General features: G+C 35.5%; 1 protein-coding gene and 1 long non-coding RNA gene across 2 annotated transcripts; one reads left to right on the top strand and one right to left on the bottom strand.

Annotated features, from left to right (window-relative positions):
* Positions 1-25,008: 25,008 nt before the first annotated feature.
* Positions 25,009-35,631, bottom strand: LOC107077825 (uncharacterized). Its single transcript, XR_001478811.2, has 4 exons — positions 35,523-35,631; positions 34,929-35,026; positions 33,705-33,858; positions 25,009-26,617 (listed from the first exon to the last, which is right to left on the bottom strand). It is a non-coding gene; the product is annotated as an uncharacterized lncRNA (long non-coding RNA).
* Positions 35,632-35,740: 109 nt separating this feature from the next.
* trib2 (tribbles pseudokinase 2) lies at positions 35,741-46,278 on the top strand. The gene is made up of 3 exons (XM_006625941.3): positions 35,741-37,008; positions 38,664-38,956; positions 43,528-46,278. Exons 1-3 carry the CDS (start codon positions 36,739-36,741, stop codon positions 44,000-44,002), a joined length of 1,038 nt encoding a protein of 345 aa, XP_006626004.1. The 5' UTR covers positions 35,741-36,738; the 3' UTR covers positions 44,003-46,278.
* Positions 46,279-72,089: the final 25,811 nt, after the last annotated feature.

Genomic DNA, 72,089 nt, shown 5'->3' with positions numbered 1-72,089 from the left:
CTTTGCCAAATGTGCCCTTGATGTCAGTGGCAAGGAAGGATTTTAAAAGCCAGTCTGTTCTTTTACACCAGGGGAATACAAGTGGAATAAAGAAGCGCTCAATATAGTATGTGTATTGTTAAGCTAGATTTCAAAAGGAATCCAAAGACCTCCCTGTCAAGTTCAATTAACAAAATATTTAGATTAAATAAAATGTAAAGTATGTGGTGAGGTTAATAGTTCTTAGTTCGGATGGATTGGATTAAAAGAAAGATAAACTTAAGAAAGTCAATTAAAATTAAAGTAAAATTATTTTGTGTTGCTGGTGATGTTTTATATACAATTATGATCCTTAGGACTGTCTGTTTTAAATAAGTTAAAGCAGAAAGAAAGAAAGAAAGAAAGCAGTGTTTGAAATGGATCTTTTATCATGACTTGAACACTCCTTAAATATTTTGGGATGAAGTTCAGAAAGAGTAAAAAAAAAAGAGCACAACTGTGTTAAGAGGTACAAAAATGTGTATAACTCTCTGCTAGAAATTGCTGAGTATATGTTTAAATTACACAGAATAAAAAGCTAGATTGTATTGTTATGTTTTAAGACAGAATATAAAAGTGACTTGCAGAAGCCAGTTAACCTACCAGTATGTCTTTGGACTGTGGGAGGAATACCAGCAGGATACCCACATGTACAAGGGGAGAATATACAGTATAGCTTCACACAGACATCACCCCAGGTTAACGCAGGGCCCCAGTGCTGAGAGCCAGCAAAACAAACCACTGCTCCATTGTACTGACCAATCCTAATCGTGATATGTAAAAAGAATAGGGAGAGGATTTCCCACAAGCAGCAAGGCAGTGTAGCTTGTACATTTGCAAGATACTGTATGTGTCTTAGGAGCCCTCCATCATCAAATGCATACATTAGAAAATCTTCACACTGAAAAAAGTTAATGCTAATGTTAGATCATGTTTTTGATCCCACTCATTTCTCCTCCAACAGTTAAATCAGCCCCCCCCCCCCCCCAAATTTCATGCTCTTTAAAAGGAAAAAAAAATCCTGAAAAAACTCACCACCAAGATAACTGTAGGCCTTATCCATAGAAAGTGTGTCATTTGCTTTTCTGCGCATTTAGAATTGGTTTATTTGATCAACACATTTGAATAATATTCAGTTAATGTCATCTTAATCCTAGTCTGATTCTGCCTCTTTATTAAACTCTAAAGGTTTTGATAGCTGCACATTGTCTTGAAGATGAAAATTATGTGTTAGCATGGAGTCTTTTTCATGGAGTGGTGATGGCAATCAGATAAATCAGGTACTGAAATCAATCAGACCTTGTGCTGAGTTCAGGTGTGTGGAGCCTGATCTGTTAAAATTAAAGAATGCAGATAACAAAGTGGGTCTCTTCACACCAAACTGAAGTGGATTAATTATGGTCAGAATTGCAATAAGAGTAGAAAACAGGCTTTGCCAGCTGTTGATGACTCCTCATTGTGTCTAAGATGTTAAAAGGTCTGTGTCCAGAGAGAAGACAAAATAGAGTTCATTGTTTCTCATTTTATATTTATAGATTATGATCCTGCTCCTTGAATTTAATACTCTGTACATCTACATTTCTAAATTTATTTAAAATCATAATTCCATCTTAATCTTTTTTTTTTATTTTTCATTGCAGCATCAAGTACTTCCTGTTTCTGTTTTAGTATTTCTGTAAATTTGACTAGTTTACCAAGTATAGCAGAATCTAGATCATTTACATAAATCAGGGACAACTGTGGGCCTAATATTAATCTGTATGCATCTCTGTGTTGCTCCACTAATTACAGTACATCACTCCAATGTAAGCATTCGCCCCTTATCGGTACTCTGTTTTTTTATTCAATAAGCAATCTGAATCTAAAAATACTGTATGCCTTTTTGAAGTTTTATGAAGCATTTTATTAAAAGTCTCCTAAAAGTATTAAAATATTATATCATATTCTCTGCTTGTAACCCATCCTCTTCTTCCTTTTTACAGAACTCTAACAAGTTTGTGAAGCAGGATCAGTCTTTTCAAAGTCACGTTGACAATCCCTTGTAATCTTTCTCTGCAAAGAATGTATTTTATTTCAGTTCTACATTCATCGTACATCATCCCAGTTTTGGAATAATTTCTGCATCTTATTTCATAGTAAGTTTTTTTCTTGCGTTTATCATATTAGTTGGCTATTTTAGTGTACGTAACTATACTGTACATCATGAATTTTTCAATTAAGATATTTTTCTAAAGTTAATGATTGTATTAATATTATCGCAATTTAATTCAAATTTGGTGTTATCTAAATAAACATTTTATCATAATTGTTATCTCCAGATTTAGCCTACATTAGTAGATAAAAGCAATATATACTGATGAGAAAAAAACAATGAAACAGTTTCTGGAAAAAGCTTATGTACTTTCACAAAAAGCTGTCAATTTGTTTTAAGCCCTCTGATCAGCAATACAACTTGTGCAGTGAGATATTGCAACTTGCCAATCATACGGAAGTTTGTTAGGTTAACTTTTACGAGGTCCAGGTGGAACAAGGCCTGATCAGGTCACGTTTGAAAAGGCCTAAATTCAAAGCTAAGTTCACTGCAAGAAAAAGGCCACACTTAGTCAGTTTTCTGTGCATTCCATAATGCCTTTAATGTTACCAGAAGCAAGGGAGAGGGCCATTGGCATGCTGCAGGCATGTCACGTGCCATTGTTGCCAGACACTATGGAGTAAGCCACTCCACTGTGTCCCAACTGCAGACCGGCAGGACAGATGACCGTCCAAGATCCAGTCGCCCTCGAGTGACCATACCAGAGCAGGACCAACACATCAGACTGGTACATCTGAGAGAACTTTTTAGATCTGCCACCCTTACTGCTACTGAAACTGACGGCAGACACAATTCCCGCATAAGTGACAGGACAGTGAGGCTCCATGCTGTTGGCCTTAGAGTAAGACAACCTGTCAGAGGCCCTCTGCTCACACCTCCTAGGCGTCACACCCGACTGGCTTGGGCCAGATAGAGACTGGGATGGACTTATCAGCAGTGGCATCATGTTTTCTTCATGGAAGAGTCACTCTTCAGCCTTTTCCACACAGACAAGAGGGCCAGAGTGTGGAGGAACAGGTTTTGCATTTCTTTTTTTCCATCAGTATATTTATTCTTTAAGTTTTTATTACAGTATATTAAAAAAGATTTTATTAAAAAATCTTGTAACAAGATACAAGGTAATCTCATCTTATTAGATATGAACCATGACACTATCATGAGTATTTTTGTTATGAGGAGTATTTAGTGTCATCACAAAGACAGCTTTTACAGCATGTAACAGAAAAAAACAGGTTTCCATAGCAGCATGATTTCAGCTGCAGAAGTCAGGTGCTGAAAAGTATACTGGTTTTGGATGTGCAGGAGGATTCAGGCAAAGAAAACACTCCATGTTCTTTTATCATGAAACCGGTCTAATCATATCACAAATTTAATTTCCTTGTATCATTCTGATGGATTCTCAGTGACTCATGCTGCACATTACAGGAATAAAGCTCTGTATGGAAAATAAATATGGGCCAAATCTAAGTCTGGACATAAGATCAAAATATTTTGCAGAACTTAAAGCGAACTGTACTGTACATGCAAGGACATCATCCTTAGCAGTTTTCTAAGGATGAATGTGCCAGAATTCCTACTCTATATAGCTGATGCAAAAGACTGAGAAACAGTTACCAGAAATATCTAGCAGAAGTCACTGCTGCTGAAGAAGGTGCCATGAGTTACTGAATTTAAGGGTTCATATTTTTATTTACACAGGGATATCTACTGTTGGATAATTGTGTAAATTAATACTAATATATCATACCTGTATGTCTTTGTGTTCTTTTTAATCCTGTTATTTTCTAACTATGTTTTAGATAAAAAAAAATATAGAGGAATAAAGACCAGAAAGTAATAAAATATGTTTTCCTCAGAACTGTACACTAAAAGTTTAATTTTAAGAGCAGCACATAATATTAATATTAGTATATTAATTGTATTTTTAATTGCATATGCATTTCCTTAGAATGGAGATAATTAAATACAGTGCCAGGCAAAGGATTTAAGTATTGAATGTTTATTACAGAATGTTATACTAAAATTATACAATGAACTAGAAATTCTTGATTTAGACATTTTTGCATATGTAATGCCCTACACCAATATTATGAAAGAAATAAACAGGCTGAAAAGGCTGAATGAAAACAATTATTTTTCATCCATGTATTAGGGTACATGGATGTTGAAGCAGCTGATAACCAGCTTCCTTCAAGACACATCTGGATGAGATTCATGGATCAATAAGCTATTAACTACCAAATAAGCCAGATGGGTCATACTGAATCTAGCTCAATTCTTTTCACAGTTCTTATGTTCTTATAAGAACAGGAGGAACTTATTTAAGCAAATGGCTTTGGGACTATGGAACAAGATATCCAGCCATGCTGTTGATGCCAATACCCTGACTTCTTTCAAGAAATGGCTGGATGACATCCTTGGATCATTTAGCTACTAAGTACCACACATGCTAAATAGGACAAATGATGTCCTCTCATCTGAGAACATTACAGTATGTTCTTAAAAATCCATGCAATTTCTAGACTGTCACGTGTTTTCAAAAGAAATGGAGAGCAACAATTTTTTTAAACCTGCACATTTGTTTTAATTCTTTACCACACATACAGTACTGTATATTTATTTTGATCTTCAACAACCTAAAACACAGCCCTTACTATACATTTTGCACTTCCACTAACCATAACTTTGGAAAAAAAAACTCCACATCTCTAGCATGCTGTTTTTTAGACCATGGGTTACATTCTTTGCAAATTATGTACACATACTTTTCTCCTCGCTCTCCAAAGCTCCACTTGAGCTGTTTTATGTACTCAACTGCCAGCCATGTCTCGTCATTTTCATTGATGGTTGCTTCACACCCAAATTCCCCCTCTTCCATCCTAAAAGTATACTATAATTCCATCATGTTTTATGCATTAATTGCATGTTTCCTGTCACCTTGCCCATTCGTCTTTTAAATGCATGTACTGTATGTGCCATGGATAGCTGAATCTGAAAGTTATTTTTAGGTTTTGACATTGACATCCTTTGAAAGGCCTTGGCGTCAGACATGGTTTAAATTTACAGATGCTGTTACAGCTTTTAAAATTATTTTCCATCATATGATTTTCTTATTACTTTTAAATATTGCAATATATTCAATTAGTGTAATATTATTAGTGTAATTTATTGCAATAAATGCAGTATGTACTGTAATTTGTCTGTTTAACTAATAGTCTTTAGCCAGGGTACATGTGGATTATCTGTCAGAAAAGTAAATTAATTAATTAACAGAATATGTATTCAATATTTTTGCTCATGCCTAATGGATTATGTACTGAAACAGTGCAGTTAATGTTTTTGTTTTAGTTGTTGCTAAAAACAATGCTTAATAAAAAACAAGAAGTAATAAATTATATAGTAGAACAACATTGCTGCAAAATCTGGTATCTCTGGTCAATATTTTATGTTCTTTGTAGAACTACAATTGTCAAAGAATTCTATGATTTTGGGGGAAATAAGGAATGTTATACAATTAGCTACATATACTGCACAAGCCAGTAAAGGTATAATCATGCATTTGGATAGTCAATTTATAAAATGATCACTTTACTGTACATTAGAATGCACAAATTACAATTATAAATGGTTTATTATATGGAATACATTAATATATTGTTGACCCTTTTAATCAATATTGTAGTAATACTGTAAATGATTGACCCTCACCCATACACATTGCATATTTAAACCTGCTGTTAAGAGCTTGTTTTTTATACATAAAAGATCCCTGTCTTTGCAAACTAAAGAGATACTGAATATTCTTACCAAACAGGAAACAGTTTATACATTAGGTTACATCCCTGGAAAGTAAAACAACAAGTTCTTGATTATCCCAAGGACACAGTTTGCAAAAGATTAGTAAATAATAGTAATTGTAATTATATTAAGCACATCTTATTTGGCTTTAACCTTTACAACATAACTAAAGATTACTTTCACACAAGTCCTGATATATAAAATTGTGCAATGTACACTATAAATCAAATACCAAAATAAATACAAATCTGCCTAACACAATTATTTCCTTATATAAGTAATTTAGGCTGTTTTCTCAGTTATGGTGAATCCAGAGGTATGGCATTAGATTGTGAGGACAGTGTGCCTGACAGTTCTGGAACCTAATAGCATCTGTAGACCAGGTACAGCTGGAAGAGCCAGGCATGGTGCCAGAAATCCCACATTACTCCAGGCTATCTGCCTCAATTCTGGCCAACAGGGACATCTTGTATTTTAGAGAGAATAATTTTTTACCCCTTTCCTGTCTAATACAGAAAAAAACTCAATTCGAACAGATGCCAATGTAACCTAATAGTGTGATGTACCTATTAACATGTACTCACCAGGGGACTGTACAAATTAATTTCTTAGGAGACTTACATTACCACCCTATAAAAAAGAAGATTACACTTTCCAAGGCTGTTATTTAGATTCATTACAAGCATGAAAAAGTAAGGTTGTAAGTAAAACTAAAGCCTTTCTTACTCAAGGTCATAATCACATTCTTTCACTGTGTTATTGAACACTATCCAGTTAAAGCATTTTTAAAAACAAAGAATATTAATATTTTTATTTGAACTTTTATCTCCTCTATTAAAATGCTAAATATTTATGAATTCTTTATCCATGGTTTAATGTGAGTAAAATGTGAGTAAAATGTTTTTCTAAACATAGTTGGACTTATAAAGGTCAGGAGGAAAACATCCTCTCTTTCTCGCCATTTTCAGGTGAATGTTTTCCAATAAGTGACCCACATACCAAATCTCTGTAGATCTTTCTCTGGCCTGAGAGTGCTTCCTGTGAATGGGCATAATCAGTGAAGGGACCCAGTAAATATAAAAGACAGAAAAGTGCCTGTGAATGCTAAAACGTACCTCAGGGAAGCTCTATAGACAGTGAAGAGTACTGAGGACTCCCTTAAAAAAATACATAGCATAGTGGTCGTGCACATAGAAATGACAATTTGAAGGGGCACTTTGTGTACACCATTGCATCAGAGTATCACACTGATCTTAAGGCCATTTTTACACAGTCTTTATAACAATGGCACCAATGCACTAATGTGTTACACATGACTCTCGTGGAGTGTCCTGTACTTGCTTCTAGTTCTGCCTCAGGTCTGCACTGTATACTACATTACCTACTGTAAATCTGCCATCTTCTTCTTCCTGCCGCTGATGATAAAATAATCCAGCCACACTCTGAAATCAATGAAGGACTTCGAAATACAAAATTCTACATCCGTTCAAACTACAGTTCTCAAAGCTCTCGTCAACTTCTTACCTTTGAAAAGGAACCATCAGTGAATCATTCAATGGACTCTGTCGGGAAGCCAATATCTTTCCAAGCCCCTAAGCACTAGAGCCGACAGTTCACCCATCACTTTCTTCTCATCCTGCCAAAGATATGTTGTGACTATTCATCTGTTTTTAGGTTTAAGATCTTCCAATCCATAAACCAGAACTGTTTCTCTTTTCCTTACTGCATCATTTTGTTCACTGAATCTCTAGATTTGTGTTATACTCTAAAATGTTCTACCCAGGTGATTGGATAGTGGCTTGTTTGTAAAGCTTTTACACAACCTTTCCTATTTCCTTGCCTGCAAGTTAAGGCTCAATTAACAGAAGGAAACCATCTTCCTGTAACAGTTTGCTGTCTGCATGCCTGAATGTTGTGTTGATTGAATTTTGGTTTCTTGAAGAGGATAAAAATACATATTTTTTTCATTTTTGTCCCTTTCCAAGAGTAAGTGCTTCTTAATACCCAAATGGAGTTTAAATATTGAAGTTCCTTTGTTTATTGCCCATTATACAGTGCTGTTCAATACTACTATACTGTATCTCTGCCTGTGAGTTTAACAATCTTAATCAATTTACTGTATATCATTTTAGCCCCTTCCTAAATCATTGATATTTATTGGGCACTGTAACTATTAAAGTCCTCTATGCTATTCAAATTGCCTCGAAATTTCAAAACCTAGCAATTTCTTAGTTTGAGTCAAGCCTTCGGTACTAACACGGGTATTAAAAAATATTGTTTATGTAATTGATCAGGACATAAAATAATATTTTTTCTTGATTTCCAGATTGGTTTCACTGCCTCATAAAGCTCCTGTATTGAAATAGGACATTATTGTGGGGTGCTCTAGGTATGGTACTGGTGTTTTGCCATTTTCTGTTGGGTTATGAACACTTTATACAGTATAAACCTTTCCTTGTTCCACTCTTTAATAACATAGCTGTTTTCATCTGCTGTTTATTTTTCCTCCCCCTATTTAACTTCATCTTCATTATCTTGCCCCTTTCATGTCTTGAAGATGCTCACAGCAGCCCCATTGTTCAGTGGGAGGAAAACAAGTTCTATGACCCCTTGATAGGTTATATTTTCTTTTGCTTACTGAGGAAATTCTCATGCTTGCTCCACCTGCTCTGCCTCTGTTCTTCTTCTGCTCATTCTAAATTACCAGCTCCTCCCAAATGACTGTTTGCTGTTATGAACTTTTGAGCTGAATGAGTTCACTATATAATGTCTGTATTAAGCCAGTCCCTCTTTCCTTTTCTAATATTTTTTCTTTGGTTTCTCCAGTGTTAACAATTCTTTGTATTACTGTAAATCTAAGTTGAACATTACTGGAATACATTCTACTTCCCAATCCAAATTTCATGATCAGACTTTTTGAGAGCCCTTCATACCCACATTACGTTAACAACCCCACTAGATGTCGCCAGGTGAAACTATTTTAGGAAAATGGCTAAAATCTATCATTTCAGCTCTGGTCCTCAATCCCAAATCTAGCATTAAAAGTTTGGTTCATAGCTTTGACTTCTGACTGCTTTGTTTCACTTGCTCAGACAATCTCTCTTACCAAAATACTGTACAAGGCTGTATAAAGATGACATTTCTAATGCTTTCAAAATGATTCCCTTTGTTCCCAAATCTTGGCATCCATGCCAGCAAAGTAAATGTTAATTTGCCCTCTGTTTAGTATTTCTAGTAGGCCTCAAGATTTCCAATTGGTCCGAAGCACTTTGTGCAATACTTTTAAATATTAGTCGCCTCCCCCAACTTCCCCTTTTGTGTTTGTCTTCTTGTTCTTTCTTTCAATCAGCAATGGAATTGCCACTTTCGGGTCCTTGTCATGTTAGAATTCACACTGATATGTGTTCAATACTTTTAAAGTAAACCAGTCAAATGTCACTTGTGGTAAGAAATGTTAAATGGCGGAAGAAGGGGTATTGTCAATTCTATTTAGTCCTGTGCTTTCTCTTTTAGTCATCAAGCTGTTTGCCAGCATGGAAAATGCAACCAGGAAAACACACCCAGGATCAGCTACTGTAAATACTTATTTTAATTATTTATTTTGGTGGTTTAAACTGTAACTGTTCAGCCCTGTTTACTAACTAGTAGGTGTGTTTAACTAATTCCAGTTACTCATGCTGTTAATTTAGTTTTATTTACATTTTTCTTAAAATAATTAAAGTATGAGTCTAGTGCCACTCAACGTGAGGTATTTAACAGTCATTCATAGTATATCCTGTACACATGTCACACAGTGTCAGTGTCACACAGACACGTATCCCTTCAGGTGCAGGTTGTAGTACCAGCAATATAAAAGTTGAAAACTACCACTAATATTGTAAGCTTGGATTTTAATGAAGGCTATGAGATCCGCATATAACAGTGAATTAGTATATATTTAGCAACAGACAAGGAATACATTCATACCGAAACACAGCAGTAATGCAAGGCGAGTAGATTTCACATCACAGTGGCTTCTTCTCTACCAGCTACCAGAACAGGAAATGATAAACAACAGTCTTAACACTTCAAGGACATACTACAGATGTGAAGTAAAAATAGTAAAAATTCAACATAACATTCAAATAACCTGATATAACTAGCTACCTGTTATAATATTAATACAAAGGTACTAACACCCAAACCCAAATACCCAAAGATTGAAAGATCCATTCAGCACAATGGTTTTTAACCTGAGATGCCCGCACCTCTGTGGATAAGTGCCATGCCAGGTTTTATAGAAGGTAATTCACTTAAAACAAAATTTAAGCACAGGCATGTACTGTAAGTACAACTACTTTATTTAACTACTTTGTTTAAGCGTACCTGTATTTTAATGTAAATATTGAAAAAGTGTGGTAATTTTATGCATATTCTTAATTTTACTGCAAAACTGAAATATAATATTCTATGTCTTTCATTCTATAGTTATGGTATACAGTACCTGAGGTTTAAAGAACTCACCTGCTTCAACAATTGTGGTGAGGGGAGTGGGAACATATTTTGAGAATCAAAGAAGTGCAAGCAACAGTGAAAGTAAAGAACCACTGATTTAGCAGTAGTTAGTAGTAGCAGTTTAGATGTAACTTCTTCTGCCTCAGCACAAACCCCCATTTCTCCCCCACATTTCCCCTTACTCTTTTGTTTCTCTCTCTGCTCAAATTACAGTACATTTGCTTTTCTTCTCTCTCCCTTCTCTACTCTGTTGTTCTCCATTATGACTAACAACCTAATTTGTGTCATCCTCTCTTCTCATTCTTTACCCTATTTTCTCTCTACCGCTGATTTGAGTTCCGATTCCATCTCTTCCAAACCAATGTCCATGCCTCTTTATTTCTTTATTCTTTATTCCCACCCTCACACCTGGTATCAGTTTACTGTACAGTATGTGCTTTTTGGTACTGGCAATCAGATCTGACTTCATCTCTGTTTCAGCCTTCCCATTTGCTTTGTTGTATTTGCAAAATGTTTCTTCAAAACTCTAACAAAGATGCATGTCCATAAGCTCATCAATCATCTTCTTACACCCTTTTCCCTTGGGTTCTGCTACCTTGCCAACAGAAGTTGAAGTCCTGGTAATACAAGAAATATTGGATTTCTTAATAATATCACCTTTATGTGAAAAATGGTTCACAATTTATGGGAAGGGACTCTATGTATCCCACACTCATTATTGAACTGGCCATGTGCATTTGGAGTTTGCTGATGGAGGACTTTTGTCTTCTTAATGTAAATCTCATCTTCTATTATGACATTAGAGATTTTTCCCTGTTAAGATACATACTGCATCAGGACAGCACTCCTGCTGGGTCAATAATTTGATTATAGGGTGGGGACAATGTCACACATCTTTGACTCCTGTTCACAAAAACACAATAATGTGATTAATTATTTTGCTTTTTGAAATCTCAGCATTTATTTTTTGTAATTGGCATGTACCTGTAAACAACTTCAACTTCCGTCGTTCACTATTTTAGGTCTAATTGCCTACCTCATTCATGTAGTTAGACAGTTGTCACTTGCTATCAACAAGCAACTCTTTCTTTATTGGAATCACACTGCAGCATTTTGGCTGTATCTTCTGAGTGTGAGTTTATCACAGAAGATCTGTAGGAATATGAACACCAGTTCCAAACAATCCAGCTCTTTGGGGTGTAAATACAGACCTTTAAAACATTGTAGTCCAGTGTTCATGTTAACACCCCTCCACCATCCCCATAACCACTGCCAATACAACATTTAGTTGATCATCAGAGAGGCTGGTACTCTGCAATTTGGACTAATTTTTACTGATAATTTTCATATTTAAATTAATTTAATGTTACAGAGTTACTACTATGGTTTTCAAATTACTAATTTAACAGTTTTTCACTAGTTCGCTCTTTTTTAAAACTTTACACCATGGAATAACAGAAATGATTCTCAATATGTCTAATAGGTATTGTGTTCCCTGCTGTATGTAATTCACAAAGAATACTCCTGGGTGTTTTTTATGAGCACAATGATATTGCATTTACTTGTGACAGCAAACCACATAAATCTGAACACAGAGTGAAAAAAATAATTTGCATCTAATTCATGGAAGCTATTACCCGCTACTGTGAAAAATAGGTTATCATAATGATAATCTTTGAAATCTTAGTGTGGGTTTTCCAAGTAATGAAAGACAGGCTTGACTTTAACAATATAAAATGTTATTGTTAAGTCTGCATTTAATGGTCATGACTAAAATATGGTGTGATTGTGCTTTGAGTAATGATTTGTTTAATTTTCTTTTAAATGGACAGCTTAAAAATATAAATCATTTAGCACTATGCTCACTCTGTTGCATAAATGAAAGTTAATGACCACTGTGTCCCTGCATTCACATCTGGCCACTTTGTTTCACTATTCAACATTTTACTGTGAATTCAAATGCTGAATATCTGATATAACTGGACATTTCTGAGGTAATGGATCTTCTGTCACTGAGAAAATAATCATGAATTTGAAGAATGATGTATTGATCTTCATGAGATGCAGTTACTTGTAGTCTCGATATGCTCTGATTTACTCTAGAGCCCACTTACTGAAGGTGTTTTCTTGATAAGTGAGATATATTTGTTCCTTCCTTGATTTTCACTAGACTTGACTTATAACAGGACTAAACACATTACCTCCGCCCAGTGAAGCCTTTCAGTAATGAGAAGATTAAGTGCATACGAAACAAAGTCACTAGAGTGTGAAACAGTCGGTAATGAATAGTCCATTCATTGAAATGACTCCAAAATATTGAATTACTATAAGAAATATGCACACTTTATTTTTCTAAAACATACAGTACCTGCCAAAACAGAATGGTTATTTTATTACTCAGCATTCTAACACAACGCAAGTTAAAACATACTTACATAAGTACATAACCTGTACTTATTCATCATAGGACAGACATTTTTTTTCATTACAATAAACATATACCGTACAATATATATATATAGTACTGTCTCAAATCCATGAAACTAGCATCTCTAATGCTGCCTGAGTCAATTACAGTATCTATTCCTCACTGAAAAAAATGTTTTAAAATAGTATGTGGGATTCATCAGAAAACATTTGATGTAGTAAGGGATTGTGCATATTACATCACCCTTTCATTACAATTACGTGGCTTATGCCTCTATCCATAACACGTTTCTGAAGTAAACTCTGTGATGTACCTACCTCAATGGTAAAACAGCGGTACCCTGCCTTGGATATGAATCACTAGTAGCTAGAATAATTTTCCTGTAAAAAATGTATCACTATAAATCTACCAAATAATGTTTTCCTTCTGAAGTCATTTGTTTATTCCCCAGTAATATACGTCTTTCATTTAAGGGCAATTACCAAAAACATGAAAGCTCTTTAGAAAGTGAGACATTTGACACAAACAACAACAAAATCACACAGGAAATGGAACATAAAAACACAAATGCAAAAGAGATATATATATATATCTTTGAGACAATTGTGAAACGTCCACAGCTGCAGAGTCACTAAGAGCAATGATTTACACATTTTTGGTGCTAGTGTTTGGAGCTCTATATTTCTCAGGGGCAATGCAATTTGAACAAAATGTGTTATGTGCTGAGGCAGAGAAGATTTAGTAAGAATCCATATTACATATTTCTTGTCATATCAAAGCCTATATAATACATCAACAAATACATTAGTAAGGAATTACAGTAGTCTAATCTTGATTAAATTAAGGAGATCTGTAGCATAAGATGTATAGCAAAGATGTTGCGGAACACACTGACTGGACTAACATCAGATTTGTAAAAGCCAAGACATATGAAATGGCACATATCAGCTAACTAGGAACAATATCAACAAAGAGAATTACCATTAAACCCCAAATTATTTTCCACAAAACATCTACAAATATCCTTATTAACAGTATCAAAACCTGTGTTTACATCTGGAAGAATTACTAAGTGAGCCAGAGTCAAAAACACCCAACAAGTCACTACCTTAACAAGGGCTCTTTTAGATAAGATAAGATCACTTTATTGGCCGTATACAATTTCTTGCATTAGGAATTTGTCTTTTCGCATACCCCAGCTTGCTCTCCATGAGACAGACACACAGAGAGGGAGAGAAGCTTGGGGTCAGAGCACAGGGTCTGCCATTGTACAGCGCCCCTGGAGCAGTTGGGGTTAAGGGTCTTGCTCAGGGGCCCAACGGAGTAGGATTCCTCTGCCAGCTGCGGGATAAAACTGGCAACCTTGCAGCCACAGGCACAATTTAATACTAACTCTTTATTAGAAACCTTCAGGACATCAAACCAATTAAGTGAAAGATGGCATTGTAATTAGGATGCAAACCACCATTTGAAGAAGGTAGACAAAGAAAGAAAAAAGGACAAGAAGAAGAAAGGACAAACGATAAACTAGACGGCAACTCTTATGTATTTTTCACAGGTGAGGTAAAAAGTCTACCTAGATCCACATCAGCTCAATGGGCCAGAGTTTGCCCTGGTTTCAGTACTGTTAAAAGGATGAGATGCTGGTTCATTAAAGGGATTACCACTCCCAATAATCATTGTCCCCAGTTATATAGCTGGATGGACTGGAGTAACTGTGGTAAAGCACCTCACTCAGGGGTACAACAGCAGTATCTGCAGTTGGAACTTGAACCCGTGTTATGCTGTCCAACAGCTTACTCACTACACTATACCACTTCCTCATATAGGCATGGCTGTATTTTATAGTACAGTTTATCATGACTCTTTATGATCTACCCTTATTTCATAGTGTTTTACTATATTAAACTTTCTAAGTGTCAACCACCACAGACTATAAGTAACTTTAGATTGGGAAGGGATTCTTCTAACTAGTGAAACTGAAAGGCTACCCATCAAGTACTAAGTTTGGTGTGTGTGACGTTCAAAAGGTTTGAAGTTTTCAACTAATCTGAGCCCTAAAATATATAAATGAATAATTCAATATCAGTCTTTATAACTTTGGATACAGTCAAGCCTACTATACTGTGTTCTGTGTAATCAGCCTTAAATGTGATGATTACTTTAGATTTTGTAAAAAATAGCAGGTGGGTTTTATATAAGGAGGCAAATAAATCGATTAGTGTGTAAAACCATATCTTCCTTTTATTAGCACAGCATGTAGCTGTATTAGTTTAGTTGTTAACTTGATATTATTTGTTATGACAAGCCATGCTTTCCCTATGGCATTCTAAGTATTCACTAAGGAAGTAGTCAATAACATGCCTGAAGGAGCAGTAGGTCAATGGTCTGTAATGGACAGTATTGTCATGGAAGAGGTAGAAGTACAGTATTTTTGATACTAGAAGCACTCAAGATTAATACATTTACAGGTCTTGATGGCAGAATACTAATTGTATTCAAAGAAACGAGGTGTGATTCAGAAATTACTGACACAACTCTTCAAACAGTATCTAAAGACAACAGTAGCTCACAGGGACTGATGAATTGTAAAATTTTAACAAAAAGTGTTTTTTTCATTTCTTTCCCATACTTTTCCCAAAGTATTTTTCATTTTTCCAAATACACGGTTACTTTTGAACACCTACCACCTACATTCCTAATTGGAGAATAAATCTTTTATGAAATCTAAATGTAGCCTATAATATGCTTACTTTGTATCAATTACTTATGTTGCTTGCTTAATGAACTCTAACAAGGTGGTTAAAAAGGTAGTTAAACAAAACCTAACTTTTCAAAATTAATGCAAATATCTTTTAATCCAATTACGATATAGATGATCCTCTAATTTAGTTCTTCTTATTATTTTAATAATCTTACACGTAATGAGATAACTTATTGACTTAACTTGCAATTGCTTTATTTTGGGTTGTCATACTTTTTATGAATAACATTTTTAGCTGACCACCTTTACGTCCTGCTTTTAAAAAGTCTAATTCCATTCCATTTTATTGAATGTTTGGAAATTTAGTATAATATACATCTTGCACACAAAAAAAGAAATGGTCTTACTTTCTGCCAATTTCCTATTAGTAGACAATCATAATTTGCCATTGACAATGGGCTCTATTTCTCTGGAATTCAGACACTAAATCTGTCTTTTTCTGCTTAGCAAAGCATAAAATTGTATTTCTTTGGCTCACTTTCAAGCAGTGTTTGAGAAGAATTATAACAGCATTTTGTTTATCAGTCAATTAAATAATTGCAATGTCATCAACTTTGAGTAGTCTGTTATCAGCAGTTATACACAAATTGAACTTTCATGGTTTATTACACTGCTGGGCTGAAGTTTCAACCAAAAAGACTGATGTAAAAAATGTAATGAAACAATTACAGGTGTATGTTTTCATGTTTGCATGTCAATATTTAATCAGATTGTCTTTATTTTGTTTTAATGTACATTGTGACTTTGACCCTAGAAAGGCCTTCTGCAATTATAAAAGAGTCAAAAAATGACTAATTAATAAAGACTAACTGATTATTATTTTGGGAAAGTGATGATTGTTCAATGGGAAATAAAAAGTAAATCTTTCTATAAATTTCATATCAAATGCTTTTCACACACATACAACTGGTGGTATGACATGTTTGTTTCACCTGTAAAATTTAAGGAAAAAGGCCTACAATATAGATTAACTGTAACCACACTACAGAATATTTAGAAAATCCCTGTTCTCAAGCAGATATTGTCTAACCAAAAGGAAATTACGCAATCAGGTAACAATTTTCTGTTTCAGCATCAGAAAATATTAATGAAATTTGACATACAATTAAGAATAGTCATGAACACCATTCTAAACTTCTGTGGCTTTAAAGAAAGGAATGTAATAAACTGTGAGACATGTAAGATATTTGGATGGAGAGGAGTGAAAGAGATGGTGAAAAAAACATGCTTTTCATGTATATGTCAAAATGCAGAATTATAACTCAATTTAGATCAGTTCACTTGTGGTAAATTTTATCATCCTTACATTTCCTGTTCTACTTGTAATGCTATTGAAAAACAGAGTGCCATGCAATCGAATGCCAACTACAAAGACTAGGGCTCACTAATAATTTACACATAAGGATGCAATTCTGTTTCACATTTTACATTAAGAATATCCGCGTAGATGTCATTGGCAAGTTTGTGTTCCATTTACTTTTAGTAACATTAAAGCACTATGTTTCATAGAATGTTCTTAATTTGCTTGGTGTTTTAGGTATTATTGAATTAAATTGGAAAACCCTAAGTACAGTATGTATTGTAGAATATTGTATGTTTTAGTTTCATAAGCTTTTAATTCTATAAAACATTCAGAACGTTTAACAACTCTACTTGGCCTCATTATAAAAAAAACAGTAAAAAACACAAGAAAGGTTACAAATGAGAAGAGGCCATTTGGCCCATGAAACCTTTTTGTACTTAGTAGTTAATTAATCTACTGTACTGTAAGTATCTCCTCCAGCTGTTTCTTGAAAGAGACCAGGGAAATGGCTTCAATTACATGGCCCAGAGAATTCAGTTCCTTCAACTTGGCTGTGTAGGATATTCCCTTAAACCCTGGAATGTATCTGGTCAGTCTTCTCTGAACAGATTTCAGAGTAGAAATATTTTTTTTTACATGGTGTCCAAGGTTATACACAATATTATCATAATAATAAACGTTACTTTATATAGCGCCTTTAAAGCTGGCTTCTCAAAGCGCTTTAAAGAATGACAAGAACAAAAAATAAAAAGAATACACAAGATAAAACACAATTACAATACACAGAGGAGACCATGGATGGTGGTACTTAGTATAGTAGGAGCAGAGGTGTAAAGAATGGAACCAGTTAAGTAAAGGCTCTTCTAAAGAAGGTTTTGAGTCTGGATTTGAAAGAGTTTAGAGAAGGTGACTCTCTGATATCCTCGGCTTGGGGGCATAAAAGGAGAAGGCCCTGTCACCCATAGAATGGACTGGCTTTGGGGACAGAATTACAAGAGTGAAGGTTGCGAGGTGGGGAGTAGGGTGATAATAGTTCAGACAGGTACTGAGGTGCCAAGCCATACCGGGCCTTATACTGTAGGTTAGCATGAGGATTTTGAAGTTCACACGGAATTTGACAGTGCAAGGACTCCAGGATAGGAGTAATGTGATCACTTGCACTAGACCTGGTCAGGATTCTGGCTGCTGAATTTTGTATATACTGCAGTTTGTTCAATGTAGATTTAGATACCCCAGCGAGTAGAGCATTACAGTAAGCAATTTGGGAGAACACAAATGTCTTGATCAGCTTTTCAGCCACAGTTAGTGATAAAATAAGGCGTAGTCTAACAATATTTCTGTAGTGAAAAAAAGATGTTTTGACAATATGTGGGTCAGATGTTGGGCCAGAATCGAATATCACCCCAAGGTTTTTCAATTTAGACTGAAACTCAAGTACAGAACCATCTACAGATAGGGTTGCAGGAATGGCTTTACAAAGTTGTTGGGGGGGGGGGGGGTGCCAATAAGCATGACTTCAGTCTTGTCACATTTAAGATTAAGGAAATTTGGAGTCATCCAATTTTTTTACGTCAGAGATTCAATTAGATAGAATAGAGACAGCCATATCAGTGTGAGGTTCGGTATGGATGTATATTTGAGTATCATCAGCATAGAAATGATAGCTGAGGCCATGTGATCTTAAAAACTAAGGAAATGGAAACATGTAAATGCTGAAAAGCAAGGGGTCTAGTAATGAGCGCTGAGGAACACCAGACATAACAAGACCATTAAGAGAGACAAAGTGACAGCGATCAGTGAGGTAAGACTTTTTGAGAGCAGTGTCAGAAACTCCAAACACAGTCTCAAGACGAGAAAGTAAGATGTCATGGTCAACAGTGACAAAGGCAACACTGACGTTCTAAGCTTACTAGAGTGTTTATACAAAATAAGCACACCATTCCTTGATTTAAATTCTACATGTTTAACTATATGTCCTAGCATTTAGTTTGTCTTTTTGAGTATAAAATGAAAACGAAGTTGTAGATGTCAGTTTTACTCTTGTTCTTTAGGACATAAATATTAAAAAATAATATTTTCTTCTAAATCCCATGTTATATTTAATAAGTTTTATATTATTCTATTTTTCAGTGTTCACATAGTCTCTGGTTGTATCAGGTTGTAACTGAAAGCAAATAATTGAAAAACATTCCCAGCCATTTCATGAATCAAGTAAACTTTTGAATGGGTACTATTTTAGCTTGTATTTCTAGCCAGCAGTTGTAGTTCCACAATTTGTGAAATCAAAATGCATGCTATATTAAAAGAAATGAATATACTGAATTAAAAGAATATCATCAGTTGTCATTCCTCTTTGCATTCTCTCCAGAAGGCCAATAATAGATAGATACTTTATTGATCCCGTGCGGGAAATTGCAGAAATGAATTCTAACCAATAATTACTGCGGTCATCAAATGACTTTTGGTAATTTCATGTGGGTCTCACATTGCTTTTCTCATCCATTGTATAGCTGCTGTACAGAATATATACATTAAAATCACACTAAACACTGATACATGTATTATAGTATAAGAAATGTGGTATGTTGTATGTTAATGCCCTGTATGTGCTTGATTGTAATAGCAACCTCTACCTTAAGGAGAAAGAATATCGTGAAGTACCATGTAAATTGATCTGTAAATATAAAAAATCTTTCTTAATAGACAGTTTCTTAGCATGCCAAACTTCCATCACAACCACTGTATACAGAAATGGGCGTTACAGCAGTAAATGAAGAGAATTAGTCATAACAGTTGACTGTAACTTTCCTGTGAAGTGAACAACTGCACACTCCCTTCCCCAATAAATCAGAAATTATAATTAGTTCCAGAGGGATAGAATGATAGGAATTCAAAGCCTACTCTGGCTTCTGTGATGTTTGTTAAGATTTTAAAGTGTAAATAAGTGGATGTTTGTCAGATTAGCATGTGATTCCAGGGTATTGATAATTCATGTTTTATGTATTAATATAAATATTTACAATGGACCACCAAGGAAAAAACATCTAACACATAAAGAGTTTCATTTTAAAATGTATTCAGGAATTATTTGTAAGGCATATGTCAATTTTGGTATAATTAAATAGAAACAAAGTTCTTATCATTCTTAGAGTTAAATAATAATAACACAGATGACTGTACCATTTTGAGCTGGCCACTTTCATTCATTAAATACTATAATGGATTGTAATTGAAAAGGCAAAGGATGCATTTTAAATGTTCTCTACATGCTGAATAAAGCCTGTGGCAGATTCACTCAAGTTTTGGCAGTGTCTGTACTTCTTTAACTGTTTTCCCATTGTTATTAACTTGGCCTTTTCTGCATTTGTACTGTATGACTCACTCATTCAAAACAAATAATCATCAATAAGCTGTCATTATATTTTTCCATATTCCATATTTTTCACCCATCACTCTGCTTTCCATATAAAATAGAGTTCTAGGTGTGTGCTGGATGTGCTTTCTAAATAGAACACCCTCCCTTCACAGAGTCTCATGCTAGATAATTTCCCACACAGTCAGCATTCCCCTCTACACATTCACACAAGCCTTCATATCCAAACAGTCAACAGCCTTAAAAGGTGAGGTAGGTCCTAAGAAGGGGAGAGAGGAACAAATACAGTGAAACTCTGGAATGTAGCATTTCAACAATTATACTACAAAATATCACTGTGTATGTAGCATACAGAGTGCTCTGTGGTGCTATCTACAACACTGCCTGTTCTGCAGCTAGCAAATGGTTTCCATCTCATTCCTGAATGAAGAAAGAAAGCAGATTATTTTATCAAGTCCCTAAAAGCAGAGCGTCAGGCTAATTGAGAGGAGACCATCTCAGAGCTTAAGTTCACACATTCCAGCAGGATGTGCTGGAGTCTAACATGCCAGTGTTACTGTTGTAGGTGGCAAGGAAGCACTCCTGAGATTCTAGATAAAGTGATACCACCTGCCACTGTAAACATTTCCAGTTTCAAAGCAAACGGAATGTTTGCCGAGATAAAGGGGTTCTAGAGCCTGTGACCAAAGCAATCATACAGTTTACCTTGGTTTGCCTTAGTTAATTAAGTTCTGCGTAAATGATTAAGTGGCAATTAATAATACAGAAAGACACCATATAAGATCAGGCCAAGTCAGAAAAAAAGGAGGAAAGTAAGAAGAAGAGACCACGCAAGAGTGGAGAGAAGGGGAGACAGAACTTGAAGCTTGTGCCAAGCCAGAGTTCTTTGATTGAGATAATCAGAAAAGACCTGATTGGAGTTAAGTATCTGAACCTTGCAAAAGAGAGCTTGCTGTTCTGTTTTTTAGAGAAATTGATTTTCTTAGTAAAAATACCTCCATTGAAGACAGCCTTTCCTGCTTGGTGGGTGTTAATACTGTATATGCCCCACAAAAACAGTATTCAGTCAAATTCACAGCCACAATGCAAAATCTATAAAAGAGCTGAACAGAAATCAGAAATTGCAGCATTATCCTACTCCAATATACCTTGTAGTGACCGTATATAGGATGCTGACCTCCTGAGGACACATATAGACCACAGCAGCCAAGATCAACACAAGGCACTGTCTGACCCAAAACTGCTGCCACTACCACCATTCAAATTTTTTTGGGATGGTTAATTCCATGCAAGGCTTCACAGAACTTTATGAGTGGGACCTTGGAAAGCCACCCTCAATGACTGCACCTCCAGGGACATCACAATATTAACTTACTGATCAGATTAATTGAAATGTTCTGATTTAGAGCCCCCCTGCAGTTTCTGCTAATTAGAACAACCATGCTGAGCCCTAAGCACCTTCCATACACAAGTTCAGCTGGTTTCCACATAACCTTATATTTTCAGTTAGGAGGTACCCATTTCTATAAAACTAAAAATTTGGTTGATTTAGCTTTATAACCTATTTTTGCAATGAGGTAAATTAATAGAGGAAGCCACGTCTTACTAACAGGATGGAGAATCCAAGAGTAAATAAATAGGATGCAATGCAATAGAGATACATATATACCAATATATATGTATATACCAATATCATAGTAATAGTTTTGGGATAATATTTACTTTATGGCATTTTTTAATTCTAAAAGAACACCTCTGCACTGAGACAATGCTTTACTGTTTAGTTTTTCTTTAATAAAATTGAAAACAATATCTACCAGGCAAGACACACAAACTGAAAGTGATTTCTAAAGATCCTTTCAAAGCTGTATGAAATATAAGCTTTGTCTCAAAAAAGTAGAATCAGTCATGCATTCAGGAAAAAAAAGATATTTTATAAGGTACATTTTAGAAGGGAGAAACAAATAGCTATTATATTATTGCATACAAGTCCCATTCTGAAAGCTGCATTTTTTGTATTTGATGTTAATATTGTTTCTATGCAGCTGAAAAGATTATATACAAAACAAATGGGGGCTTTACATGGCCTTTATATGATTTGCTTTCTCTCATTGTTTAGCTTGTCTGTTTCAAGAAAATCTTTAGCTACTTGTCTCTATTTAGGAAGAGATGCTGTAAGCACTAATGTGAATTATTACATTAAACTGATTTACTGAGCATAATTTTGAATATTGATTAAATGTTTTAAGCATTAGTGAGAGAGTTGGTTGGGGACAGGTGAAATAATTTAACCTGTTGAATACTAAGCCAGATAGAATATCAAGGAACACAGAGAAGGAAATGTGCCTTATCAACTTATCAAGAGAAAAACACAAACTCTTAGCAATGTACTGTTAGCCTTTAAAACTATTACAGTTATGCCTAAAACAACTAATATGGCCTTGGATAGTCAAATTAATTTTGACAAATATCTAGCTTTTCTCGCAAATAAATTAGAATGTGCTGCTGTAGTACAAGAATTCTTCTCACTGTAAAGAAAATCAATGCTGTAACCTTGTCAAGTGAAGCACCATACTTGAGTTTCAATACAAAATAAGGAGTATGTGGGCGAGAGTGATCTTTGATCCTGGAATGACTATAAGCCTCATGTGCAGAATATTTTAAGTGCTTGATTTCTCCTTCTGAGAAACATTGCCAGGTTGTGTGGCAAAGTGAAAAAAAATGTGTCTGGATTTCAGTGTGGATGTGTGGATTTCATGTGTCTGCTTTGTCAAGAATTGATTATTTTAATTCTCTACTTGTAAGAGATTCTAAAACACTTAACAGGTTAGAATACTTAACTTTGACAGCTGACATCCCTGTTCGGTCTCTTGCAAGTGATCACTTAACTTTTGTCTAGTTTCAAGTGGATTTAAAATGTTTCTGTTTACCTACAACATTGTACGTAGAATGCCTTCCCATTATCTAGTGTTACTCTGATTATTCTTGTTTACTATGTGTATGTGTCTGCTGCTCATCTACACTCAGTTGGTTATGGAACTTTTTAGAGCAACGCCTCAAAAAATAAATCCCAAAAGAAGCCTGGGAATCTATAAATGTACTTTTTCAGAAAGCTTTTTTGTGATTGTTTTATCTTTTGTATCTTCTTTTTTCTCTTGGCTTTGTGATCTTCTTAATTTTATTCTGTGTAATGTGCTTTTAATGTATTGTAAAGCACTTTGACATGATTGCCTTTGAGATGATTAAAGGTGATACATTAATCAAGTCCAGGGACTTCACTTGCTACTCTTCTTCTGTGCTCATCCTGCAGAAACAACATTCCCGCAGGACAAAGTAGGATACGATGTCCTCTTGCTACTCAAAAACAAAATCAGACATCCACAACAGAAGCCCTCTGCAAAAAGGTCCTGACCACAACAGCAGCAAAACCAAAGATCACCACCATCCCCCCATCTGCACCACAGACCTGAGTAGTAGAGAGCTCCATATAAAGAATCCAACATAGCCCTGAATCTAAAGGAGCAAGAGGAGGGAGTGTGTAGACTCCAGTTCTGTCACGATTGTAATCCCTCCTCCTTAAGGGCGCTCCGGCTCGTTCACATTTTAGTTTATTTTGTGCACCTGCTCCCTGTTCCAGCCTCCCAACAAAAGCCAGATGCTCATCCTGTTCCAGGCTCTGCATTGGAACACAGATGCACGAAGACCCAATACCACCAAGTCGCCCTATGTCTGTGTCTTGAGGGCAAAGGCCTCCTTAGAACCAGCTGAGTCCGGGACTTGGAGCACCTGGTCCTGTTCCCCCTTTTTGGGGATTGGATCCCGCTCCAGCTTTTAACTTTGTCTTGTCTGTCTCGGATTGGATCACCTGGCTCTGGACTTTTGCCTGTACTGGATTTCCCTTCGGACTCTCTTTGGACTGTTTGCCTTGGGCCACGCCCCCCCCCGAGCACCAAGCACCGAGCACCTTCGTCATGCCCCTTGTTCGTCTACCAGCCCAGTTCCTTGTCTCTTTCCTGTGTCTGTTCACTCCCTTCCGGATTGTGCTGTCAGCACAGGGTCCTGAAAAACGCTTCGTAACAAGTTCACACTAGATGACATTTCTAAAAATATGGTATCAACATACATTTTATTCACATTTTTGGGGGGATTTTCCATTTACGTTTATGCTTATTTTAATGTATTTACTATTCTGCAGTATACTTTACTGAAATTAAACTTCACAGGGTGAAGTGGACCTTGAAACTCAAAATATTTTTGCACCTCTAGATTTAAATGGAGATACCATTTGGGTCATAAACAATGTCTTTTCCATTGTTATTATAAGGAATGGGTAAAAGGCAGGTACACCCTGAATTCGGCTACGGTTCATCACAGGGTAGACACATTTACACACTTGACACAGCACAAACACACGTACACCTACAGCCAATTTTACCAGAAGCCAATTAACCTGCAAGTATGTGTGTCGACTGTGGGAGGAAACCAAAGCACTCGGAGGAAACCCATGTGAACACGGGGAGAACATAAAAGCTCTACAAAGCTAGCACCCCAAGTCCAAAATTCAGAGCCCCAGCACTGTGAGGCAACAATGCTAACCACTGTGCCACCATTCCATTCAAAATCTGTATAGTATATTATAGTATATTTTTAGTTTTTTTTATATCTTTTACATTTATATTTATTTTTGGGTCAAGTGGAATAGATGTTCTGTCTAGTGACATGGGCTTAGGTCAGACAAATGGGATGTTGAGTGCTAATATCTTGTAAGACACTAGTGTGGTTCTCGTTGATCCTACAGTACTTCTTAAGTTCCTAAATACCACTGTTCTCCTTCAGTTACAGAAATTTGCATGATATCTGGTACAGGATTTTCAAGTATGTATAAAATCCAACTTCATCAAGAAAGAGCAAAATCTAACACAAAATATATAGTCTGGCTGTCACTTTTTAGGGCTTTGTATGTATTACTTATAAAATCTAAAAGCAGAGTGGGAGGAAACAGTGACGGGCACTGATTTGCTAGAAATGGACAATAAAGTAATGAAATAGAAAACTAAAAAATTGAATTTTATTAAAGCAAAATGGTGTGTTTTATGTATTATAACAATCAACAGCTAATGACAAGTGGTGCTGACAAGAATTAGATTTAGTCCCTTTAAACCATTTTTGGCATTTTGTGCACTATGCATCTGAAGAAATTAATCTATTTTCCAGCTGAAAACTGGGAGATCCCCAGGGAAGATAGACATTGTATCTGAGCTCTTCCAATTTGATTAATATCTAGTGTTTAGCACTGTCACACAGGGGAATCAACCTTAAAAATAAATATAATTGTATATTATTATTTATCACACTTGCAAAGAATGATGTAAAAGTACAGCTATTCACACTATAATTTGGGACACAATGTCCATGTCGTCTAATGTGAACAGAAGCTATGAAGAGCACTTAGAGCACAAATATTGTTTCCAACAGATGTACTGAATACTCTATGGATTTATATCATATCATTTGACAATCTGAAATATTTTGGTAAATTCTAATCAATCCAAAGCTTTATATATGCATATATACAGTATACAAGCATGATATTGTATATAGTAGATGTATTTGTTTTTGCAAATGTGAAAGGACAGCTGTTCAGACAAAGCAAGTTTACGGTGTTGGTAGTTATGACATTTATCTTCCCTTAGGAAAGAAAGACAAAAATGTACTAAATTACTTTTGTCCACAAATCTCTTCTGCTGACCTGAAGGCACAGAGCTTTACTCCAGCTGCTTCCCCAAATGACTCACTGTGGAAGAAAACATACTACCACTTATGGCCAACATATGAGAAGAACACCATCTCCAATATCCAATATCCACCTTCCAATATCTAACATATATCTAAAATGTTAATGTTTTTGATAAGAAACATATATTGAAATAAAAATGATAATTATACTTCTTTTATATTAATTTATTCCAAGTATCCTAAAGGTAAACATATTAAAATAATGTTTATGTGAAAACAAATTTAAATGATAACAAGAAAAAAAAGTTATATTCAGTAGTTCAATGCTCTAACAAATTGCAGAGTACAGCACCTATCTAATGCAGTAAATTATAAAGTTGAACAAAAAAGCATTATGAATTAAAATCGCCTCTTCAGATTGAAAAAGTGCAGTTTGGATCTGCAAGTAAGATGTATAGAATCCTGGATGTTTCTAAGTGGCTGCATACAATTGGTGCAAACAAGGTAGGGTATAATTATTTGACAAGGATTCTCTTGCAGGCATGCTGTGCTATCTATGAGGGGTGTCCTTCTTCTCCAATTGGTGCTGAACCTCTGATCGCCTGCGGTGCCTGTAACACATCAAAAGATGAATGGTTTGAAGGTGGCTAGTTGGAGGGATGTGCCTATACTTCCTAAAACAACAACAAAAAATACATTTAAGTATAACAAAATGTGATTGTAGCCTGAACTTTAGTTCAATATCAAACAGCACAGCACTGTATATGGATTACAAAGCAATGAGTTTGTAGTGTTTACAGGTGCTCAGTGAATAGGCAAGTTCTACAGAAGCACCAGAAGGTGGAACTTGGATCTTTCAATTGTCACATAAGATAAGCTCACTTTATTAGCCATATACAATTTCTTGCATTAGGAATCTGTCTTTTTTGCATACCCAAGCTTGCTCTCCATGAGACACACAGACACATACTGTAGATAGTGAGAGAAGCTTGGGGTCAGAGCGCAGGGTCAGCCATTGTACAGCGCCCCTGGAGCACCTAGGGTTAAGGGCCTTGCTCAGGAGCCCAACGGAGTAGGATTCCTTTGCTGGCCACGGGATTTTAATCAGCAACCTTCCAGCCACAGGCGCAGATCTTTAGCCACAGTGCCACCACTCTGTCCTCAAGTACATGTAGCCAGAGGAGAGAGTACTAGAGAATAAATGTATTTAGCATTTAGAAGAGTGAGAAAAAACATAACTAGCTGGACATTAGAAATTGAAAAAACAAGTTGAAATGGGACTGGAGATCAGAGGAGGCAGATGTTATGCCTGGGTGGGTCAGAGCTCCCAGTCTTCAGTTTTCATGGGAACCTCGACCCAGACCTAGTAAAGCAGGTTCTCTCAGCCACCAGCCACCAACTGATGAACAATCAACCAAGTGTTTCATCCCCTTTTACCACTGCCCCGGTGCTCTGTTATTGAACTACTCTGGTCCGGTTAGTTCTCGCACACCAGAACTTCTGGTTTGCGTACAAAACAAGCTCATTCTATTGTCTTTATTAACTAGAGCCCGTTCCAGTCCACGACTATTCCTGTGTATCCTGAACCACCAGCCCTGTTATCTGAATCGGCACCGGGACAGTGGCAGTCCTGTGGGTCTGTTCAATTCTCTGATTTGTCAATCAACCTTTGTCCATCACCCCTCACCTACACAAGTCTTGGTTTTAACTTTTAGCTCTTTGTTTATCTCCATTGCCAGCCATCCTTTCCATCCCTTGGCTGGGAGCTTTTCAACACAAAACCACGGCATAACAGTAGAATGATGGAGAGAGTGATATTCAAGAGCAAAATGAAACTGGAAGTAGAGATATAACTTCAAGAGTTCAAAAAGTCAATAAATGCATGAAATAAATATGATGCAAGGAAAATGTGAAACGAAACAGAACAATGTAGAAAGAAAATTGACCTTGGCATGAGAATGAGTATCATAAGCAGTAGAGAAAATGCAGATCATGTAGGTGTTAGCTAAAACAACAGCAACAGAAGAGTGGTAGAGTATACAATAGGAAAGAGAAGGAGAGAGTAAGAGTTAGAGTTCTTGGCAGAGGAGATAATAAAAATAGGAATGGACATGCCAACAGAGAGGGAGGAAATAAAGGAAGAAGGTAATACAAAGTAAATCAGATATGAGAAAGGATGAGCTAAAAGTGGTACATGTTTACAGGTATGTAGGAGGAGAAGGTTGAGAAGCAGTAAGATGTTCACATACAAACAGGGATACAGGAGGGAAAAGAGAAGGAGTTATGTGCATTGTCAGCATAGACAGAGAAGCCATGAGAAGACATTAGTTTTAAAAAAGCATAGAAAGAGAAAATACGAGATCTCAACATCCAACCTAAGGAAACAGCAGAATAAGGTGAAAGGAGATAGATGCAATGTGACACAATTTAAGGGACAGTCAGACACAAAGATTAAAAGTGAAACAGAATAAAAAAAACAAGTGGAAACTAAAGGGAAGTGTGTTTAGTACTGTGATCAAGAGGCTCAAACAATGCATAGATTTCTGCGGGCAAAACAAAAATATAGGCATCTTCTACTGTATGTATTTATTAAAGGTTTCAACCAATCCTTTAATACTTGTTAATATATTTTTGGAAGATAGTTTTTGAATATTCCAGACACATACATGTCCTAGGATAAAGCCTGGAACAATATACGCTCTGTGTTCAAAAATTCAAATTGTTGAATGATTCAGCTTTTTTCAGAGTGTACATGACCTTTCATATACTGTACAGTATGTTAGCATTAGAAACTCATCCCCAGTTACTTGTCCTAGGGCACTATTGTCACTTTTTTACACATTTTGGAAGTATCTGGATGTGGGTAGTTTTGGAGACAAGTTTCTTCTTCTGTGTCAATCATTCTAGATGACAGTACACCTTGTTTGTGCCTAGAACTCTTGTTAAATGATGACTGCAATGAAAAAGTTGTTGGTGATTTGTTTAGAGCCCCCTTATTCCCTTCCCTGGTATCATTAGATCCTGAATTTTCTAGTGTATCAGTTTTATTATGTTAGACTTTCTTTTTCTTTTTTGTTCATTTATTTTTGGGTTTTGCTGTACTTACAAGTTATCATATCTATTGTACTTACAGTACATTTAACATAAACTTTCTATACATTGGATGTTGCCCTAGTAACAAGAATGTCTGCTAGGCAAGTGAATAACAACAAAACAACAACATTTAACATACTGTATACAACAAATGCTGAATAAAAGTAATTTAATCTTATACTGTAAATAAATAGCACCAGGTAATGAACATTAACATTTATATTTATGTTTAAGAGACATATTTTCAGCAACGCAGACATATTTACATGTCCTTTTCTTTGTTTTACACCATAGACCTTTTTACTACAATAAATGAAAAGCAGGCTGACTGCTTTGTGGCTACACCAAGCTAACATCGTGCTTTTTCTCCATACATTGTATGGTACTACTGTACCTAGTTAATCAGAAACATGCTACAACAGATTTTGCCGTATTTTCTGCTTCAGGGTGACATTTGATAAGCACTATATGAGTCATTTAGGAAAGCCCCATAAAAACGTTTGACTGGAGGAGAAAGGTTTTGGTTCTGTAAACTCTGTAGCTTTTTCCATGTGTTTACATATAAGCATACACCAAATGAAGAAAATACCATATATCTTACACAATTAATTAGTGTAGCTGAAAATTCTTTGGATACCACAAAAATAGAACTGAGAATCTTATTGTATATGAGACAGAATGAGCAGAATCCCCTGTGAGAGCCTTGTTAAATTTGCTTCTATCTTTGTTGCAGTACTTTCAAACATAAATGACACACAAGAACACTGACAACATTTATTTAAAAATGATTTATAATTATATTTGCCATATTCAGAAAAATACTACAATTATACGTTGTCACCAGTAATGGAGGTGATAACAATACCAAATGACAGCAATGATTGCACAAACAATAGAAGGATTTTCCTTTCTCCCTGTATTATCTTTTAGTCATAGAATACTTTGATTATTTTATTCGAAGATGTAACATAACAATGTATGGCATGTTATTTGAAGCAAAGATATTTCTAACAACAAAAAACAAGCATTTAGTTTCCTCAGTCACCTATATGTTGATTATGTTGACTCAGAAGTATACTATTCAGTAAAGACTGATTAAGAACTTAAAAGCATTGTTTTTAAGGTTTTTGGGTGTCATTATCTGATTCCAAAATCATAATTTGTTGTAATAAATTTACATGACCAACCAAACTTTTTTTCTGATGTTATTATATATACATAAGCCACTTTTCGTGAATCAATAGGATCAATATTATAGCTGATTTCTCATAAGGACTAAAATCGAGATTGATTTACTGAGCACTAAATATATGTGCTCCATATTTTCTCCTTTTCTGCTTGTTCCAATTTCTTAATGTTTTCCTTTAAGCAGTTCTAAGAGTGCTAAACATCTATGGAGTTTTAGTCTAACCAGTTTTAATTAAAAAAGGAGATGAAGCGTTCAAATCTTTTAAACTGCCAAATGATGTTGGCTGCCTTTCCAACCAAGTCATTCACCGTTCTGTTATGGTGCAGTCTCCTGTCGGCTGTTACCAGGTGATAACCGCTTGTGATACATTGATTATTAATGAGGAAACTATTTCCCACCTGCGCCTCATGTGGCTTTGTGTTAAACAATGTAGTGAAATTGTGAATCACCTGCCTTTCTAAAAAATCAATTCTACTGCAGTTTGTTTTGTTCCCTTGACAATATGGCATTTAGTAAAATTGAGTATTGGAGTATTTAGATAATTTCTAAAAAAATGCTTTAAATATTCCACGTCATTCTAAAAAGGAAACAAAAATTGGGATAGCAGTGAACAATAATTATCAGAGAATCAAACCTTGATAAATATATTTTAAATATATAATTTTGTGTCATGAATATCTGTTCATTATTTTCCTTGCCTTTAAAAGCTAAGATGAAGGAGAAACACAAAGAACAATTTCTGGGTGTACTTAATGAGTTCTGATGGGTTTTTTTTAATAAATATAACACTAAGTATTATTTTTAAGATAGTTATATATATATATCTTAATGATGAAAATATATAATTCTGAAGACATTATTGGATATCTAGTGATCTGACTGTGCAAGAAAGTACCATGCATTTATACTTACTTCATTAAATTTGTTGTTTCCTTGTACCCACTGCACACTTCCTGAAATTATTTGTGAATAATTTATATCACTTTACTAAATAAGGCTCCTGGCAGTTCATTCAAATTGAGTAGGTCATGAGTACATTTTCTGTATAGCTGAGAAAAATGAGATTGAAAATTGACATCTTGCATTCTGTTAATAATTCATTTTGTTTGAATTGTGTCTTTTTGCATTATTAACATCATAAAATAATACAAGTGAAATAAATTTTATGTACTGTACCCACCCCTATACAAAACGATTCAATGATAACAAAAATAACACGATATACAAGCTTTTGTCATCAGCCTGAATTTTAGATGCATAATTTAAATGAACTTAAATGAATTACACATTTTACTTTTCTGTGTTATTATTATATGATTATTAAAATATCTCAAAGGAGTGAAATGGTAGCCCTCAAATACATTTGGTACTGTATCAAGGAGCAAATGTTTTTCACTATGACCAGCACCGATATCTCAGCATGGAATAAACCTTTACTTGTTCCTTTGCTGATATCACATCTGCTGTCAACTGCAGTTCAATCGAAACTTCTGTACTGTTTTTATAATATGTTTACATACTTTAAGCATGTGTTTTTAAAAAAAATAAAATACTGACATAAACAACTGGCACAATGTAAGTCAATAACACTAGATTCAACCCAAACAGAAATAGCTAGATATCAATCACTTTGCAACATCCTAGTAAGGATAAATCTAATAGACTGTGAAAGATACATTTCCCCTATGAGTTATTGCCGTTGTGCTCTTTACCTGATGCGGTTCTGGGGGGGGGGGGGGGGGGGGGGGATTTCATCCTATTCTTAAAAAATACCACATTAGTCTTTACTAGGGAAGCCAGCTGATGTGATTACTTACTAATACTACAAGTGCCCTGTAAAGTCTGAAGCCTGGACTCTGGCTCTATAGGTCAGACTAGGAATGATACAATTGCCTCTTTGAGACAAAACAGTTCTTCACCCTCAGAAGTGTCACAATGATTTAACTTGCCATGCTTGCAAGTGAACTCACTTCCAAAGCTTAGTGTAATGTGGTAGTGTATTACTGTATAACTAATATCTTACAAGATGTGTGTAATGGGGCTGAAGACATCATGGAAGGATGTATCTACATCCTCCTGGTAATCCTGATGACACTGTTGCTATGTTCTGAGAGAACACCAATGTACTGCGTTTGACTTGTGTCCCGTCCAGAAAGGGATTTTTTCTCTATGAAGGATGTCACAAATCATCTGACCTCCTACTTCACTTCAGTATCATCTCATGTGTGGTATCTTTACAATGCCTTGCTATAGGAGCAGCAGACCTTTGCCTTAACTCAGCTTCCCAAGTGGTCCACATAACTCAGAAGAATGAATAATACTGCTGTAGGACCCTAGTTACAGTTACTGTGAACTTTCACAGTGCATGGTGTTCTAGGACAGATTTTAATGCATTTACCTGGTCAGCAGGTTCTCCTTGTTAGAATTTCTATATTTCTATGTATTGATGTTTCTAACATCAAAAGGTCACAAACACGCAGAAAGGTATACCAAACTTTTAAATGCAGTGGGTACAAGAACAATGTTTTTGCCTTACTGTATAGCCCAGTTTCAAAAACAATCCTAATGAGCAAAAGCATTTTAATTATTCAAATTATATAATATTAATGTCTTACATTTGAACATTTTAAGACTTGACTTATATGCTAATCTTGTATTGATTTATTTATTCAGTTTTATACCACACATTTTTTATCTTTAATATTTAAAGTTACCTTAGATAAAGACATTAGTAAAAATACTAAGTATACAATTGTGTTAACCATTTCTCTAATCATACATACAGTATTTTGTATTTATCTTTGAAAATTGCTATGACTTAATGCACTCAAAAAAGTATGGATATGCAGCATGGAAACTCTATTCGAAAGGGGAAATCCTGTTTTGGTTAAAGGCAGTGAACCCTTACAAAATTCTGCAAAGTGTGTAACTGATGGTGCATTAAAACATTAATGATAAAGACAAAATTAAAGAGTAAAATACTCTGTAGAGGCCCAAAACTATTTTTTAGAAGAAGGATTTACCAAGAGATCTTGACCAGCGTACTGTAGCTAAATTTGGATTTTTTAAAAATTTGACGTCATTTGTGGTGAAGTCTCACTGAGGATAACGAGAAAGAGACCTTCAAACAGGACTGCTAGTGTGCTATTCATGTTGAAGGTAAAGGGAAATAAGAAGAGAAATGAATGTGCTAGTAAAATCTGAATATACATTATGTGTAGGTTGAGTTAGGCATGATTAAAACATGATGCTCTGTAGTTTTAGAATGTTATGCACTCCCATGCAATGTGTTCTCTCATAATAATCAACAGTATTGCCAGTGTGCCCAGCCAGGCAGCCTGCATTCTTGTTCTGTTGGACTACATTCCTCAACACATTGCTCAATCCAGTGCTCTAGTGTTCTATACAGTACGTACCTCCTCCCACCTCCTGTAGTGTGAGCTATGAATAAAGAAAGGCTGTCTGGCAGTCTGTAGGCCACTTCACTCAAAAACATGGTATTTCAGTCCACAACTATGGTCCTTTGTGTGGGGTGGTGTTATTTTGTCTTCCCCACCTGCAAGACAACACCTGAGAAATCCAAAATAAATTGGACACATCTTGTTCCTGAAAGTAAACATCCTGACATCACTTGCTTACAGCAGTGGAGATTTTGAAAAACACAGCAAGAAAGAGAAAGACGAAAACACAAAAAACTAAGCTGGACTGTGCTAGTTATGCTGGTTAAGAGTGATTGCAACATGACAAAAACTAAAATTTAAAACAGCAGAAAATATTTTTTAAGAAATAGCAGCACAAGGCACTATGGTATATATGGACATAAAGGTTTGATCATGACATTTTACAAACATAACCATTTGTGTGTAATATTGTTCATTAATCTTTAAGATCTATTTAATTATTTATTATTCAATTTCAGTATCAGAACACTCTAGCAAGTTATACAAGTTAACACCATTAGTTTTCCATTCTGGATGTTTTTTTGGAAACCACTTAATATGCATTATATAAGTCCCATAATTTTGAATGGCAAAACGTTTAAGTGGGAGCAAACTGAAAGAAGGTCTCAGGTTTTTCTGTTAGCTGGCTCAGCATTATTAAATTGGAGAAGCAGGCTATTGTACGCACAATACTGGGGTAATTTGAGAGAGACCAAAGCTAGATTCCAGGTAGCAAAGATTAAAACTGAACACAGACAAAAATTAGATCATGCCAGCTATTCATTATCGGAAAGCCACATACTCTTGGTAAGGACCACAGGAGCCTGGAACGTATTCAAGAAGCATAAAGTAAATGTAAGGTAGGACACCAGTCCATGTCAGGATACACACACAAGCACACAGGGACAATTTAGATCCTAGTCCTGTTGGGAGTACTGTTTTGTTACAGTTTTTCCAGTTCTCCTTAAGTTGTTGCACCTATTGTAGAAATTGCTAAATTTGTACAATTATGTCACGTTTGATAAGGACTAAGTTCCAATGAAACCCTGCAGACATCCTGGCCCTCCAATTGTGGAAACCCACAATTTAAAAACACCAATTAACCCAACTAACCCAAGGGGGTACATAGCGTGTTTTTGGGAGATGTATTCTACTAAATCAGTTTTTATTTTCTTATAAAGTTAACAGTATTTTTTTTACCTGATCTACTGTACTTCTTGGTCTTTTCTTGTGTTTCCAGGCGCCGATCGGATCGACACAATAACGTTACAACTACACAATATCTTCTGGAAGAATATCTAAAAACAAAACAAATGTAGCTTTACCGGGGCAATATGGTAGTTTTTAAGCAACACGATAAAATATTCAGCTGATTGGAAAATTGTTTAAGGGAAGATCGGAATTACTCGTATGTGCTGCACCACATCAAAACAGAACAGTGTTCGGAATAACAACAGGAATCAATGGCACTTCGGGCTCGTTTCTCAAAGCATATTCAGGTTACGTTATTGTGCATATCGGTTCTAAAACAATAATTCTTTTCAATTACAAATACAAACGTCTAAGAGCGTACTTTAAGCTAAATGTGAAATCTTGAACAAACAGAATGCGATTTAGTTTTAAGGCTGCATGTTTTTTTTTATTTGATAATAAAATTATCAAATTAAGCTTGGAGCTTTAAAATTACAGAGGCTTGTGATATTCCTAAGTATACATTTGATGCTACTTTTCTTTTAAAAACTCCAAAATAGTAATTCTCTGGGATGCTAAAATAAACGGAGAATCCCTGCTTACATGAAACTGTCACCGTATTTGCCATTCCTGCTTGCGCGGAAGGATATCACCTACTTATCCAAGCAAAATGTAATGGAAACCCTAGGAGTACAACCAACCCTATTGCGAACTACAGGTTTCTAAATACGTATTTGTATTGACGTTTCGCATTCGCCAATAAAGCGTCTATTATGTGATGACGTCTAGAAGGCGGGATTTAAACCCATCAGGTTGGTGTGCGGAGAAACCTCAGTGTAGTCAGCGCTGCACTGGGCTTCGGTGTGAATGTGCTGCTGACATAAGTGAATAGAGATTCCCGGCCACGTAAGTACTATTAATACACAGCGGGAGATGATGTCTTGCTGAAAAAAGGGATAGGCCTGGGAAAGATTGGCCATCCCTTCTTAGCAGCTAAATAAAATTCGATTTTTCCCAGCAGTGTTTTGGATAAAAACGAGTTTTCAGTATAAGACATCGGTTTCAAATCAAGAGGAGGACTTGCAATCTAGCATCATTTTCTGTTCTGCATGGAGATAATCCTGGGAGGCCCGTGAACGCTACCGGAGCACAGGGAAATCTGAAACCACTGGTCTAGCGTTATGCTTGTTTGCACTTTCTTTGCGTTGCATTATATGTGGATACTCAAATCTTCGTGCATAACGTGCGAATTTTACTTTTTTTGAACAACGGATAGCGTTTTTGCAGCATTGAAGCTTGCACTGAGTTGCTTTTGTAAATTCGTTTAAATTTAGAATAGTTAGAGCAATTCAAGAAAAAAAAGATCCTGACGCCATCTAGGGCTGAGAACTTGGTGCTATAGTACAGTAGTTACCTGACATTCATTGTTTCTGTATCTGAATCAAATTAGTTTCAATCCCATTTTATTTGATTTGAGATATGTTAACCAAAGGAGATATTGTAACTCTTTGATTAATCTAAAGACTCTCAAGATCATTAAGTGTAAATCCGGATTTTTTCTTTTGTGCATTCCACATTTTATTTATGTATAAACACTAGCATTTTTATTTGAAGTTGCAACGTTCTACTTTGTGACTGTTAAAACAGTAACAGGGAATACCGTTTACTGTATACACTCAGAAGCTGGACCTTTAACTGTGAGAAACGGTTACGATCTGTGATTCAAGCGCAGTGAATTTATACTGAACAAGGTTCACCCTACTGGAATCCTATTACTCGAAGACAAATTTCGTAGGAAGCACCTTGGTATCGTATACTCATGAACATACAGAGGTCAAGCCCCATTAACATAACGCGTTATGGGAGATCAAGACACAAAAATCACGACTTTGAGGATTTATCTTGTTTGAGGACTACCGAATCGATTCAGAGTTTCAGTCCAAATTTAGGTTCTCCAAGTCCCCCAGAGACGCCTAATTCTTCACATTGCATTTCTTGCATTGGGAAATACCTATTGTTGGAGCCGCTTGAGGGAGACCACGTTTTCCGGGCTGTTCACTTGCATAGTGGAGAGGAGCTCGTCTGTAAGGTAGGCGCTACAGTTCAACACCTTGGTGAAGTAATGCATGCATGTTACTGCATATACAGTATTGTTATCAAATTAGAAGACTAAAACACGCTCATATACCTGTAACCAGTTAAACAGTTACTTAAAACAAACTTGTTCCTGAAATTGCGACTGGTACCTACAATACATGAGGCATTCCAAATGATTGTAAAATGATACAAGAACAACTTGGATATGTTAGTCACATCTTGATGTTTTAGTCCCATTGTTAAAGCATGCATTGGTAGAGGCTGACAGTATTGTGCTGTTCTACTACCAATCTTTATGCCGTGGAAATAAGTCAGACCTCGTATCGGTGTTTAAACCTGTAGTATAAAAAAATAAAACTGCACCCAATATCTATGTAGTGCGCTTGAAAGTAATTATTAATTTACAAGTGTGCTGTTTATTTTCCGAAATTTAAGAGCAGTAGAAAATATTAACCGATCACTCTTTTTACGATGGATAATCTGTAATGGTGTAATGGGATGTAGGAGATCCATTGATAACAGAAGAACAATGGAGCAAGTGCTATAACCACGCGCCCTAACTAAATTGTACTCTGAGGCTCCGGTGTCCGTGGTATTGTTCTTCATTGTTTACGATTAAAGCTGCCAATAGTTTTATGCATACATCTTATGGCTTTCTTAAGATGGCTATATATTTATGCATTCGTATTTTTCTATAAAAGGGTTTTAATTGGTAGCTGCAGGAGCAGCCCTACATGAAGGCGTAAGTGTACGCTCTGTACCCAAGGCGAAAGCATCAAAGCCTTTGAGCTCGCTTAAGTTTTCAGTGTATCAGAACCAAGACACTAGTGCTTTTATTACTTAACCTTATGAGGTGCATTTATGCAGATGCTCACGGTAAATAAAAGCACTATCCTTACTACAGTATGGTATGTGGACAAAATGCAAGACCTTTGTGTTTTGATAGATTGTCAGAGTGCACACAGTTGTAAAAGGAGGTCCCCTATACCAAACCTATTCAATCGACAATAGTCCTTGTGCATCGGAAATGCCCCCTAAGCATCGAAGCATAATTTGAACGTGTTAGGTCTGTAAAGGTTTTCCACATCAGTATGCATATTGTGAGAGAAAAATGTTTACTGTACTTCGCCATTATTGCTTGTTTTAGCTTGAAAATGAATGTGCCATAAAGTATCTGGGTTTCTGGCTGGCGCTCCTGACTTTCCATTGTTCTGGCGTGATGGTACAATAGGACATATTTTTAGGTTTACAGTATTATTTCCCCCCATCAGTTAGGTACAGTTTAGTTGGAATTAAATATAATTACGTTTGGACTGCATTAAATTCATCACTGAAATGCACCCTTCCTTTTGCTCCAGCATGTCTTAATGAAGGGGGCACATTTGCAGCATAGAAGACAAGAACCTACTTGTTCTGCACTAGCATGTGATAAGGTGTGAGTCATGCACCACAATTTTCATGAATAAGATTGAATTTCTCCTACATTATTCATACTGATGCCTATTTTATATCTGTCTAGCAACTAATTTAATAAAGAAGTGTAAGAATCGAAAGCCTTTAAAAGGCAGCATATTTATGCAAGTCTACCTTTTCTGATTGCATTTTTAGGTATGTTTCCAAGATTTAACTTTTGTTTTTCTTGCCTAGGTTTTTGATATCGCCCGATATCAGGAATCCTTAGCAGCCTATTTTTGTTTGTCTGGACATGAAAATATCAACCAAATTGTTGAAATTCTTCTTGGGGAAACCAGAGCCTATGTATTCTTTGAGAAGAGCCATGGGGATATGCACTCATTTGTTCGTACCTGCAAAAAACTCAGAGAGGATGAAGCTGCCAGACTGTTCCATCAGATAGCATCAGCCGTCGCTCACTGTCATGACAATGGACTGGTTTTGAGAGATCTGAAGCTGAGGAAATTTGTTTTTAAAAATGAAGACAGGTAAGAGATTGTTTTGTCAAAAGCTTGCAATACCAAGTCTAAGATGGAAATTTTTAAAGAAATTAATTATTTGAATCCTTTGATATTGTGCAACATGTTAAAGTTGATCTTCTTGTACTGTACACTGAGGTGTAAAACAAGTATTATTGGATAATCTGTTTTAAAATGCCTGTAAATTCATTGTACTGCCATGTGGCCATTGTCTGCTGGGTTAGTCTTGGGCTCACTGTGACCCTACATTTATTGAAAATGAATGGAAGGATGCAGATTCTATTTTCCTCTCAATATGATATAGCCCTTGCTATAGCAGTCCTGGAATATCTATCAGTCATTTTTCAATTGGTTCAAAAGAGATTCTTATACAGTACATCCAAGTTTTTTCTTTAAATGGAGTGCATGTTGTGGATAAAAATCATAAGGCCAGTATCAACCTTAAGGCCTAGGAGTTACATGTCAACATGTTTTTAAATTAAATGCATAGAGGACTTGTTACAGGAATTGGATATTTTTTGATGAGATCTTTTAATTTTTTTTAATTAATAGGTGTCTATCAATATCTTTAGCAGTGTACTGTTTGTATGATTTTATTTACTCTGCATGTTATTTTATATTTGAGTATTACTACCAATGGCTCTTTATCTTGTATAGCTTGGTGTTGGAACATTTTCAAACATACGAAAAGGTTTAAAACACTTTGACATTTAATCAATTGATTGCAGTCCCATTTTCCATCGCTATAGAAATATTGACAGTTTGTTTCTCTTATTCTCAAGTCTTTTGCAGCAATTTGTAACATCACATGATCTTTTGAGATATGAGTATAGTTTACCTGAAGTTTCATTAGGCATTATTTCAAAATACTTCGAGTAAGATATTGTGTTAGGTACTCAACGTTATTTGCTTGAATTTGTTTAGAGTTCTAATTCAGTTCATGTGTTTTGTGAAAATTCATCTTTGTTTACACAGCAAGATCTCTGCTTGCAGTAACATGTCAAATGCAGTGGTATTGTAGCAATCTGACACAAATCCCAGATTTAAATTAACTTTTGAAATGTATAAATAAATCGGTTTAAAAAAAACACTGTATTTCTTTATATTTAGGTTTAATGTTTTAGTAGGGAATATAACTACCCATTAGACCCCCTAAACAAAAAGTATAAAAATTCTTCCTGGGCCAGCCTAACAAAGAATTGTCATTGTAAAACTCAAAGTTTGCAGAGAGGACAAGCCCTTTGATTATGCTTGATCAAATGTAAATCCAGGTAACGGGCACCTTTTCTGGAGACGTTAATTCATTCATTTTCTCTCTCCTCCTCCATTAGAAGCTCCTTAATTCAAGTTGGAATCCAGCAGTCTAATTTCCATTTCCAGGCTGTTGTTCCCCCAGTTAGGCAGGTCAAGCCCAAACCAATATTTCAGATAGTTTTCTGAAACTCCTGAAGTGGTACATTCAAGGACCTGGAGGAGAGCATTAATGCATTGTAAAATGGAGCACAAAACAAATTGACATGAAATAATCTAGATTTTGAGTCCTCATTGTGGTGTTCTGAATACTTTTCCTTCAAAGTCAAATGGAGTACCAGTGTTTGATCTGCAAAAGCTAAAGTAAGAGGCTGGATTAAAGGGCTAATGTTCTGCATGTTATCTGAGGACAGAGTGTGTGCTGACGTTGAAGTGTATCTCTTGTATTAATTTGAGAACTGACTACTGAGTTTTTTTTCTTTAAACACTTAAACGCATTTAAAATTGAAACAAGAAACTTTTGACAATTTAAAAATAAAGCTTTAAAGAATAGTACTAAAATCAATTAAAATTATGTTTTTGTCATTTGAATTGGTATTTTTACTTCCTTTAACACTACTATTGGTCAGAAGCAATTCTGATCTTAATACAAGGAAATGCATTTTAAAAACGGATTTGATAATGGTTTAAAACATTTAAATATTTATGAACACCCATTTCTAATAGTAAACATCTAGACTATAAATAGGCTACATTGTAGGAACTTTGAATGCTATGAAAATAATACACAAATTGAAAGTGGTCATTTTACAAATTTCAATTTAGAAAATTGAGAGTAGAAAAAAGTGTAAAAAAATACAAAAATGTGCATGTAGGTAATTTCAGGATTAGTTGTATGTTTTGGGTTTTATAATATGCAGCAGACTAAAATATCTTATCACATTAAAGTCTTAGCTAAATGTTGATCAATGTCAGATTTATTTGTAGAAAATCTTAGGATTTCTAAAAAAGAAAAACAGCTGAGATAAACCATTTCATAAATACAATTTGCACTGTATTTTTCAGTCTAATTGTTGAGAGTGAGTTATATTTAGGTACACATTGCTCATATTTATAGTGCTTTTAAAAACAGTCTACTATTTGTGAATGAAACAAAGAATTCTTAAACTTGACTGTTGTATTGATTACTCTTTATGATGTGTTTTACTCAATGCTATCTCATTTTAATGTATATGTGTTTAACCTTTTGCAAAAGAAAAGAAATGTGTTTTTAACATTTCAAAGAAAATACCCTACAACTTCTTAGAAATTCTGTCATGCAATTTGCTGTGCCAAAAATATTGTGGTATAAAATCATTTTCTCTACCGGCCACGAGTTATGTGAGAATCTACAGTATTTTTCATATGCCTAGATGGACAAGAGCATAATTTTAAACTGTGCTTTGATGCATTGTAACAAGAGGATTTTTGTAGTTTTGATGTCCCCATGCTAGGTTTTTTTCTGATTTCAAAATGCCAGTAAAGGTAGAAATGAGTATAATCTGATGTGAACTGAGCCCATAGAAATTCTGACTTTATGACATTAAAGTATTTCTAATTTAGGAGGGGATGCTGGGTAATTGCCTATTTGAAATATGTTGGGAGAAACACAGATTACATTTGACTTTTCTTGGTGATACTGCACCCATTAGATGACTAGTGTTTAGCTCTGAACTTCCCAACACATTTTCTTAAAGATCATTCAACTATTTGCAACCCAAACATGATTGACATGACTGCTGTACTAGTTTACAGCCAAGAAGCCAGATTAAAGTGTCTGTATGATGTATAAAAGTATGATGACATGTATTGGACTGAAGATGTGTTCTGTGAACTCGGAATTGCATGAGCATTTAACTTTGCCGGAAATCAAACAAGAACTGAGCAAGGGTTAAAGGATGATCCAACACAGTCATCTTATAGTTGAGAGTCAGTTTTCCAGTGGAGCTTGACTTAAGTAATACTTTTCATACTTGACCTGTATTTTTTAAAAATCTTTCTGGACACTAGTTGTTTCTAATTGCTTGAGGATTATACACAGAATATGGCATTGATTTAAGTTGTAAAATCATGTATCATGTCACAGACTTGCATGGACTTATCTACATATGCTATTCTAATTATTCATGAGAAATATTAACCCCCCCCCCCCCCCCCCCTCGATCAGCTCTGAAAGATTAAAGACAATATAAATATTTGTAGCTGAAATATCAAGAATAGTTATCTAGAGTTAGATCTCTGTGATAAAAAAACATCTTAAGAGGGCATATTTGCATATGCTCTCATAAAAAGGGACATTTTGAATTTGTGCTGTTTTCTAAAGTAAAAGCGTTCAGGCCATCTCAAAGCCTATTAAGATGGTAATATTAATTTCTTCGGGGGTTCATAAATTGCCTTACTGATAATAGTGGTATAAAAAATGTTTTTCATCTGTCATGTGACAAACCTCATATATTACATGTACTATAACATTATCAGAAACAGGTAGGGCATGCTTTTTAATCTAATTCAACTAATATTTGAAAGGCATGTTAACGTTATCACCATGGAAACCTATCTGGTTTTTGCAGTGTCATAGTTGTGTATCATTACAACCAGTGATCAGTAGTTTTTTTTTTAAACCATTTTAGAGTTGGGAGTTTTGTTAAAAAAAAAAAGCTATAATACTTATGGCCTGGGTTGATAGTAAACTTAATTTTAAAAGATAAATTATAGAAATTCTTAGGCTTTATCACATTGGCTCATTTAATACTGAATGATAAAAACTTTTCAAAGTTTTTTTTATTCATGTCATTATGTGAACCTTGTTCTTTGATTTTTCTGACAAGCCATACAATTAGAAAGCTTTTAGTCCAAATTCTAAATATGGGATTCCATCAGTAAAGAACAGAAGACCTTTTACTTTTCAATAAAGGAAAATGTGCTGGGAAATCTGTGCAATCCTGTGACACAATGGAGGGTTTTATTTACTTTATGGCTTCCTCTTTTGTTGGACAAAGAGGCATTTCCTGTTTAATGGGTGATTTCTTTGTTCTTTGAGAGTCTGTTTATTGTTCTTGGAGGTAAATTTGAACTCTTTTGAGTGACTTCATTTCAATGATCTGAGAAAGGAGTTCATTTTCATAAGATTAAGGAAAAAAAGCATAAAGTAAAAGTTGAAGTATAGGAAATCAAGAACATTTTCATGCCACAGAAAATCTTGAATGACCTTTGGTTTACATACAGTAGTGTTATAGTTTATCTGCCTAATTTTGGCCAATAATAATGTATCTTTTTTCTTTTATTTTCAGGAGTCTGGTTAAATTGGAAAGTCTGGAAGATGCATATATTTTAGAAGGAGAAGATGACTCTCTCTCAGACAAGCATGGCTGTCCAGCCTATGTGAGCCCAGAGATCCTTAATACAAGTGGCAGCTACTCTGGCAAGGCAGCAGATGTTTGGAGCCTCGGTGTGATGCTGTATACAATTCTAGTTGGACGCTATCCATTCCATGATGTGGAACCTAGTTCTCTCTTCAGCAAGATCCGCCGCGGGCAGTTCAGCATTCCAGAAACACTCACCCCCAAGGCTAAATGCCTTATCCGCAGCATCCTTAGGCGGGAACCCACTGAGAGGCTTACTTCACGGGAAATCTTGGACCACCCTTGGTTTTCTTCAGATATCCATGCCTCTAATTCAGGATATGGTGCAAATGAGAAGGAAGCTTCCGATCAGCTGGTGCCTGATGTTAATATGGAAGAAGAGCTTGACAAGTTTTTCAGCTGAGCAGCACAACAGTTAAACAGGGATGCCTGGCACAGAGGAAAAAAAAAACAAAACAAACTTAAATTGAAGGAGTTTTTCTTCACCCATTTAATGGAATTCTAGATCAACCTAGCTTAGCAGCAGAAGCAAAGTGGGAGTTCCTTTATCGATCTTAGAGAAGCAGAAGGACTTGTGAAATGCAGATGTAATGTAGCAAATTTCTTGAAGTGGTGCTATCAGGTTAGATTGATACTAGCAGAATTAAAGTACAAATGAAAAGGCATATGAGGAAAATCGCTTCTCATCTCAAGGAGACAAGGAGAAGATAAAAACAGGCTGCACGTTCCAGTCAAACTGCAGTGTATCACTCCTTTTCTTTTCTACAAATCGTTTGCAAGTCACAATAAATAACTTTTTGCCTCAACACATTTGGCATCGTACTGTTATGTATTTTGCTTTTTTTTCCATTCAGGTAATTTACTTTTTTTTCTTTCATTGACTAAAATTATTCATTATTTTACATAGGTGCACATGGACCGACACACAATGCGGGTGCTAACCAAATTTTCAGTTTGTCTTTGTGTAGCTACTTTCAGTACTGGTATAAATCTAGGCTCATTTCTGGATAATGTGTTTTGTATACTTGTCAGCTAGTGACATTTTTAAAGCTTTGTTCCTAAAAGGGGAAGTAACTTATTTAACAAGCTTTTCTGCTTTTATTTCAACTGCCTTTGTTGCAGTAAGCTATTACAATACAAACTTCCAGTTGTATAACTGCTACTGTAGTATCTTAAACCTTTTTTTTTCTTACTGAAAATATACAGGGTTCTGAAATAGCTTCCAGACCTGCCATCATGCACTTGATTTGTATAGGCGGAATAATAAGAAACAAAGGGGCTGGTCAAATGAGGTGTCAATGTTTAGAATAGGAGAAACTATTAGGTAATTTAATGTGTTGGCACCGAAGACAAATTTACAATTTATTTTGAACTATTATATTTAAGAACATACAGGTATTTGTTTCCTGAGTAAAATTTGTTTCGGGTCATATAAACATGAAGATGATGTGTGGGCACACAGTCAATGCATGACACAGGGCAGGCATTTAAATGAAAAGCAACAATGAAAAAAAATCTGTCCGAAGCTTAGCTTATGCCAGTATTTAATGTTTTTCTGTCTAGCTCCTAATTTGAGTTTAGGCACTTTATTTCTTAATAATTTAGACAGTTGGCACAGATTATTTAATGAAGGCTCTATAGGCATTAAAAAGCAAGTGATACAACCATGGCTTATCATTAGAATTGAAACCCTGTTTCCCTAAAAAGAGATTCAGATGTTTACTTCTACTTGATGCTAACTGCAAATAGAGCTGGAAAATATTAAGCTTGTTTTAAGAGATGCTGAAACATTTTTAAAACAGTATAACAATCCCCCCACCCCCCACCCCCCGGAATTGGACTTAGTGGGTAGATGGAAGCATCTAAATATTAACTTTTCTAAAGATTATCCTACATAAGTTATGTGCTGCTTATTTTCCAGATTTAAGAAAACGCACATCTGCACCACTTTGTCTAAAAAACAAGAAACTAAAATGAATAAGCCAATGTTTAATTTTTAATATTAAAAGTAACATAAGTTATGGACACTGTACTAAACACTTCCATATTCTGGATTTTTGACCCTGTTTTTTTTTAACCTTTTCTTTTCTTACATGACTGTCTATATACAGTATGTAAACAGTTCTGGACATAACTACTATGCTGTTTGCAGTACCTCATTTTTATTTTGTATTACTGCCTGTACAGATTCTGTGAAATGGTCATGTTCTGGATAGGTACATGTGGACTTCTGTAGTATTTAAATGTTACTTGAATTTGTGCTTTATTATAGTATGTGGCATGTGTGTACAGCTGCTTGGCATTTGCCCTATAGATGCTATTGCCTGCCTAGCAGGAAGGCTTTAACTCAGAAAAAAACAAGCAGAGGATGGTTCAATTCTCAGTGGATTTATGAAATAATAAAAAAAAAAATCTGCAGCTGACCTGCCCCTTTTTAAGAAATTGCTTTTATCTTATTTCACAATAAAGAATTATGGAGTGAGCTGTTCACTTTGAAGATGGTGCTGAGTTGGTGCTAATGTTGAAGGATTTTTTTTTCTTTTTCTTTGGAAGGGGGAATGTTTCGAGAAAGTGATATGCATGGCGGGATTTCACTGCCTCTGGTGTTTTGATTGTAATGTATTTGGTTTGATGTTTTGTCCAAAAATTCTTCAGTAAGTAAATAAATTGTGAACTGCATATTGAAATAACTTGTTTCTTTTATTTCTGTGGTGTACTTTTGTTCCCGTCTTAAATGACTTCTCAAAATAGTGGTAACCGTAACTTTGTTTTAATATGGGATATTTGGGTAAGTGAATTTATCCAAATGTATGCTGGCCAGCTATGTACCCCCTAAATGTTATCATATAAATAAATATATAAAATATATACTGTATATATAAAAACATGGCTGTAGTCAGTGTTGATACTTAAGAATTTGTCAGCAAAAATAGTGTAATGCATCTCTAATAAATTCCAATCTGTGCATTAGGTGTCTTTGAATGCAAGCAATGTTTCATCATCTACATATCCCATAATACAGTATACGCTGAATTTTAAGCCTTTTCAAATCCATAGAATATAAATTGCAATAATTATACATTATGAAAGGTATTACAATGATAACCTAAGTATTGGTTACCATCATCCACATAGAGTATAGTGTATAGTTTTCTATAGAAGATTAAGGATATAAATAGCCTCCTGTATTGGGTGAAATATTTTCACTGAATGGTCAGTTTCAAGATATTTTTGTACCTGGTTAAAAAATAACATCTATAAAGCTTTCAGTTTAAACAATTTCACTATAAACATGTTCACAGTGGCTTTCTGGTTTATTGGCAGTAGGTGCTGTACACAAAAGAGGACCTTAAGTCTAGAGAAAAACAAGCAATCCATGAACTGCCTGAAACATGGAAGGTAATATAGAGCTTCTAAATTATGGATTAGGCCTGTCTGTGAAACATAATTTGGTTTTACTTTTTTCAACCAGGATATAATGCACAGTGGTTAGCATTGCTGCCTTGCATGCTGGGGCCCTGGGTTCTGTTCCTGGGGTGCTGTCTGTGTTGTGTTTGTATGTTCTCCCAGTTTTTGCATTGCTTCAGTTTCCTCCCACAGTCCAAAGACATACTGATAGGATAATTGGCTTCTGGGTAATTGGCCCTGTGTGAGTGTGCCTATTCTGCCCTTTGATGGACGGGGATCCGACTCCCCCAATAACTACAGTAGAACTGGATTAAGCGGTTAGTAAATGGATGGATGAATGAGCGTGTGTTTGCTTGTGTGTCCTGCATCCGGCTTTCCCCATGAAACTGAACTGGATAAAGCAGTTAGAAAATAGATGGATGTCTAGTAATTGAATGCAATGGCCTGAAGATTTTTTTTGCGGTTCAAATCTGCCTGCACCTTTTACACATATCTTTTGAAAAAATCCCCCAGCTTTTAAGTTGATTGATGTAAAATTTTAATCAGGTTTTAAAAATAAGATCTGTTTGCACCATTCCTGACTCATATGCTTTTTTTTAATATGAGTTAAAAAAACACAGTTAATAAACTGTGACTTTTGAAATCATTATGAATGCACATTTTAATTTTCCTTTTCCTGAAAAATCCAGCACTTGAATTCTTAAAATGTAGTCCACATTCCTCAAGGGCTTACCTGTAGAAACTAGTCTTAGAACTAAAGGCTAGCTCTATAAAAGTCCCAGTTGATTTTAAAATTGTAAATGTGAAATGGTATTTTGCTGTCACACAAAATTAGTAAACTTCTATGAAGATTTTATGTCTTAAAGTATTAATCCTCACGCTTGGTCTTGGAAAGAGATAACTGCACATTTAATGCAGATCTCCTACCCCTCAATTACCAATGAATGGAAACGGTTATACAGTAGTTAAGGACAATTAAATCAATCATTGACTCAATAAATATAATTAAGATCTCAGATGCAATAACAACCAGGAGACCCTGTGGTTCTATTGGACCAGCAGCACGGGTTGATATTAATATTGTGTATTGGGGCCCTGTGTTCAATTCTATATCTGGGTTTTTGCCTGACTTTCCTCTGGGTGCTGCAGTTTCCTCCCACAGTCCAAACATATACAGTACTGGAAGGTTAATCATCTTGGAAAATTAGCTCTGGTGTGAATGTGTGTGTCTGTGTTTGTGTCTGTTTGCATTGCAATGGACTGGCATCCCGTCCAGGGTGCATTTGGACTTCATTTATTTGGTTCATCAAATACCTTTACATTCAATTGTTTATTTGTATTTTTCAAATCAAATCTTTATATTTTTATATAGTAGAATGGGGTTAGAAATGAGCATGAACCATTTGCTACATGCTCGGTTTTAGCTCTCCCCAGATTTTTCCTGACCCCAGGGTCTCCAGAGATGAGAGCAAAGGAGGCACAACAGCCTGTGACCCCAGAGTTCCTAGAGGTAAGGTAGGTGCCATTCTTGTCATAAAGACCTGATACAGATGGTGACATACTTTAGCCCAAGCCTCCAGAGTATGATAAACAGGACCGACTGCCAATCTCTGGACAACTAGGTGCCATATCTCTCCCTACACTCTCCATTAAAGGGAAGGGTTATCTCCAGGGTAAAAGCTTCCTATACAGAACAAGAGAAAATCTGGAACTGTTGTCCTTTTTCTTAATGTAAGAGGTGGAACGTGTACCACATGCTGTTAGTTTTTGCTGATGGAGAAGGCTTTTGATCTGGGAAGATGGCTATATGAGCTGTCTCCATCTGGCCTCCCCCATTGTTTATGCAGACAGGTTGTTACAGGTTGATCCTTTCTCCATGGGTTTGAACTGAAAGGGGAGAAGATTTAGTAAGAGGACTTATGAATGGGCTGCAGACAGTTGAACTGACCAGCCACTAGAGACCACTATACAGCCTCTAATTGTCCAGAATAGCCACACTAGTGTTAATATTCTCATTACTCGATTATTGATGATTGGTCTGGAAATGCACATTGTCACATGGGTGTAATTAAGCTTTAGTTTGGTATATTAAAACGTGAGCATTGTGGTGGTATGGATTGGGATTTATGAGTGATTTTATGTTGTTAGAGCATGAAAAGGCACACAAATTGCCTGTTGAACTTCACTGCTGCAGTTGTCATGTGTTTTTTTTTTGTGTGTAGACCCCCTGGACTGCCCATCTCCTGTCAAACTTACCTTTGGAATGTTATTTTTATAGTGATGTAGCAAGGTTTGTTTAAAATGTTTAAACTGTTTCCAAGATTTTAGGGATAATTTCAAAACTTATTACAAGAAACCAGCATGTTATGCATAACTTATACAATATACTGATTATACCTCTATAACAAATAGAGAAATTGCTCAATATTTTTCAAGATAAAAAGCACTGGACTGCTCTGTTCTCCAAATGTACACTTTGAACTCTTGTGTATGTGTACTGTATGTACATACTGTATGTGTATGTACACAAATGTGTATGTGTACATATGTGTATGGTATGTACACAAATGTGTATGTGTATATACAGTATATGTATGTGTACATATGTTTATGTGTATGTGTACATTTGTATATGTGTATGTGTACATTTGTGTATGTAAATGTATGCAAATGTCTGTGTTATACAGTATGTATATGTGTACATATGTGTATGTGTACATTTGTGTATGTGTTCAAGCAGAATATATGCTCAAAATATGTTCAATCGGATCACAATTTTAGCTCTATGATCCAGGCAACACTGTTTTGAGTCACCGATGACTGTGACTGGGCTTCCCTTAGTGGCTGCACACATTTAACAGAGTATTGCCAAGTTAATGTGTTCATTAACTGGTTTGGGGTCTTTCAGCTTTTCAGTAAAAGAAACAACCGGGACTTGCCAGGCATCTGCAGTCATCAAGTAATGTGAATGAGAGATGTTCTGCTCCTTCTAAGGCTGCTAACTCCCCTGTGGAGCTTGAAGCATATAAAAAATGGGTGGATCTGATCTGTAGATCATGTCTATGGAAGATAATTCTCCCCATATACTGTAATTATGGGGATCGTTGCCTTAAGAAAGTCTTAATATTTAATATGTACCTTTATATAATCCATCTTTCAAAATTAAGATCTTTATTAAGGTTGGACACTCTTCTCCACATTTACAGGGCCATGAACCTACAGTATCTATCTCACTCCAGGATTTAGATGTCAGATGCTTCAATCACCACGTTTGGCCATCTTAAATTGGCTTTCATATTTGATATTTTTATTGATGTCAATTTGGAAAGCATGTTAATTTACAAATCACACTATAAACAATGTAAAATATTATTGGAATGTCAATCTGCTATCTTCTGATTCTGGAATAGTTATAAACCAGGTTAGGATGTTCAGTACTGAAGTTGTTTCTTCAGTTAGTTACATCCTCATTTGTACAACTATTCAAGATAACAACTTGCGGCAAACATGCTCCTGCTGGTGTTTTTAAACTCTTGGAATTCAAAAGAAACAAAGTGCTCACTCTCTGAAGATTAATGAAATACCCACCTGATTACGTATCGCCCCATAAATAAAAAACAACATAAAGTATCACCATAAAGCTAAATGCACTGTTAGGATTTTATGCTGGATTATGCTGTGAACTCCTAAAATTACATATGCATGTCATATACAATTAATCAAAAGTAACCAAATCAAATTATTGTAAGCAGTATGCTGCATTTCTTAAAACTAGTGATGAGGTGGCAGCAGTCATTCAGGTTGTCACAGCCACTTTATAGTTAAAGGAAAGGACGTTTGTTGCATTTGACGTTTCTTTTTCCATCTTTGCATATTGTCTTCTGGAATAATCCACTCAGATCACATAGTGTCTAAGAGCGTACCTATAAAATGTAATCTGTTTCTAATTATGCTTTACATTTTTCCTTTACCTCACAATATTGCAAATTAATGTTTAAACTGGTAGTAGAATATCAGAACTGAAAAACCTGTTGCTGTGATACTGTATACTGTGGAGTATAATGAGAATTTACATAACATTACAGGCTATAACTCTTGCCTGTATTTATTAGATTTAACACACCATACTATGATTGTTCACCATCAAAATATTTTTCATAGAATTGTAGACTGTTCATTTTGCACAGTTAGTGTAATACTGATGAAGATGATGTTCCCTTGATGAAAAAACATGTGTATCCAAGCACACAAGTCAAAGCTAGCTCCAAAACAGCAGAAAATAAGAGGAGTGTTAAATGTTGTTGGTAAAATTTTATACAAAACATTGGACAAATAGATTTGAGGATGCTTGAATAAATGAAGAATTATGTTTGTACTCAACCACATGTTGCTCTGAACTTTGTTTCCTTAGAAACATGCATTATTGTTTGTGTTTAATTTGGCACTTTTGTCTACTGTGGTCTTAAATATTGTAACGCTTACGGCCGACAGGGCGCTGTGTAAGAGCCGGCGTACCAGAGCGGGTGACGTCACCGCCCTTCCCTGTGATAGCAGGACCACAGCTACTGGGCTGAGAAGAGATCTCTCTTTGGCTCACGGGGCTAGGTCGCTGCAGAGAGACGCGGAAGTCCCGGGTTCGAGCCCCGGACGGTGCAGGGGCCGACCTAATGCGGCAAGGGCGCCCGCCTGAGCCCCCGTTGCGTTACAATGGTGTCAGAAGCGGGGCGGGATAGCCCTTCGCCGGGGACGGCGATTTAAGCGGGGGAGAGTGTAACGCTTACGGCCGACAGGGCGCTGTGTAAGAGCCGGCGTACCAGAGCGGGTGACGTCACCGCCCTTCCCTGTGATAGCAGGACCACAGCTACTGGGCTGAGAAGAGATCTCTCTTTGGCTCACGGGGCTAGGTCGCTGCAGAGAGACGCGGAAGTCCCGGGTTCGAGCCCCGGACGGTGCAGGGGCCGACCTAATGCGGCAAGGGCGCCCGCCTGAGCCCCCGTTGCGTTACAATATATTCTGATTGAAAAAAGAAATACAACACCTTCTCCTCCACACTCTGGCCCTCCTGTCTGCGTGGAACAGGCTGAAGACTAATTCACCCGTTAAGAGGACCTGATGCCACTGCTGACGAGTCCATCGCAGCCTCTATCTGGCCCAAGCCAGTCGGGTGTGACGTCTAGGAGGTGTGAGCAGAGGGCCTCTGACGGGTGTACAGGTGGCAGATCTGAAACAATCTCCCAGATGAACCAGTCTGATGTGTCGGTCTTCCCCTGGTATGGTCACTCGAGGGTGACCGGATCTTGGATGGTCATCTGTCCTGTCGGTCTTCTGAAACCTACTCTGTAGTCAAGATGCAGTGAAGCAACCTACTCAATTTTGTCTGGTAACGCTGGCCCTCTCCCTTGCATCTTGTGACATTCGAGGAATTATGGAATGCACAGAAAACTGACTGAGTGTGGTCTTTTTCATGCAGTGACTTAAGCTTTGAATTAAGGCCTTTTTAAAGGTAACCTGATCAGGCATCGTTCCACCTGGACATCAGTGGGTAATTGTGCACCTAATGAGCTTCCATGTGATTGGCAAGTTGCAATGCCTCACTGCAAAAGCTGTATTGCTGGTCAGAAGGCTTAAAACAAATTGACAACTTTTTGTGAAAGTACATAAGTTATAACTATAGTCTTCTCATTCCAGAAAATGTTGCGTTTCATTTTTCCATCAGTATACTGTATGTACGGGAAGCTAATGTGGCAATGTAGGATACCTTATTTTTTCTCTTAATCAATTAACAGGCAGAAAATAAGATGATCTCTTTTAGATGTTGCCTTCACATCTGTGCTACATATGCATTGATTTAATTTTCTAATAGTTATATTTAACACTAAAAATTGAAAAATAAAACATTAAATACTGTAGAATATGGTATTGCCTTGTACTATTGATGGTATTTATATCAAATCAAGGCACAAATCTTGGTTATCATGCAATTTCTGATAATTATAAACAATGTTGTGATTAAGAGAGAGGGAAAACGTTTTTAAGCTCTATATATGCTTCACCTTTTAATTCAGTCTGTAGGGGGGCTGGGTCTATAAATGTGCCACCAAATTATTGCTTGCTAGACCTGTACCTGTACCAGCTTATGCCAAGAGCAGCCCAGTTACAGTTGATACTGCATACAACTTATATATTTCAATACTCATCAATTCAACCATTTTCTACCTGCTTCTTCTAATTCAGGATCATGGGGAAGCTGGAGCCTATCCCAGCAAGCACAAGGCAGGGTACACCAATCAGAAGCAGACACACACTAACATCTAGGGCAATTTTCCCAGATGCCAATTAAACACCCTGTATGTTTTTTGGACTGTGGGAGGAAACCCATGGGGAGAACATACAAACTCCATGTAGATAGTACCCAAATTCTGGAATTGAACCCAAGGTCTCAGTGCTGCAAGACAGAAATGCTGTCCAAAGTGTCACCATACCTCCCTTTTTTCCAACATATTAGAGTATGTTATATATTATTTAATATTTCTAAATATGATTGCTGAGTTTGCAACAACTTTCTTTGTTACACAGCTTTGTTTAGTCAGCAAAGAGCAATTGCATAGAATCTCACTTCACAAATAATTTTGAGACTGCAGAGATAAAAAAATAATAATTATTATTCAATATTTAATCACTGGTTGATATATGCAAAGCAGAGCAAATGAAGTATCATACGACAGAGCTAATCCACGTTCTAATGATTTGGAACTGCTCAGTTGATTTGAGATCAATATATCAGAAAGATATAGGTAGAAGATTAACTACAGTATGTTACTGTATGTAACTGTGTTTAGGAATGTTTTAATTACACTAGGCTTTACTATAATTACAATAATTACTTAAGGTGGGGTAAATGAACATTTACAATCAGAGTATATTGTATGCACTTCTTGTAATATAACTGTGATCTTTTATGAGAACTATTAGGGGCAGATTTTTCTTAGCAGCAAAATGTAACATATATTCCCCTTTTCAAACAGATAATCAAATGCAGTAACAGTTCTAACTATATTTGAATAACTCATGAAGTGTTTTACACTGAGAATAAGTATGGTTAAAAGAAGAAATCAGCATTTCAAATCAGCTCTCATGTTCCATGATAACACACTTTCCCTTTTTTCCAACACTGCTATTTAGAAAACAGTTCAATCTAACAGCAAACATGCCATTTTCAAACACATTCTAAACTGCAGACTAAATTGAAACAAATAATTTTATCTAGACTATAAAACAAAAGCTAGAGGTCATTCAAAATGGAGAAAATGAATGAATTAATCTTTTGGATTTATTACCAATAAGACTTCTAAAAATGAACATTTCTAATATTTTTTGCAGGTTTTCATGTCAGGATTTACTTAATTTTGTTTTGTGTCTGCAGATTTTTTTCCTTTCCTTCTTTTTCCTTCTTTCTTTATTCTTCTTTTGGGAAATTATCCTGTAAAACTAATTACATTAAACAGTCAAGAGAAAAAAGTTAAGAATGACTGTAAAAAGTATAGACAGACAACATTGGCTATTTTTACTCATAGATGTCTTTCTTTGTTTTAAAGCCTACCGCAGAATCACAATGGAAAAGAGCATTCATGGAAATGACTTGCCTTCATTCTCATTTTGCAATAAAACTTACTGAAATATCAGATTTATTGGTGTACTACCACACTGATGCCCTTTTATTTCCATACCAGTCATTGATGTTTTTTAATTATTTATTTCCTGAAATTAATTTTAAGTTTGTCCTGCATTACTTTCTTAGACTTTTCACTCACACTGTAAGGATTATGTTAGCATACTGCACTCGACATTCCTGACACTCATTTGGGATTTTACAGTAAATCTGGCAGTCAGATTTTTTCCACATCAATCCTAAACACAATGCTTGTAGAGAATGTGACATGTTCCCTCTACAAATGTTCACATTTCTTTTATGGAATGTGCTGACTGCAGAGTTGACTGCTGTAAGGGGGTTCACATTAATTCACATTACAGTTCTGTGCTTTATATTAAATGAGTTTGTTAGTAGGCAGAGGAATGTATTGAATAAACAGGTAATTTACCAGGGCTGCAGATTATTTTGATTAAGTGATAATTGATGTCTTAGCGTTGTGGCTGATTACCTTAATTAAGCTGGTGTTATCATGGCATATATTGTGTCAGGGAAATTTACATTCTCAAAAGTTTGTCTAAATTAGTGATCCTTTCTCCTGGTCCTGGAGAGGGAGAGAGGGAGCTCAACCACTTGAAGACCAAAGACTTGGAAACTATTATTATTATTATTATTATTATTATTATTATTATTATTATTATTATTATTATTATTAATATTAATCAGCAATAAAATTACATAATAAACAGGTAAAATGGAAGATGTTGTGGGTATCCAGGAGTGGTTTGTAGGATAATAATTAATATAATTATATTATTCTTAATAATTTTATTATTTTAACATTGCATTTTGTATGATTTGTATGATGTTTAATTCAATCCAAAGAATTGTTGAAATTAGTTCTAAAGGAAGATCTATTAGATCATCTAATAGTCTTTAACATTTTTATCATTTCTATCATATTTGTATTTGCACTTCAAGTGCAAACACAAATATAATAAATATGTATGCACCCATCAGAATTATATTGTTGTAATTTCCATGGCTACAAAAAGGCCTGTTGCTGTAGTTAAAAGACAGAGGGATTCAACTGGACTAATGTATGAATGAGAAAGAGTTGCAGCTGTAGCTGCGACTGAATTATGACTTACAGTACAGTCTTGAAAAATGTATCAGTGTAAAAATAAGAGGCTTAATATTAGAATCTGATTAATTATTGATGCTTTATACATCATAAGAATACAAATTTCAGAAGAAATATATCCCTGGTAAAAAGAACAAAAACTGCATAATACAGATTAGATTTCTTAAAAATTAGATACTTCTGACTGAATAAGAACAGTACGCTAAAGCAGTTTTATCAACGTCACCAAAAATATATATATTCACTAAACAATCTGAGCACTTAAGAAAAAATCCCTAGGCTGAGATAATGTTGTTCAAAATATCTCTATTTTTTTTCCAGCAGATTTGAAATCCATTAAGGCTTGGATTTTATCCATATTTTATAGTGTGTGTTTGTAATTTTTAACAAGGCTGCATGTACTATGACTTGGATAGTAATATGTCTGTGTTTAATTAGAAACCTAGTACTACATTAGTATATATTATATATTAACAAAGGATTTAAAAAAAACTAAACCTATATATTTATAACAACAGCACTGACACTATAGCTTTGAGCTTGTGATACAAATGTGATGATATGATGGTTCCCTTTCAGCTTTTATACAATACAGGCTATTATCATAGAAGTATCCATAGTAAGGTATCATGTGTTGACACTATGATACGGATTATGAGGTGTAGCCTGGGAATATAAAATATGTTATTAGAATAGGTGGCTATGACTGCAGTACCCTGAAAGGTGATGGATGTTAGAGTGCTTCTTGAGTCAGGTGAGCTTGAGTTAATTAGTGACCTACTGTAACTAACCTAACCTACAGTAGCTAACCTAACTCTGCTACTTATATAGCAGGAAATGCTGTGACTTGCAGTAACACTGTAACTGGCTTTCTCACAATTGCAGCACTCCTTGTATCAATGCTAACTCTCCTAAAGGTTGACTTGGAGCAAAGTGTGATGAACGACTTGTCAAGTTCACACAATCCACAAGAGGGATGTGACCAGAGCAAATGTAAAAACCATTAAGCCATGGTTTCAAAAGGAAAAAAATACAAGGCCTAAAATATTCCAGGTAAAGCTACAATTGGATTCCCATAAGCTGTTGATTCTACGGTAGTGTGAGCAAATTTTGTCCAACCTTATTTTATAAGAATAAGTTTCTTATTCACATTATTCACATCAGTAAAGGAATACATTTTGAAAATACAGTTTGACAACTGGACAGAACATCATACTAACTCATATTTCACTGTGAACAATGCTATCTATAAAGCTCTTTTCTCTTGCCAATGGAACCGAAGGTAGTTGTGCCTTATACAGGAATTGATGTTAAAAAGCTGACACAGAACACACACACAAATATTTTGTGAATCCAAAGTTATACAGTATCTATTATTCTACCTGGAGTTTCCTTGAATGCTCCAAATATAAGAAATTTTAATATGTGTACCTATTAAGGATCCTGGTATATTTTGGGTCACATTCATGCCTTAATATGGTTTCATACTGTATATTGATTACTATTTGTGTATAATTTGCTTTCTCATATCAGGGTTAATTATTGTTCTGCTAATTATTGTTCTCTGATATTTAAACCTGTTTGCATCTAGGTATACTGACATTGTAGTGATCTGCTGCAAGTAATGTTTATAATTCCTTACATCTAAGCCATCACTTACTAAGTCTAAAATGTTTATTGTTTTATTCTTTCAAACCTTGTGCCTTTCAGCCTAGAAATTAAAATAGTTACCATTATTTAGATCGAAGACAACTATATTATGAATTTGTGTGAACAGGTGTTCTACACCTGAACAGTATTCTGGGTATGGTGCTCTACCGGTGATTTCACTTCACTGTTTGTAAACTTGTAAAATCATTTTAAAAAAAGGCTCAGACAAAGTGTGTATTTTAACCCTCTTCAACAACACATGAATGATAAAAAATCCTCAGTACATACTTATTTTTATCCCACAGAACACATGCTTTTTAATGCAGATACTATATATACAGTATATGAATGAGATGATTGCAATGCTTATTTTGTTTTGTTATTATTATTTTGTTTAGAGATATAAATATTATTCTACATTTTTATGTGCATATAAATACCCTCAAGAAACATCGGAAAGCACTGTACTGCCAGGAAAAAAAACAGAGATGTCTTTCAGTAATGCGAGTCATGTGAATGGAGGCTGAACTAGAAAAATAGAATAGAGACAGAAACAGACATTTCTAGTAAATAATTGCATAAGCCATTTCTATACTGCATTTTTGCCCCCTCTGGTGGAATAACAATCCATAAACAGGATCCCTGGGTTTCAAAGAATGGAATAGGAAAATTTGTTCTCAAACCAAAGACATTTCTGATTTGAATTTGCACATCAAGAAACTGATTTTTCGTTAGCCTTGTGCCGCAGTATTTAAAAAGCAAAAATCACAGTAATCATAGAGAGTGTTCTGTGCATAAAGTTTATTTTTAAAACACAGTCATGCCTTTATCTTGATTATCATCTCATGGCCTCATCATGTATTCCAATGGAAATGCACGTGCACTACAATACATCTAAGAATATAAATTACCTGGTTATTTACGTAGCTGGTTTTAATGTGTTAGAAAAATCCCCCAAAATCCAATCATTCGGTGGTACCACCCAAATCTATTTTGGGGGGATTTTTTTGGAATCAAAGCTAAAATCAAAAAACAGATATAATAATAATAATAATAATAATAATAATAATAATAATAATAATAATAATAAAAAAACATGGTTCAAATAATGCCCCCACCCATAACAAACAAATACTTACAGTTATATTTGCAGAATAAATACAGTAATGTATATATATGTTATTATTACAGAAAGACAAAGACAACCAAAATAGACATTGTAATTTTTATTAATTATTATGAAACCATAATGATAAGGGGCGCCCAAGTAGTGAGCCAGTGGGTAATGCTCTTTCATTTTTTTTACTTTTTTTTTCAATAGCACCACAATAATAGTGTATTACAAATTCAAACAACTTGGCAAGAAACTGTAGACTAAATCAATAATTTTCTGAGGAATCCTATCAGCAAGCAACCAGCAAATGTTAATGTGCCAACACAACACATGGATGAGGACATGCGTTGTAGAAGAAGGTATCAACCATTTCATGGCAAAGGCCAAGTGTAAGTGGGAAGAGCACCAAATGACTTGGTAAAAGAATCTGCAAAGAAATCCAGAAGCATTTAACTTAGAAAGAAAGGGGGGGCAAAACCAAATAAAATAGAAAAGGAACTTACGTGAGGAGCTACGAAGACCTATGAAGAACCAAAGTGAAGAAATGATCACACAAGTAAGTGTTTATACCTAAATACTAGATGCATCAGAAATAAATTACACGAGATACACATTCCAGCATTGGAAATAAATTACTAGAATCACAGAAAATGATGGAAAGGAATGTAATTTTAGAATATAATTATTATATTATGAATGTAATATACACACTGTTCCGGAGATACAGGAAAAGTAGCAGAGGGGAAGGTGTAGAACTGTATATTAATAAAGAGTATTTGGGTTTAGAAAGTCAAGGCTAGAGGCCTCAAATATCTCTGAAATTATGTGGGTCAGATTTAAAACACATTCCAAAGGTATAGTTTAAGGAGTATTTTATAGAACACCAAATGCAGTACAGATGTTGATTATAATTTAATACTGTAATTTAATCATTTTAATATATGTTCAAGAGGGGAAATGTTTTTAATACAAATTTTGGAGGAATTTATCTCACCTTCTGAGCTTCCTTTTGCCCATATCTGTCACACATCTCAATCTGCATTAGCAGTCAAAGATGCTGTACTGTATGTACCTTGTGCTCCTCTCTTCTTGCTCGTTATGGATCTACAGTATGCCCAGAAGTTGATGTTGACTTCCTTCAGAGAAGTTCCTTCAGGGATTCCACTCCCGAATCTCATTTACTCTCTGCCATGGTTCCATCTCATTGTCCTTGATTGCCATTTCCATCCCACAGTTTGCATAGCAATCAACAGCACACTCTTTTCCTGTTTCACCCTCCCTTAGAACTTGCAGACCTACCAAGTCCCAGTCGTGATCTGAGACCACACTCCTCCTTCAGAGTTGAATATACAAGTCCTATATCAAATCCTGTCTCCATCGCAGGGCCAGATGTTCTTCATACTATTTTGAATTCACTTCCTTCTATTCCTCTAATTATCTCCCATCCTGCTCCCCATCCCAGATCTCTCCCCTAGCATGGCCATTTTCCTCGAGACCTAAATCCTTCAGATGTCAGAGTGTGGACTATAATCTGTTTGCACACAACTCTTCAGGAGCAGTTACTTTTCCCACTCCACTTCCAAGAAAGTGCTCTTTGATCTCTGCCTCTCCAGGCTGTAAGAGAAACAGCTAGCCTGCAGGCATCGGTCCTGTTCTTCTCATCCAGAACTCTCTGTTGACACCATCTGTCTGTGGAGCACCATTACATCCATACTTCCTCAGACACACCTCACCCCCTCCTCCACTCCCATTTATCCCTTAAACTACTGAAAACAGTTTTGTGAGAGACTTCTACTGTACCTTCCCAATAAGGATTGGGAAGTACCTTTAGAAATATCGAGAAAATTAAATGCTGGTTAATGAAGGCTTTTTTATCCATTTTATCAGGGAGGTTACGAGAGGAAATTCTTATATTGATCTAGTCTCAATAAAGACCATTAGGGAACTGTGATCATGGTAACACTCTGTGCTTTGAAGTACAGTTTGAAACTGTATAAGTTGAGTCAAATGTAAAAGTTTACAATATCTAGAAAACAGATTTGGAAGGAATGAGGCACAGTTTAAGAAAAGATAATTTGGCTAGGACAAAAGTGAAAGCAGTAGAAAATAGGTAGCAATAGTTTAAACAGCTTCTGCCTGTAGCACAGAACATGTTTATCATAAAAGTGAATACACAAATGTGAAAAGTATCAGGAAATATATTTAAGACCAGGAAAAATATAAAGTGGTGGCACAGTGGTGCAGTGATTGGCATTGCTGCCTCACTGCACAGTGGTCCTGAGCTTGCTTTGGTCTGCTATTTGTACTGTATGTTCTCCCTGTGTTTGTGCGTGTTTCCTCCGAGTTCTCCAGTTTCCCCCCACTGTCAAAAAACAAACTGGTAGATTAATTGGCTTCTGGAAAAAGTGGCCCTGGTGTGAGTGTACAGTATACAGTATGTCAGGTGTTCTGAAGAAGGCTCCACAGCCGAAAAGTTGTGTTCTCTTTCTTCTTTTTTTTCAGCATGGATAAAGATATTACTTGTTCCTTTGCAGCCTACGTGTGCTGACGCAGCTACCCACGTGAACTACTACAGTATATGTCTGTTTGTCTACCATGCGATGGACTGGCATCTTATCCAGGGTGTTTCCGGCCTTGCGCCCTTTGCTTGTTGGGATAAACTCTGGCTCCCCTACGACCTGGAATTGGAGGAGTGATTAATAAATGGATAGATAGTAAAATATAAGGGAAAATAAAATGTTTTATAAAATATTAAACAAGAACAACAAGTTTCAGGCAGAAGTGTTACAGGTATTATAATCACTCAAGATTAACTAATGTGGAAAACCAAGATGTTTTTAATGTAAAATTACAGTAATAATTATGGAAATAATAATTTAACAATAATAACCTAAACTGGAGGATCACCTATTGTACTTGAAAATGTCTAGTAAAACATTAAGAATAGTTAGAAAATATTTAGATTTAGAGAAGTCAGATCATGCCTAACAGCCTTGTTAAAGGTCTTTGAACAAACAGCAAAAGAACAGTTAATTCTAAATTTTCAGGTGGCAACAATTCAGGAAAACAAGTGGATTGAGAATTGGTTATGAAATAGGAGGCAGGTGGTACAGATACATGAATACTCAAATTTTGGTGATCTTTTTCATGGACTCCCACAAGGATCTGTACTAGAACCACTACCTTTCTTAATATAATTATTTATTAATATCAATTATCTTGATTCTGATATAGTAAACTAGTAAATAAACTAGTTAAATGTGCAGATTGTGCCATACCCAGAGGATTACCAAACTCTGTAGCACTAGCAAATTAAACTAAAAAATATTTTGAAAATTCAAGACTGACATTTTTTTATATTTAATAGAGACAAGTACAGAGTATTGCATAGAATAGGTAATTTAGAAAAGACTTAGGTTTAATGTTCACGCATCATTTATATTTTCTAGACAGTGTAGGGAGGCAATTAACAAGACAAAAAAGAAAAGGGAATTAATGAAAATATTATGTTAAAATTTCATAACCCAGTTCTAAGGCCTGCTGTAGATTAGAATGCTGTGTGAATTTTAGTCAACACATTGCTGCTCTGGAACCAATGCAGAGAAGAGCATGCAGATATATCACAGAGCTTAACCTTTTAGTTTTCAACAGAAAAGATTATGACCTGATATACGTACATATTCAAAATACTCAAAGGAATTGATAAAGTTAACCTAAATCTTATAGTTCCTCTTAGGTGAATAACATATTTGTAATACCTGTTTTTTAAGTAATAGAAATGAGGAGGTTTTATATGGCAGATATGTTGAGATTGAAAAGTATTAAAATTGCATTAAAATGGAAGTTTTTTTGGAGTTCATGAAAAATGTATTCTTAGTATGGTTGTATGACAACAAATTTGACAAGGACATACAGTTTAACATTTTTTGGATATTGTACCAAGAACAATTAGAATAACTCTATAAGGTTTGGTTTCATGTTTAGAAAAATTGTTTTGACATTTGAATTACAGTACTTGTTACACACTGTTTGTTGACATTTTCTTTACCAATAGTTGATCATTTTTAAAATAGGGAATGTATTTTTAATCAGAGAGGAAACCAGTATTATAAAGGCAATAATGTAATGTCTTCATGTATAAAGTACAGGGTGGAAAGCCAAAGAACCCAGAAACAAAACATACAGTGAAATATAGATTTTAAAACACCATTTTTTCTGTCGTGTATTATCAAGAACAGCTGTTTTTGCAGTTTCAAAATTATTACATTACATACAAAGATAGTTAACATGCTATATAACAATATAAAATATACATATTTTTACAAGTTTTAGAATTATACACTATTCAGATTCATGGTGTTTTTAACAGCAAATGTATGTAAGATGTATGGGTGATATGAATGTTAGTTATCGCTGTTTCACAATGCTAAACAGCGCAACCATGTAAGCAAACATCTGATTATGCTATAAGTCAAGACTTCCCTATACTTGAATCACGTGGATACAGTTACAGTAAAAGCAAAAAGATGTGCTACAGTAAGTTATGAAAAAAGTCATATCCATTTCTGTATATTGATGATATGTAATGGTTGAACATGTTCCTTTTGCACATTGATGATCTGTTATGGGTGAACATGTTCATTTTGCACAATCCAATATTAGAAACCCAAATATTAAAAAAGAATGGCTAGATAAGCCCCATCTTAAAATGTGTGTTACCAATTGAATTATGGGGATGATCTTATTCGGGATGCTGCTGTCTCCATGGAGATACTGCAGAAACAACAGTTTAAATTTGATTATCAAATCTTTTAGTGAAGCCAGGATAGATTATAAAAAGAGGAAAATGTGTGTTTTTAATTTTTTCTAGGACTCCATTTCACTGTGTTTGTACAATTTGAATAATGACGAAGAACCAGACCTCATGTGCCACACATCTGAATTCCATTGAAAGAAGACAGCTGCTGTTTTAGACAGAAGCAGTTATAGGCCCAGAAATAATCTTCTATCTTAACACATAAATCATGTCCGGTGAAAACTGGCCAAGACAGCAAACAAAATACCAAAACAGCCTGTATTATGGGGAGCAAATGATGAAACATCTTGCAATGTAAAACATGCCATCTTAATTGCTCTCCCATCTCAATCCAATCCAAATAAACATTCAGCTGACCTTAAAAAATAACAAAAAATGAGAAATACTTTTTAATTAGTTGTTAAGGCCATTTAGAAGAAACATAGCCAAGTTAAAAAATAACAAAGCTGACACTGCAGAATGGAAATGTCAATACAAAAGCTAGTGGGTGTATAATGGTATTTTGAATTGACTGACATACTATCATTTAAATAGCCAGTATTAGCTTTCCTTGTAATTTAGAACTTCCTGGCTGAGGAAGTGGAGGAGCGTTATTGTCTCCTCAAACAGGCCGTAGTCAAGACGTTCAGTTTATGAGTGCAATGTCTGAGGGAGGAAAGAAACCTTGAGTAAGCAGTCTCACCACTTCCTCTGGAGGAGTTCAGATGCTTTACAAGTGGCAAACAACATCTGTAATATATATATGTACTGTACATGCTGCAGCAGACATTATTATCACTCTAAAACAAGTGGATTGTTACGCCTCTTTGATTGGTGACACCTACCCCGTCATAAGGATTGTATCTTGGGAAGATTGCCAGAAGTAATAGGACTGACTTTCTAACATTGAACATTGAAAAATGATAACTAAACTCTACATATAGCTAAATTCTGAGAAATGTGAATTTGATGCATTTCCTAAAAAAGTCAAATCTGTATTAATGAGTTGTCAAGAAGCCTTTAGAAGGATTAGACTAGAAGATTTTGCTGGAAATAAAAAGACTTTCTATAAAACACTAGCTAATGCTCTGGGCACTGCCACTCTTACATTTGCAGAAATACAGTAGATAAAATCATATTAGATAAATTGTTTTACCTTGCACCTGTACTAGATGTGATTTTAATTTTTTGTTCATAATGAAGGATTTACATTCAAATAAGATTTTTAATATGCAATGCATCACTACACCTTATTCCATGACAATGAATTGATTCTCTTAATAATAATAATAATAATAATAATAATAATAATAATAATAATAAATCGATCAAGGTACAAAGTAAAGTTTATTTGAATGTGTTTTTGATAATTTTCCTTTAAAATAAACATGGACTTGCACAAGTGTTCAGACCCTTTCTGTGATGTCCTGTTTTGCGAACTTTTAATATCTTGCAAATCGATTTTTAAACATATATTATTCAAAACCTAAATGCTCAAAGGGTTAGATATTAATGGTAAATGAAACTAAAAAGAAAAAAAATGGTGATTGCAGAATTATTCAGACCCATGCAGTCAACATGTGGTGGAAGTACCTTCGGTAGCTATTACTGACTTTTTGGGTACTGTAAATTTCCACAAAATTTGCACTCTGAACTGCAATGTGTGCTCAATCTTTTTGGAAGATTTACTCAAACTCTCACAAATTACTTTGGGACCAATTTTTGACAGTAGTTTTCAAATCTTTCCACAGATTCTCAACAGGATTCAAGCCTGAGCCACTCAAAGACATTCACTATCTTGTTCTAAAGCCACTCCAGTATAGTTTTAGCCCTGTGAATCATTGTTCTGCTAAAAGGTGTTGTTTTTTTGTCCCAGTTTTAGCTTTGAAACATTTTTACACCCTCCTGTGCCCTTATACTTCTTTGTGTCTGAGTTGTTCTGAAAGCTCCTTGGTCTCCATGGTTGAGTCTGTTCATTTTCTAACCACCCAAAACAGGGTTGCAGGGGAACCAGAACCTATCATGGCAGACAACAGGCACAAGGCAGGATAAACCACTAATGGGACACCAGTCATTCGCAGGTCCTATATAGTTTAATCTTTGCTTGTAATTCACTACCTCACAGAGGGGCTTAGAGAGTATTAATTTTGAACCACAATTATTGTACACACACAGAGGTCAATATAATAATTGCATGGCTCATTAAGTTTATTTTCTACTCCTAAATTAATTTAGGAATTTAGGTTTACCACAGAAAAGAATCTGAATAATTATGCTATCATGGCTTTTTTGTTTTCCTTATTAATTATATACTTACTTATTTTTGTTTTTTGCTTTGAGAGTGTGGAGTAGATTGTGTACAGTATATCACAGATATTAATTGCTACTTCAAAGTGTCATAACGGCAAGCTTTAAAGTAACAAAATGTACATGGGTCTGAATTTTGAAGGTATTGTGTAATATCACTTTACTTTAATGTTATTTATGTTATAAAATTCTTACTGTAAAGCTGTGCAGAAACCCATGATAGCAATCAAATCACTTCTTTCAGATAAGCCAATTTTCTATTTTCATTTAGAGGCTATATCCCCGTTGATTCTAATCAGCTGTATATGCCAGTGCTGTTTCACATTATTCCACTGAAACATAGCTTGTGATTCTGTACTCTTTGTCTCTGTGCTCATCTGATTACATTTTCTGGAGCTTTTTGCAAAACGAATGAGGAAAGAAGATTATCATCAAGGAATGCATTGTGTTTCTTCTTCTGGTTTTTCAAAGTATTAAAATATAACAGAAACATCAATGGAAATACAAAATGATGGCAAGTAGGAAGACACAAAATTATTAGTAAGGTATTAAAATGTTTTTAAGTAGTAAAAATTGGGTTTTTGGATATCCTTCAGATTTGTTAATAGTGTACAGAAAAACAACTAGTCATTTTCTAATGGTATAAATTAATAGTATTAAACAGCACCAAAAAATAAGGAATATGCCAGTCCTTATATATTTTTTCTTTCTAAAAAGTAGGAAATATGGAGATAACCATTTGTTATAGTCAAACATTACTAGAAAATCAGAATTTTACTGACTATGAAGCACTCAGTTTGAAAAAGATTCTCTTTGCATATTTAACAGAAAAATACAGTATACATTGTAACATCCATTTGAATTAATCATAATGCATATTTCAAGTAACTGAATGCAAATTTCACCTAGTCCAGTTTTCAATTGTTATGCAGTATACTGCTCTTGTGTTTCTCATATTTGTTTTCATTTGTGTGTGTGCTTGGGGGGGGGGGGTACTCTTAGATTATACTGTATGCCACAAAACATACTGTACTTCTAACAAGTGATAACAGCAAAGGTAATAAAAATTCAACATGTATCAGTACACTTCAACGTGCCATACCGAAGAGCACAGAATAGGCAGAAATGAGGCAGACACTTCTCAGTAAATTAACAATAGCATTTGGAAATGACCTCCCCAAAATATGAGGACTTACAAAGAATTGTCATTAATGGAGTACAAAGAAGCCTTGTAGTTAAAATGTGAGTTAAAGGGCTCTAATTCTGAGAGAAACCAGAATCAAACATAGATGAGCTGAGAAAAAATCAGGAAGTGAAGCTGAATCAAATGAAACCTGAGTCATAAGCTGATATCATTCAGAAAAATAAAGATATTTGTGAAATAACTGTCAGCATTATATGCAATTAGAATTTTTACACATGAACAGTAACGAGGAGCATCACTGGAACTGTTACTCATCAAACTGGAATTTGTTGTCCTATACAGGTTTCACAAAATTTGTTACTTTCGTGATGATGATAGCTTCCATCATCGACTGTGTATTTCTGTTTTCCATACAATGAACGTAAAGGAATATTATCTTAGTCCTGTGCTGCAAAGTAAAAAGTGTCTTAAAATGACTGTATTGTAACAAATACTAACAATAATGTAAACCTAATACTGTATTTCTTTTTAAAAAAAATCCTTTAAAATAATTTTCTTCTGAACCATATTTTAAATTGCAAAACAAACATTCTACATTTTTTTTGCACTTTAGTAGTCTATTCTGTTCAGTTATTGTAGAGACAACCACTGTTTTTGTCTGTAAATCCCATGAGGGCCAAGTCCAACATGCAAACTGAATGTGGACTTACAGATACAGTACTGTATACAGAGTAAATGTCATGGAGTGGCAGAAATGGGAGTGGGGCAGCAGCTTGGGGGCTATGATAATTTTGATTCTTAATATAATGTCCAGTGTTTGTGGTGCTATGGTGTGCTTTTTATCTCCTTTTTGTCTGCTAATCCCTCCTTTTAAGGTCTTCCTGCTGACCTTACTGCTTAGTACAGCATCCAACAATAATCACAGATGGCCTAAACACCTGTCGATTATCACACAGTCAGGGGTGGTACTGTACATTAGATGCATAGAGGTGCAGAGAAGCCTGCGACCAGACTTCACATGGACACCCCCCCATCCCAGCTTCAGGTCCTGGAGTTCTATGCTGAATGAACATACTGTATACAGTATAAGCTTTGTACAGTGGAGGTTGGAGGACTCAGGGACCTCTCTTTGTCTTATCCTTACAGGTCTGAACTGATTCAGGAATGTGGTGCTATTGGAAGCCATTTTGTTTGTCGTTGTTTGAATTGCGAGAGAGGGACTGTGAACTAAGGGACTGTGCTCCTTAGGATTTTTTTTCTTCTTCCGGTTCTTCAGGACTAGATTGTTAATTTGTTTTTTTTTTTTTTGTGTGTGTATACAGCAATACCTACAGTAACTTGTGGTTACAAGTAACACTGCCTTGAGCATATCTGTTGGTGCACTAGTGGCTCTGCGGGATCAATGTGAAAAAACTAGTTCACTTAGAGAGGTTCCATGTGAGGAAAGGCCAATTGCAGGATTTAAGCTCATTTGCTTTGATGTTAGCTGTAACTCTCTGGTGAGGAAATATAATTTAAGGGAAGTAAATACTACAGAATCCTAAGGCAGAGTCTCATCTAAAATAATAATAATTGCTTACACTTATATAGCGCTTTTCTGGACACACCACTCAAAGCGCTTTACAGGTAATGGGTCTCCCCTCCACCACCACCAATGTGCAGCATCCAGCCATAGTGCACCAGAACAGTAGGGAGGAGAGTAGAGAGTAATGAAGCCAATTCATAGATGGGGATTATTACTAATAATGGGAAATTTGGCCAGGGTTCCACCTACTCTTTTCGAGAATCACCCTGGGATTTTTAATCCACAGAGAGTCAGAACCTCGGTTTTATGTCTTACGTTTTACAGCACCTGTTTACAGTACAGTGTCCCCGTCACTATACTGGGGCATTAGGACCCACATGGACCGCAGGGTGAGCACCCCCTGCTGGCCCCACTAACACCTCTTCCAGCAGCAACCTTAGTTTTTCCCAGGAGGTCTCCCATCCAAGTAATGACCAGGCTCACTCCTGCTTAGCTTCAGTGGGTTGCCAGTTGTGAGTTGCAGGGTGATATGGCTGCTAGCGTGTAAAAGATGTCAGTTTGCTTTCTCATACAGTAAGAAAATGACATTTTGAATTATATTGTGATGGATGTTTTATAGCTCTGTAAGGGAATGCTGCAAACATAATTTAAGTTTTGGGAAATTAAGAAAATCAGGAGAATAATAAGTATAACCGGCCTGATTGAGATAGAACAATCTTAATTATTGAAGTTGTTAACCGTTGAACAAAACTTTTTGACTGCAGTATTATAGAGTGACAGAGAAAGAGAATAACTAGAATTATATGGCTTCCTGACTAACCCAGATTGTGTGGGTGTGCTAGCCATGTAGGAGTAGGCAAGATGAGATGTGTTTCTATGTCTGAGTGTGGAGGAGGGGGAAAGGGAGTAAAAGACCTAACATTTCTCTTTAATGCTGAGACAGGGTTATACAATTAAAATCTATTAAAATCAAGGTTGAGTCCCACTGTTTAAGGTTTCATAAGTCAGAATCTATTAACTCAGAGAAGTTTGGCTCTAAGGTGCTAACCACCATACATCATTTTTATTATCTAGCATTGCCCCTGTAAAAGTTTAAATATTTTTATAAATGTAACAATCAACCTAAAACTAAAAATAATAGGAGGATGTTACCTCCTTTGTTCAAGGTGGATAAAAATAAAGCTTAAACTTTATCTCTTTGCCTGAAAATTCTGATTCCATCAGATTAGAGTTTGTACACTGCTGTATAGGGGGGTTATAGTAACATTTCAAGTAGGTACTGTAGCTGCATCAGCTTGTATAGGCTGCAAAAGAACAAATAAGGTTTATATCATGCTGAAAAAAGAAGAAAATAATCAACGTTTCAACTGTGGAGCCTTCTTCAGGTGTCAGAAAGAGAGGAAAGATAGCAGCTAATAAAGCAAGGGAAAACAAAAGCCGGGATTGGAGAGGAGGCAGGAGCAAGAGAGAGGCAGAGTGGGCACTCAGGTGGTGTGAAGTTGAGAGACTTCACACCTCTCTTCACCTCTCTCAACTTCACGATTTGAAATTATAAAAATAATAAACCTTTCCACAAGCTGGAAGTGCAATGTCAATGCTGCACTAGTTAAATTGAAATAGTAAGATTAAAACAGTCTGCAGATAATGTGGATACAGCATACTGATGAAAACTGGTGTCAGTTGGTACAGTATGCATTCTTTTTACCATGAATATGTCCAAAAGCAAATCACAGTACACTGCTATCTGAAAGCTAAGAGAAGAAGTCCAATATGGTGTAAGAGTGACCAAAGAAGTTTATTGAAACCTGATAGATCACAAATACAGTTTAAACAAATCAATCTTGATGTTCTGAAAGGCCATCAGGAACTGTGCAGTACTCATTTCTATAGGTATTGGGGTATTTGACTTCACAGCTAAAAAGCAAAGGTAGAAAATGACAACCATGGAAGTGGGAGAGAATACACAATTGCTGGTGAAAAAGGAGTAGAAATGGGTTAAAATGTTTATAGGGAGAGATAAGGGACTGAACATAGAACATTCTCTATCGGAAGTGACAGTGTTTTAGGACTGACTTAGCATGGTATGGTTTTCCATTACAAATTTAAAGTGTACAGATTTATATTATAATTTTGTAAGTGTAAAAACCTATTTTGGAATCTAGTTTTCTGGATGAATTGAAACTTTTACTTTATTTAATTAGTGGGCAATTTGTCATCAGCTTGTATTATGGCTAAATTCCTATCAGTAAAGGAATAACTCCCTGTAACTCATTGATTCAGTCACAGTTTTGACTATCGGGTCTGATATTTTGTTCTGAGCAACTGTCAGTCTAAATCATCAGACTGATAAATATCAGATGTAGGAAAGCCAAAATAGCAAGCAAGGTAAAAATGTGACTGATGCAAAAAGAATGAGCAAACAGAAGGCTGAGTATTAACCATATAAGTTGTGACATTGGTTTAGAGTATAGCTTGTTTGGTAAACATTTAAAAATGTAGGTCAGTTGCTTTTATATAATACCTACAGGAGCCATTATTTATTTGCTTGTTGTTTTCCCATCCTTTTCATATTTTAAGAATGCTATATTTTAAAAATACAGAGTGACATTTTCTGTGATTTTTCCAGTGATCTGTTTCATAAAAATATAACATACAATGTGCATCAAAACAATTGAGAAATGGAAATGGAAATGGAAAAGCTTAGAAACTGTTATTAAATATATGGGAAGAAATTTAAGATTCCAGGGATCAGATGTGGAAAGAGAACAGTGGAGGGCACAGGATGGCACTTTGGGAGACACAGGAGGGGAGAGAAAAGATTGGTGAGTGAGCCTTGTGGGGGAACCTGGTATGTGTGCTTGGAGGAGAACCATGTGAGAGCAGTGCCACAAATTCAGTGGTGAGTAGGTGTTAATAGAGAATAACATGGCTCACAGTATCATAGAAACATGGAGAAGGATTAAGATACAAAATGGGGGGTTAAAGTGGGGGTAGCACAAGACGAAGGAAGACAATAGAAAACAGAGGAGAGTATATTTAGTTAGGGGAATAAAATTCAAATCAAATAAAGACATTGCAGTGAATGTGCCTCACTCCAGTTTTTTTAGTTGTTATTTCCATGTAAATCTTTTCCAGGATTTCAGTTCATCTTTCATCTGCTATCAAAAAAGAGTAAATTAGGAGGTACTGTGTCATCTGAGTTGCTTACTCCAGAACTGATACCATCAGAGAATTGAAAAGGAGACATTCTTAAATCTGAAGAAGAGGTTTATATTAAGAGCTAAATCTTTAGATATTTAAACCATAAATATGTCCAAATCACCATACTTCAATAGACATAGCAGTCGTGAGTCTGCTGAGGATCACAGATTTCACTTTGGTTTGCAGATTTATAGATTCTAATTAAATACTTCATAATGAAATGAAGAAGTTATGTGCCAAAAAGTAGCTTTAATGGGAGACTTTAACTTTTGGAAGTTGTGTTTCTGGGAGACAGAGATATAAAGTAGGTGGGTACATGTACTGTATATGATAGGGAGGAAAAGGCAGCATAGAAACTGTTATTAAATACAGTATATGGGAAGAAATTTAAGACTCCAGGGATCAGATGTGGAAAGAAAACAGTGGAGGGCACAGGATGGCACTTTGGGAGACACAGGAGGGGAGAGAAAGGATTGGTGAGTGAGCCTTGTGGGGCAACCTGGTATGTGTGCTTGGAGGAGAACCATGTGAGAGCAGTGCCACAAATTCAGTGG

This window comes from Lepisosteus oculatus, chromosome 2, assembly GCF_040954835.1.
Source record: "Lepisosteus oculatus isolate fLepOcu1 chromosome 2, fLepOcu1.hap2, whole genome shotgun sequence".
In the NCBI taxonomy this organism is placed as follows: Eukaryota; Metazoa; Chordata; class Actinopteri; order Semionotiformes; family Lepisosteidae; genus Lepisosteus; species Lepisosteus oculatus.
The sequence above is the reverse complement of the archived record's forward strand: the minus strand, read 5'-3'. Positions and strand labels throughout refer to the sequence as shown.

Coding starts and splice junctions, on each gene's coding strand:
- trib2 (XM_006625941.3), top strand. CDS start 36,739: ATGAACATACAGAGGTCAAGCCCCATTAACATAACGCGTTATGGGAGA. Junction 37,009..38,663: donor GAGAGGAGCTCGTCTGTAAG/GTAGGCGCTACA, acceptor TTTCTTGCCTAG/GTTTTTGATATCGCCCGATA. Junction 38,957..43,527: donor GTTTTTAAAAATGAAGACAG/GTAAGAGATTGT, acceptor TTTTATTTTCAG/GAGTCTGGTTAAATTGGAAA.